At 44.6% G+C, this 72089-nt stretch overlaps 2 protein-coding genes and 1 long non-coding RNA gene across 4 annotated transcripts; 2 read left to right on the top strand and 1 right to left on the bottom strand.

The window, feature by feature from the left end:
• Positions 1-37744: 37744 nt before the first annotated feature.
• On the bottom strand, positions 37745-45121 carry prr35 (proline rich 35). The gene is made up of 4 exons (XM_055923939.1): positions 45022-45121; positions 44123-44196; positions 39354-40923; positions 37745-39225 (listed from the first exon to the last, which is right to left on the bottom strand). Exons 3-4 carry the CDS (start codon positions 40745-40747, stop codon positions 38376-38378), a joined length of 2244 nt encoding a protein of 747 aa, XP_055779914.1. The 5' UTR covers positions 40748-40923; positions 44123-44196; positions 45022-45121; the 3' UTR covers positions 37745-38375.
• An 18250-nt stretch (positions 45122-63371) lies between these two features.
• On the top strand, positions 63372-64658 carry LOC129854008 (uncharacterized). Its single transcript, XR_008759220.1, has 3 exons — positions 63372-64241; positions 64329-64505; positions 64596-64658. It is a non-coding gene; the product is annotated as an uncharacterized LOC129854008 (long non-coding RNA).
• A 114-nt stretch (positions 64659-64772) lies between these two features.
• LOC129855850 (putative nuclease HARBI1) lies at positions 64773-67226 on the top strand. 2 transcript variants are annotated; one of them, XM_055923917.1, is made up of 5 exons: positions 64773-65197; positions 65277-65312; positions 65411-65966; positions 66248-66359; positions 66454-67226. In XM_055923917.1, the coding sequence occupies exons 3-5, from the start codon at positions 65898-65900 to the stop codon at positions 66822-66824; spliced, it is 552 nt and encodes a 183-aa protein (XP_055779892.1). In that variant the 5' UTR covers positions 64773-65197; positions 65277-65312; positions 65411-65897; the 3' UTR covers positions 66825-67226. The 2 variants fall into 2 exon arrangements, with proteins under 2 accessions (XP_055779892.1, XP_055779901.1); XM_055923926.1 differs by lacking the exons at positions 64773-65197; positions 65277-65312 and having other exon boundaries at positions 65335-65966.
• Positions 67227-72089: the final 4863 nt, after the last annotated feature.

Here is a 72089-nt window from a genome sequence, read left to right as displayed (position 1 = left end):
AGGCCCACGACTGCGCTTTTGACCTCCAGACTGAAACTCCTCTCCCCTGTAGCTGGTTGCATAACCTTTCTCGCCCCGAGCAAGATGCTATGGAGGGGTACATCCAGGATTCCCTGGCTGCTGGACATGTCAGATCTTCTTCCTCTCCGGTAGGGGCTGGTTTTTTCTTTGTCAAGAAAAAAGATGGGTCTCTGAGGTCGTGCACAGACTTCCGTGGGCTGAATAGTATCACTGTTAGGAACAAGTATCCCTTGCCACTCATCAGTTCTGCTTTTGCACTCCTCCATGGTGCCACGGTGTTCACTAAACTCGACCTCCGGAATGCCTACCCCCTTGTCCGCATCAGAGAGGGGGACGAGTGGAAAACGGCGTTCAACACACCACTTTGGTCATGCCGTTTGGTCTCACTAACGCTCCTGCTGTTTTTCAGAGCCTGGTTAATGACGTTCTGAGGGATGTGATTGGACGCTTCGTTTTTGTCGATGTTGATGACATAATTTTTTTTTTGAAGGACCCTGAGGCTGACCAGCAACACGTTTGCCAAGTTCTCCAACGGCTGATGGAGAATAAGCTTATTGTTAAGGCTGAGGAATGTGAGTTTCATTCTACATCTATGTCCTTCCTGGGTTACATAATTGCACCAGGACAGTTACGGATGGACCCTGCCAAGGTCAGGGCAGTCACAGAGTGGCCTGTGCCCTCGAATCTGAAGCAGCTGCAGCATTTCCTGGGATTTGCTCATTTTTACAGACATTTCCTCCTTAACTACAGCTGTTTGGCAGCCTCTCTCACCACTCTCACCTCCACCCCCACTCCGTTCCACTGGACCCTGATGCAGAGGCAGCGTACTGGGAACTCAAGCGCCGATTCACTTCTGCTCCGATCCTCACCCAGCTAGACCCAGAACTCCAGTTCGTCGTCGAGGTGGACGCCTCCAACCCCGGGGTACACAAAAACCTGTCCTACATCCAGACTGCCAAACGTCTGAACTCCCAGCAGGCCAGGTGGGCATTGTTCTTTAGAAGATTCAACTTCATACTCACTTATCGCCCCGGATCTAAGAATACCAAGCGTGACGCCCTCTCCCGTCAGTTCACCGCAGAGACCACAGGTTCCGAGCAAGAGACCATTATGCCGTCCACCTGCATCATTGCCTCTGTCTCCTGGGAGTTCGAGTCCCGTATTCGCCAGGCTCAGCAGAACCAGCCTGACCCAGGTAATGGTCCTAGAAAGGCTCTGTTTGTTCCAGATTCAGTTCGCTCTGAAGTTCTTCAATGGGCCCATTCTACTCACCTCACCTGTCACCCTGGCATGAACCGGCCTGTCGCCTTCCTGCGTCAACGCTTTTGATGGCCCACCATGGAGAGAGACGTCCGGGAGTTCATCTCAGCCTGTTCGGTCTGTGCCCGGAACAAAACCTCTACCAAACCCACTTCCGGTCTGCTTCGCTCTCTTCCCATACCCAGTCGCCCCTGGTCACACATAGCTCTGGACTTCGTCACTGGCCTTCCCCCATCTAACGGTAACCTAGTCATCCTCACCATTATCGACAGATTTTCCAAAGTGGCTCACTTCATTCCCCTCTCCAATCTTCCATTCTCCAGGGAGACTGCAGACCTGCTGGTATCCCATGTGTATCGGCTGCATGGCATTCCCAATGACATCGTTTCTGACAGAGGACCTCCAGTTTACATCCCAGGTATGGAGATACTTCTGTCCAGCACTTGGTATTAATGGTAGTCTAACTAGCTAGCCATTTCACATCGGTTACACTCCCCCCCCCCTTTCAACCTCCTCCTTTTCCGCAGCAACCAGTGATCCGGGTCAACAGCATCAATGTAACAGTTTAACTTTAGTCCGTCCCCTCGCCACGCCCCGGGCGCTAACTAGGGACCCTCTGCACACATCGACAACAGTCACCCACGAAGCATCGTTACCCATCGCTCCACAAAATCCGCGGCCCTTGTAGAGCAAGGGGAACCCCTTCTTCAAGGTCTCAAAGCGAGTGACGTCACGAATTGAAACGCTATTAGCGTGCACCACCACTAACTAGCTAGCCATTTCACATCGGTTACACTCACCCCCCTTTCGACCTCCTCCTTTTCCGCAGTAACCAGTGATCCGGGTCACGGCACCAATGTAACAGTTTAACTTTAGTCCGTCCCCTCGCCCCTACCTGGGCGCGAACCAGGGACCCTCTGCACACATCAACAACAGTCACCCACGAAGCATTGTTACCCATCGCTCCACAATAGAACCACTACTTCAAGGTCTCAAAGCGAGTGACGTCACCGATTGAAACGCTATTAGCGCGCACCACCACTAACTAGCTAGCCATTTCACATCGGTTACATGTGTGTGTGTGTGTGTGTGTGTGTGTGTGTGTGTGTGTGTGTGTGTGTGTGTGTGTGTGTGTGTGTGTGTGTATGTGTGTGTGTGTGTTTGTCAGAGCAGATCCCCACCAGTTGCAATCTGTTCCATAATCAAAACCTCTACATATACCCAGTCCTGCCTCTTCCACACTGACAGATCGTAATCTCTGCTCAGTCATTCCATGTTTCTAGCCGTTTGTTACTGTTGCCCTGTTGTGCCTATTTTCCCTTGCCTGACGCTGTTTTCTTTTCCTCTCCGTTACAGTTCTGCCCGCTCTGACTCTGGTCCCTGTCTCCAGTCCGACTTCTCGTCAGTCCTGCTACTCTGTCCTGGATTCCCCACTCTACGCTCCCTTGGATTCCCCTCTGGACCTGCTTACCCTGTCCCAACACCACTTGCTCCAGCCTCAGCCTCCGCACCTGGTTTCCGGTAATCCGTCCGAGCTTCCCCTGGCCTGTACTCAATCTTACCCCCGTGTTTCAATAAATACCTTGGTTACCTCATCCCAGTCTCCTCGTCTGAGTCTGCTCTTGGGTTCACATGTTCTGCTCTGCGTGACATTATGTCATGTTAAACAATTTTAATTTATAGACAAACGTTGTATAAAATACACTGCTCGTGGAACATCTCATTCCAAAATCATGGGCATTAATATGAAGTTGGTCCCCACTTTGCTGCTATAACAGTCTCCACTGTCTTGGGAAGGATTTCCACTAGATGTTGGAACATTGCTGCAGGGACTTGCTTCCATTCAGCCACGAGCATTAGTGAGGTCGGGCACTGATGTTGGGCGTTTGGGCCTGGCTCGCAGTCTGCGTTCCAATTCATACAAAACGTGTTCGATGGGTTTGAGGTCAGGTCTCTGTGCAGGCCAGTCAAGTTCTTCCACACTGATCTCGACAAACCATTCCTGTGTGGACCTCGCTTTGTGCAGGCGGGCAGTTTGGAACTCGGTAGTGAGTGTTGCAACCGAGGACAGACGATTTTGTGCTACACGCTTCAAAACTTTTGTGCTACACGCTTCAACACTCGGTGGCCCTGTTCTGTGAGCTTGTGTGGCCTACCACTTCGCCACTTCGCCGTTGTTGTTCCTAGACATTTCCACTTCACAATAACAGCAATTACAGTTGACCGGGGCAGCTCTAGCAGGGCAGAAATTTGACGAACTGACTTGTTGGAAAGGTGGCATCCTTTGACGGTGCCACGTTGAAAGTCACTGAGCTCTTCAGTACAGGACATTCTACTGCCAATGTTTGTCTATGGAGATTGCATGGCTGTGTGCTCAATTGTATACACCTGTCAGCAACAGGTGTGGCTGTTGCTATCAAAGTCATTCCAAAGGTTTAGCAGAGTAAATTAAATGTAACCCTTCTTTATCAATCATATATCATCAATTATGCTATTTAGGCATATGAAGCATTTGGGAAGTCATCAACAGCTATTGTTTAAATAATTCAGCTTTGGATTCAGCTAAAAATAGACAATACATATAGTGCTAGGGTTTCAAGCTTTGATTGATTTCAAATGGAATCTACAAGATAACAATACATACACTGTATGTTGGATTCACGTCTCCATCTCAACCAAAAATTTAAGTGAAAGAATAGGAATAAATCAAATCAAACAGTATTTAAAGTGCATTTAAAGTGTAATAGAGACATGAATCCAACATATCAAATATGAATTTGTAGACAAACTTGAATTTAAGCCAGTGGCACAGACGGAACTATCCAAGCAGAAGATACAGTGTTGATGTTGTTATTTGGTTGCGTTGTCAACCAAACACAATAAATATTATTTTTTGTAATAGCTTCAAGTTAGGGCTATCTTACGAACTAATGTAACAGTATTTAATCAACTTTAAAATGAGCAACACATCCATGGCCACATTTTGAGGTTACTGTAACAATAAATGTCTTCTTATGTAATTATAGAAAGCGTGCTTGTTCAAGATAGCATGCAAAGGTCGCAGGTCTTCACAATTGCTATAATAATCTGCGCAGAATCTCAAACGACATTGATCACTTGCACCATGTGCTTTTAATGTCATCTCAACTGCAATCCAAGCCATTTGGTTGTGTCATTAGATACATCACAGTGATAACACATTAAGTTATGCTTTTAGATGGTTGAAAGCATAGTGAAGACACATTGGAAATTCAACAAACTTTTGGCTGTCTTTTTCGAGTTGGTGAAAATAGGTTGCAATCTCATTGATCAACCTATCAACCAAATATTACCCAATTCTCTTGAAATGACGTGGTGTGCCCAGTGGGTGTGTCTCCGCTGGGTGCTGTGCTCTCTGCCCCCACCCTGCTGGGGATCTCTTTCATGTGGTGTTATTATAACCTAATCAAATATTCTTTTGTACTGGTACCCTCATCCATTTCCCTGGACTGAAACAGTGACTTTGAATGTACGTGTGTGTGTATGTGTGTGTGTGTGTGTGTGCGCGTGTGCATGCATTTCTGAGTGTGTGTGATCAAAGGCAGGGCGAGGCTTTTCGATCGAGTTATGACAAGGCCTCAGATGAGACACAAAGGCACATGTGCAGAAATCCAGCTGCTCCATTGTCTCCATCGGGACCGAGCTTTGTTCGCCCCAGGGCATTTCAAAGGACCAGCATCTCAAAGACACAGAGGCAGGGGGTAATAGACTCAAAGACAATATGAATATATTTGGCTAAACTTAGTTATGGGCATTATTGCTATGACTATGCATCAGTGTGCACATAAACCTATGAATAGATACATATGTACAGTACACGTGTATCCCTAAAAACAATGATACACACACTTACCATGACCTTAGCAGTGTGCCAGGGAGGGCACCTCTATCTCAAACTTGTGGGCTTGCTTGGATTGCATTTTTGCAGTGAGTTCCAGTGTAAACGTGCAGTTCAGCACACAGTACAGTTTCACGGAACAAAGAAAATGCTTTTGTCAATTAGGGGGTAGCCAGCCGTGTGTCTGAGTCTTTCAAGCATTAGTTCCCAAGCTTCAAACAGTGAACCAGATTTTCTCTGTTGTAGAGTTAGCCATCTTCTCGTATTAGTCCGTGTTCACATTATTCTCACTGGCTTGTGAATGCAGTATCTTTAAACACTGTCCTCGTGTTAGTACGAGTCCTTGCATGTGTATGTTATACAGTGTGTGTATTTATTTGGTATGTTTATGCTTCTCTGTGTGTCTGTGTCTGTGTGCGTGTGTGTGTGTGTGTGTGTGTGTATGTGTCTCTGTGTGTGTGTGTGTCTGTGTGTGTGTACTTGCTGGGAGGAGGGCCTGGCACTGTAGTGTTACCTGACGTTTACGGAGACCTGACTCTGGAGAAGGTCTCGTGCTCTCTCTCTCTCTCTCTCTCTCTCTCTCTCTCTCTCTCTCTCTCTCTCTCTCTCTCTCTCTCTCTCTCTCTCTCTCTCTCTCTCTCTCTCTCTCTCTCTCTCTCTCTCTCTCTCTCTCTCTCTCTCTCTCTCTCTCTCTCTCTCAGTCAGTCTTTCCCAGGCCCATAATCAGAGATTAGCCCTCTAACCGACATGGTTGACCTCACCTGGTGCCCTGCTCACCTGGATCAAAGACCCAAGGTACAGAGCATTGTGTTCCCATAGCTTCAGGGCTACACTATATGCACCTGGACATAGTCTTGTGACCCTGCATTTCCTTTGCAAAATAGTTCAAAGATAGGTGTGTATACAGAATGGAGATGCTGTACATTGTCAAAATGTTGTAAAAAAATAATTAAAAAAAGAGTAATAATTCACAAATTAATTATGTATTTCGAGGTTAACATTGTATAGTTTTATCCAATAATAAGCATTTGCTTACTGCTTTACAGCAGTACGCTAGTGATTCGTACTGTGGTGCTAGTGATTCATACTGTGGTGCTAGTGATTCGTACTGTGGTGCTAGTGATTCATACTGCATAATAATTTCGTTTTTATGTGATAACTATCCAAACAAAAATATATGCATCAATAAAGCTTTCCGAACTAAAATGTTTCTTAAGTAAATGTTTTTCCATAATCCGAGCCCTTCCCGCCCTCACAGCTGCTTCCCATGGCACATCAGTGCAAATCCGCTTTATCTGACGTTCCTGCTATTTGTTCGCCAGCTCTGTGACATCTATCCCCGGTAATGAGATGGGCAAGCATGTCCAACTCCCCTCTCCCTGCTAATTAGACTACTCATTGTACCAAAAAAACATTATGTCATCCTTAAGACACTGTACCACAGACACTATGTCATTCTTAAGTCAGTGTTATAATGTGTGCAAAGGGCTTCTGTATGCCCTTGTCTATGAGTCCTCTGAACATGATGTTTGACAGTATTTAAGAAGTAAAAAATCGAATGTCCTGTATTGTGGGAATAGTCCTGCAAAGAAACTGTAGAGTGGATGGGAAACATTGGCATCCCCGAGTGAAACTTCGGCCTTCCCGAGTGAAACCACATCACAGTGCTAGTTTCTGATGAGTTGGTGGGATTGGTGAGGCTGGCGTTTTCCCATCCCTACCCACCCAGGTGATGGGTTCCTGTCCTGTCGTTTCTCTCAGGCCTAGTATGTCTCAGTGAGGGCTGTGGGAAGCACTAACTCAGGGATCCCTGTATAAAGTACTTTATTTGCCCTCTGAGCCCCTATGAGAGACCAATGTGAAAACCGACACCTGCTCTCTCACTCACTTTCTCAGGGCTGTATTTGTGTGTGTGTGTTTGTGTGTGTGTGTGTGTGTGTGTGTGTGTGTGTGTGTGTGTGTGTGTGTGTGTGTGTGTGTGTGTGTGTGTGTGTGTGTGTGTGTGTGTGTGTGTGTGTGTGTGTGTGTGTGTGTGTGTGTGTGTGTGTGTGTGTGTGTGTATGTGCTGTGTCCCTGTGGGTGTGCTTGTGTGTGAGTCTTTGGCTCAGTGGGAGATTCCTAGCAGGTAAACAGAGGGAGAGAGTAGATTACAAACACAGCTGGAACCGCACAGAGGCACAGTGAGAATACTATTAACTCTCTCATAAACATGTAATACATCACTTAGCTCTACTACCATAATACTCCATTCATGTTGTTCTGAGAGATTTAGCACTTCTTTAATACAGAAAAAAATTGTGAAAAGGTCTTAAAATCTGGATACGAGGGACCTTCTTACATGATATTCTTCAATGTGGCTTCATAACTTCACAAACGGACTTCACATGCACTCCAACACACACCTCTATAAATATAATCCAATCATTGCTTCCTAGGTCAGAGGTCACAGCTGGGTGCCCTACATAACATTTGAATTACTGAAATGGAGGGAAATGGGTGCATGTGTTAGGATGAGGCTTTAACATCTAGATCAGTGTTTCCCAACTCCGGTCATCGAGAACCCCCAACAAGCACACCTTTTTGTTGCAGTCCTGGACAAAAACACATGATTAAACTTGTCAAGGGCTTAATGATTAGTTAACAAGTAGAATCAGGTGTGCTTGTCCGGGCCCTCAACCAAAATATTTACAGTTGGGGGTACTCGAAGAATGGAGTTGGGAAACACTGCTCTACACTGAACAAAAATATAAAAGCAACATGCAACAATTTCAAATATTTTACTGAGTTATAGTTCAAAGAAAGAAATTAGTAAATTGAAATAAATTCAATAGGCCCTAACCTATGGATTTCACATGACTGGGCAGGGGCGCAGCCATCGGTAGGCCTGATAATGTATAGGCCCGCCCACTTGGGAGCCTTGGCCAATCAGAATGAGTTTTCCCCCACAAAAGGGCTTTATTACAGACACAAATGGAGGTCCTGGGCTGGCGTGGTTAGACGTGGCCTGTGGTTGTGAGGCCGGTTGGACATACTACCAAATTCTCTAAAATGACGTTGGAGGTGGCTTATGGTAGAGAAATTAACTTTCAAATCTCTCTGGCAACAGCTCTGTTGGACATTCTTGCAGTAAGAATGCCAACTGCATACTCCCTCAAAACTTGAAACATCTGTGGCATTGTGTTGTGTGACAAAACTGCATATTTTAGAGTGGCCTTTTATTGTCCCCAGCACAAGGTGCACCTATGACATGATCATGCTGTTTAATCTGCTTGGTGATATGCCACACCTGTCAGGTGGATGGATTTTCTTGGCAAAGGGGAAATGCTCACTAACAGGGATGTAAACAAATTGGTGCACAAAATTAGAGAGAAACGTGATTTTTGTGTGAATGGAACATTTCTGGGGTCTTTTATTTAATCTCATGAAACATGGGAACAACACTTTAAATGTTGAGTTTATATTTTTGTTCTCTATAGCAGGGATATTCAACTTTTACCCCATGAGGTCTGGAGCCTACTGGTTTTATGTTCTACCTGATAATTAATTCCACCCACTAGGTGTCCTGAGTCTAAATCAGTCCCTGATTAGAAAAAAAGCAGTGGAACTGGCTTCGAGGTCCAGAATTGAGTTTGAGGGATCTAGAGCATCCAGAATGGGGGATTGATTCTTTCTGAAATTAGCTTCTAAGCCATTGGTTTAACTTGGTCTTGGTTACCATGATTTCGTACAAAGGGGAAAGCTACATGGGACTTTGCAACATTACGAGCATTCATTCAATACTCAAAAGTCAACCTAACATCAAACCAGTTATGTCTACTTCTTTGAGTACTTACCTTATTATTGTTTTTGTAATTTGAACCCTCTTTTTCTCCCCGATTTTGTGATTACGATCTTGTTTCATTGCTGCAATTCCCCAACAGACTCAGCAGAGGCGAAGGTCGAGTCATGCGTCGTCCGAAACATGACCCGCCAAGCCACACTTCTTAACACCCGCTCGCTTAACGCAGAAGCCAGCTGCACCAATGTTTCGGAGGAAACACCATTCAGCTGACGACCAAAGTCAGCCTGCAGGCGCCCGGCTCGCCACAAGGAGTCGCTAGAGCGCGATGAGCCAAGTTAAGCCCCCCCGGCCAAACCCTCCGCTAACCCCGGATGAAGCTGGGCCAATTGTGCAATGCCCTATGGGACTCAGGAAGCATTGGACCAGAACCTGACTTTTGACAGCACAGGTTTGTCACCAACTGGTACCACAACAGAGCCTATTATCTGTGTCTTCCTCTGTGGTAGTCAGCAGTCTGAATAGGTCCCCATCACACCACCCTCAGGCAAAGCACCATATCACAAACTGAGCAATGCAACTGATCATTGTCTAAAAAAAATGTATTTCCTACTGGGGTGCAGCAGAGTAGACCACATGGAATTGAAATGCACATGTTTGATACCATTCCATTGACTCCCTTCCAGCCATTATTATGAGCCGTCCTCTCCTTAGCCGCCTCCACTGATATACTCCCAGGGCTTTTGTCTTTCCCCAACCCCCTCCAAGTCATCCAGCTGTCCTGTTTTGGAGGGAACCTTTGGAGGGAATATGGCTTTAATGACTTGAATTGAATAAAACCTAAATAAAAAAATATAATCATATTGGTCAGCAGGTATAAGAGAATGATCTGATAGTCATAGTTTTTATGTTTTAAGCCATAAGAGCTTGCAATTGGAAAGCTATTTCTCCTTTGTTTATATGTTTCGCCACTTTTCTAAATCCCATTAGCCCTCTTTCTCAGTAAACTCTCAATAAACATCGATAAAGCGTCACCAATAGATGACCAATTTCTATCCTGAGAGAAAGAGAAAGTGAGAGAAGGTCGTTTCCAACTCTTCCTCCCTTTATCTCACAGGCACGGGAGATAACGACAGTATCATTCAAATTAGATTGGCTTTAAAAAGAGGGGAGCGTCAAACAGAGCAGCCAACCTTGACTGGGGTTTGCGTTTGGTTTCTGGCATTCCTCACATGAGGGAAGTTGAGCTTCAGCTCAACAGCAAACATGGCAGACTCTTTGTGAAGTGGTTCTTCACACAGAGATGTCACCCAACAGATTTACTGGCTCTACGTTGACTCACGACAATCAATGCATGCTCATAGGCCCCACAGACGGGGAAGAGGGAAAAAGAGAGGAAGGAGAAAGAGGGAAAACCCCACAGTAAAGCAACCACAGAATGCACACAGGAAGTCTACCACGGTATGTGGTTTGAGAGGCAAATACAGTATAATATGACTAAACTGTACTGTTTAGGCCCCCCGGCTATTTGCTGTAGCATGATTGGAAACAATCTGCCCGGATTTAATTTCACTCTAACCACGGCCTGTCCTGTCTACCTCATATATCGTGTACTTCCCCTTATGAGGTTTGTGGGATGTGGGCAATTTCAGTCATGATAACTCCAGAGTAGTGTCACTGTGTGGGGGAGTCAGGCGTGGGTGTGTTTTGGAGGGAACAACATCTGACTTATATTGTGTACTTCTTTTAACGAGGTTTGTGGGATGCGGGTGATTTCAGTCATGATAACCCGAGGTTTATTCCAGGCAATGCGTGGGGGGTGTCAGCTGTGTGTGGGAGGGTGACTGAGTTAAGTGTGGGGGTGGTTTTGGAGGGAACTGTGCTAGCTATTCTTCTTAAACTTTACAGGGGGTCACTCACTCACTCGCCCCCCATTGTATGTTTATGAGTCTCATTAGCCAATGCTTACTACAACTCGTCCCAATATGACTATTACCTCCATTACCCCTAATGGGTTATTGTTATTGGTATCACAATGATACACAGTGATGGTTCAGTCCTGCTGGGGCTGATTGCCTGTGTTATTGGAGCCCAGTTGGTGGTCAGACAGAGGTGCTCCAGTGTTTGTCCCTGTCCCAAGCTCCCCTCCCCCACCGTGTCATTGTCCACCATGATTGGCTCGATCATGTTGGAGGGAAACCATTGTAGCGCCAACCTCCCTCCAAAAATGTTTTTAGACATATGCCCACAGACTCAGACACACGTTCAGTCACATAGAGGCACTACACATATTTAAATACTTGATTTGGATCCTCAATGAAGCATTGTAAACACAAACATCCCAACATCAGAGATCATGCTTGAACTAATACTTGGACGTGCTTGGAGACATACCAATGAGTCATTTTTGATGTAACGACATGACATAATTACACAAAGTTTGACATTCTGTATCACTATCCTGCATCAGTAACAGAACCTATGATAAGATAATGGTCCAGGTTTGCTCCTTTGGTTTGCTCACTGGTCTGCTTGTTGGTCTGCTCATTGGTCTGCTTATTGGTCTGCCCCTTTAGTTTGCTCACTGGTCTGCTTGTTGGTCTGCTCATTGGTCTGCTCATTGGTCTTCTCATTGGTCTGCTCATTGGTCTGCTCATTGGTCTGCTCGTTGGTCTGCTCATTGGTCTGCTTGTTGGCCTGCTCATTGGTCTGCTTGTTGGCCTGCTTATTGGTCTGCCCCTTTGGTCTGCTCATTGGTCTGCTCGTTGGTCTGCTCATTGGTCTGCTCATTGGTCTGCTTATTGGTCTGCTCATTGGTCTGCTCATTGGTCTGCTCATTGGTTTGCTCATCGGTCTGCTCATTGGTCTGCTCATTGGTCTGCTCATTGGTCTGCTCATTGGTCTGCTCATTGGTCTGCTCATTGGTCTGCTCATTGGTTTGCTCATTGGTCTGCTCATTGGTCTGCTCATTGGTCTGCTCATTTGTCAGCTCCTTTGGTCTGCTCATTGGTCTGCTCATTGGTCTGCTCATTGGTCCAGGTCTGCTCCTTTAGCCCCATTTGATAACAAATACAATCATATACCTTCAGTCACACAAAACCTGAAGCTCAAATCCTACATCAATGTTTGAGTCAGACAAGTTTTCATACTCGCTGATGTAGACACTCATGGATAATATTTTTCTTATGCTGCCTGATAGCACAATCATTGCCGCTACCCTTACCCCTCCTCCATGAGTTGAGCGCCACTTTATGCTATTGACTCCTCTGTGCATTGTGTTTCAGGGGGTCATTCTTGGCTGCACAGGCTGTAATTAGCTTATAGTATATACACACACACACACACACACACACACACACACACACACACACACACACACACACACACACACACACACACACACACACACACACACACACACACACACACACACACACACACACACACACACACACACACACACACACACACACACACACACACACACACAGCGAAAAAGAAACGTTTTAAACCCTAGACAATGGTGTACATTGGACAATAGACCAATACTCTGACCCCCTCTGACAGAGCTCTCTAATCTTCGCTAGGCTGCACTCAGACCCCTGATTGTTCTAATCTAACAACTCTGCCCCTGCCCCCACTCTGCAGTATAATGAAACTGCTAATAGGTAAGATAACATTTAGGTAAGATGTAGGTAAGATAACATCACATTATCTATTTTGGATTTGGTCTCTCTTGCTGTCATTAGGTGTGAATACAAAATATACCGGTCAGTGTTTGTGTTGTTGTCTGGCAGGCCTGAATATACTATGAACCTCAGGAGTAGTTATACAAACATTTCAATCCAGCTACAGAGCCTTGAATGATACTGAGTCTGCATTGGTGAATAGAGTATCTAGAAATAGATCATCTAGAAATACGTAAATAGAGAACCTTCTTTTCACTTTGTCATTTAGGTTAGTATTGTGGAGTAACTACAATGTTATTGATCCATCCTCAGTTTTCTCCCATCACAGCCATTAAACTTTTAAACTGTTTTATAGTCACCATTGGCCTCATGGTGAAACCCTAGCAGTTTCCTTCCTCTCCGGCAACTGAGTTAGGAAGGACGCCTGTATCTTTGTAGTGGCTGGGTGTATTGATGCATCATGTAATTAATAAATACACCAAGATCAAAGGGATATTCCAAGTTCTGCTTTTTAAAATGAGTGTTTACCCATCTATCAATAGGTACCCTTCTTTGCAAGGCATTAGAAAACCTCCCTGGTCTTTGTGGTTGAATCTGTGTTTGAAATTCTGAGGGGCCTTACAGATAATTGTATGTATGGGGTACAGAGATGAGGTAGTCATTCAAAAATCATGTTAAACACTGTTACTGCACACAGAGTGAGTCCATGCAACTTATTATGTGACTTGTTAAGCACATTTTTACTCCTGTACTTAACAAAGGGATTGAATTCTTATTGAGTCGAGACATTTCAGCTTTTAATTTCTTTATTAATTTGATAAACATTCTAAAAACATAATTCCATTTTGACATTATGGAGATTTGTGTGTAGGCCAGTGACACACAATCTCAATGTAATACATTTTAAATTCAGGCAGTAACACAACAAAATGTGGAAAAAGTCAAGGGTTTAGAATACTTTAAGAAACTGTATATATATATATTTTGAAATGCTCTTCTGTGAGGTAGGAACTAGCGTCAAACACCGCCGATCCTGTAACCGGTCACATTTGATGATCTGAAAGGATCTGAAAAGAGATTCAAACAGCCACGATTTTTCATTTGGAAGTTGCATTTTCCCTCGGCTTGCACACCAAATTTGCTTCTATTTATTCCAAACCGTCCTTCCTCAACCCCTCCATTCAGTCAACCCCTAGGCTGTGACCTGGGTCTGTCACTGTTTCCAGCATCCTTTTCATCTATTTCTATGAAACACCATCTCACATGCACACACAAGATGCTCCCTCTATCTCTCTCTGGTCTCCACACACCTGCAGTTGTCTCTGCTGATCAATAGGCCTAGCTGTCTTTTGAAAACGTATACATCTATTGTAAATGAGGTGCCTTTTGTCGGGGAAACCCTTGAGGGGACCGCCAAACTTGGGTGTCCCCTGTCATTGAGTAAACTCCCCCCCCCCCCCCCCCCCCACCTGCCCTGCCCCCCTATCTTAAATGGCACACCTCTCTCCACAGCAATATCATGTTACTTGGTCCTAAGGGAATTGTATGTGGGGTTAACGGTTATTAACGGTTGCTGCTATTCGAACAGATACACCATAGTGTAATGGTATTATGAATGCCACACGCACTGCCAGTAAAAGGTGTTGCAATGTGTGTTTTCGTTGCTCCTGTTGGAACGTATGATGACCAGTAACATTAGTATAGGTGTATTTGGTTGATATGATGAATGTAGATCAAACGATTGAACCGTAATGAACAAATTATTTAATTGGTTATGCCTATGTTTCAATACAAGAGTTATTTGGTCTTGGTCAGTACAATGAGCGATAAGTAGCTCTGCTTTTGTTTTGTTTTTTAAATAAAAAATCTAGAATTCTGAAAACCATCTCAGGAACGATAAATATTTAAACTCACAGCTTTGTCTGGTCATTTGGCTTTTTCTGCGTCTGACCACAATTATGTGGAACAGAGGAGGCTGGGAGAAGACAAAGAGAGAGAGAGAGAGAAAGAGAGAGAGAGAGAGAGAGAGGAGACAGACACAGTCGGTCCCGTCTTCAATAGAGCGAGTCTCTCTGGAGCCAGCAGTGTCTGCTGCAGAGAATTTCAGAAGAGAGAAAGAGGGTTAAAAAGCAAGAAAGGGGGAGAGGGGACATGTTGAATAATAGAGCATATTGAAGGAGTATGCTATGCATTTGTCTTGAAATTCTGACACACACACAGGCCTGACTTTGTCCTGACGGCTGGGTCTATCTGCAGATGCATGCGTTCTAATCTGGGCCCTCCAATAGGGAGAAAGGAGCTGGGTCAGCCAGGGTGAAATGTTTGTGATGGAAATTTGGACGGCAGGCGTAGGAAAACAAAGATTGAGACAAGACGCCCCAGAGACGACATACTTTACACATGAGATAACATCACCAAATACAATAAATAAGGTCCCAAATGTGATATATCATCCGATCATATTTTTTTCCTCTCCAGTCAAATCCAACACTAGTTTGGTTGTTTTCATCGAAAATCTATGAGATGTAAAAAATAATTTTGTGTTTTAGGTTTAACTTGATACATGATTAGCTAGCCTTGACCAGATTTATTCCAACATTGATTGTGTTTTGACCCTTTCGGCAAAAGCTTTGCAGATGTATTGAAATGTTTCCATTTTGCAGGAATTTAATTGCATTGACACAATGACACACGAATATAATTTTTTTCAATAGGCTATTCGGATTGTTCAAAATGGTGGTTTGCCTCACAGGCACAAACAATCAAAAGCCGCTTTGAACAATATCTATTCTGCCCATTTAAAACTCAATCACTCTTTGGATCTGAACGACAAGCATGAGCTTATATCGATTTCCCCCCTGTTAGTTCTGCTCAGGAAAATAACCCTCAATCCAGTCCTTCCCTGTTGGAACCCGGGGGGAAGCCTGCAGAACCGGACAGAGCACGGAGATGGAACCATGGAGGAATCCAATGGAACCGTCCAATGGAACCGCTCCATACTGTGAGATCCTGCGAGATGGCACAAAGATTGGATTTAATGACCCTCCGATTGAGCGGTTCTGAATGAGCTGACCTCTGACCCCCAGCCTTGGCCCCTCCTGACCCCTCACGTCCTCCGGGGGCCAGTGGTTGTCACTGGTCGTTTGTCAAACCCCTTTCAGTGATCTGATTACCATCCAATTTGGGATCTGCCGACCTCATGCTTCTGGGATCAAGACAAGCTACATATAGCAACTTTACATGACAACAAATAACTAGATTGAGGAGTGAAAAAGTGGAGGGAACATGAATTATTCTATTCACAGAAGTAGAGGAGTTAAAACTTTAGAAACAACTTGTTATGTCTTTTTTGAATGAATCTTTAACATAAACCATAGACATACAAAAAAGATGTTTAGCGGCAATACTGCTCAACAGACACTGACCTGATGGGCAGCTGTGAAAGCAGTTCGTAAAGAGGCTGGAAGCCGATGGGAATCATTAGAGAGTCGTTAACTGAATGAGGCCAATCAGTTATAAGAGCAACTGCGGAAGGATCAGCCATCCCAGATCCAACCAAACTAAACAACGCATGATGAATCATGACTCTTGTTCCCATCCAAACAAAATCTCTCGTGTCCAGCCAACTCAGAATCCCTCCCCACTGGGCACACACTGGTTGAATCAACGTTGTTTCCATGTCCTTCCCCGTCGTTGAACGGAGGTCTGTGCCTAGTGGTTCTTGACTCATTAGGATGTGTTGCGGTGTGCGTGTGTATGTGGTTTTATGCGTATATGAACCCGTATATGAACCCAACTGATGTACAATGCATCTGGCACAATGGTTGTGATAAAATAAAAAATAAACTCTCTGTGGAGATACCTCACAATGGCACATTTTTGTGCAGACAAATGATCAGTTGTGTTATAACCATTGTGTCAAATGTGTTGTACATCAGTGGTACAGAGCCTTTGTATGTGTATGGGAATGTATGTGTACATCTGTACGTGTATGTGCACGTGCTCACACTTTGGTATGTGTGTTCAGGTGTCAATGGGCCGCCATGCTTTTCTTTAATCTACTGTGCTTCAGGAATGTGTGTGATATTATTGCAGCCCTTTCCTGCCCCTCCCTGAAAGACCCTCCGTTCCCCCCTTACCTCAGTCCTCTGTCTGGGTCAACACACACACACACACACACACACACACACACACACACACACACACACACACACACACACACACACACACACACACACACACACACACACACACACACACACACACACACACACACACACAATTAGCCCCCTTACCCCATTATGTCTGGCTAAACTCCTGCGGATTGTGTCAGAGTGGGTTGGGGGGGCTGGGCGGCAACCCTTGGAGAAGAGGACCTCAGGGACATGGGGGTGTCAGAGAGGTGGGGTGGCAGGGGGGGGGGGGGGGGCATGGCGGGATGGGGGAATGACATATCCCTGACACAGTCGTTTTTAGTTCCCTCCAAAACCTTGGTCCTTGTAAACCCCCCCCCCCCCCCACCTCTGATACATGGCATAAAGCCAGCACCCCCACCCGTCAAACATCTATCAAAGCAGCCAGGAGGGGGTCTGCGGCGGTGTAGTGTTAACCCCCTAGGGGGTTGAAAGATTTGAGAAATAACACCTTTGGTTTACAAAGCTATTAACATAGAGTTGCTTTACTTCACTTTTTTGATCGTGCCTGAAAAGAGAAGCACCGAGTTCAGGAATGCAGACTGGCAGTTTCACGACTTACATAGAGTGAACCCGAACTTGTACACTGTTTGATAATTGTTGCAAATTTGTTCATAGACATGGTATACTGTTTTTTTTTTAACCCATGTTATCCTTTTGATGAAGCAAACTAGAGAACGTGTTGGTTATATATCAGATAGTATCTTTTTCAGTTCTTTCTATTTGAGTTGTATGCTGCTGGTGCCTCATCACCCTTTGTGTCTGCTGTGGACAAATAGACATAATTCATTGTCCCACGTGTTTGTGTGTGGATGTTCATTTGACTGATCTGTCCTTAATCTATCCTTCCCTGGGGGTGGGAGGTATATAGAGTGTGATTCCACACCCCTCCCCGGACAGGAAGCAGTAATCAGGGCCGTGGAGGTGTGTGCGTGACCCCTGACCTCTGTCTTGTTTCCATCAACCACCTTCCTCACTGGGACTCGGGGACCTGTGGCCCCACATGGCCCTACACACAGCCCACACACTTCCCCTTTACCTCTCTGTCAGGATGTCCACTCACCCCTGACACCTCTAGATCCCTCAGCTCCGGGTGGAAGTTGCCCTAGGCAAAGATCTAGGATCAGTTTACCCTCCCCAAAGCCTTACACGGCCCTCACACCTCTCTGTCAGGATGTCCACGCACTCATTCACTCAACACTGCCCACTTCTCTGTCCTTCAACCAGGGTCATATATAGAGATGTACAGGTAACTGCCAAAATAAAGGAAACACCAACATAAAGTGTTTTAATAGGGCGTTGGGCCACCACGAGCCGCCAGAACAGCTTCAATGCGCCTTGGCATAGATTCTACAAGTGTCTGAAACTCTATTGGAGGGATGCGTCATCATTCTTCCACAAGAAATTCCATCAATTGCGTTCAATTGGGTTGAGATCTGGTGACTGAGACACACACACACACACACACACACACACACACACACACACACACACACACACACACACACACACACACACACACACACACACACACACACACACACACACACACACACACACACACACACACACACACACACACACACACTTTGAACACCCTATTATCCTTTGAGACCCCTCTTTCAAAGTCACCGAGATCACTTCTTCTAGCCATGGTAGCCAAAATAATGGGCAACTGGTCATTTTTATACATGACCCTAAGCATGATGGAACAACAGCTGTTTGGAGGCATCTGCTTTCAATATACTTTGTATCCTTCATTTACTCAAGTGTTACCTTCATTTTGGCAGTTGCCTGTATATTGCTCTGTCTGGCCTCAAACGCATCACTACTCGACTGTACCTTAAGGAACAGATATAGGATCAGTTTACCCTCCTCAAAGTCTAACTGAAATCATTAGGAAGGAAAAACACTAAACTGATATGAGATCAGTGTGGAAACCTTATTCTACTTTAGCCACACATCAACAGGTCTGGACATGTCCTTCTCAGACGGGGGCTGAGCAGTCAGTCCAGGGGCAACTGGTCAATTAGCATTAAACACAGGCCATCTGCCATCAATGCACTGGCAATATCAATTAGTATACAGACACTGAACTTAAACAGAGGCCCCCAAACCAAGTTCACACTCCAAGCTGAAATGGGCAAGTGTGTTTTGCATGTGTGAGATGAAACCCATAGGCACAGTCTTTACGGCATCCATGTTAGGAAGTTGTCAGTTGCCAGGCAAAACTCTATACTGAGTAGGCATACAACATTTGTCTTGTGTCTCATAATGTAGAACTGTAATGACAATTGCACTACTTTTAATAATATATAAGGGAAAATACATGTTTTTCCCTGTTACGAATTAACAGAAAATCCTTGAATAGGTGCCAAACCAGACACAGCTACTGTAGACTATACAATTACACTGTTGTTTTAGCTTTGCCTGTACCCATTTGAACCTGCAGTCTCCCCAGCGATAAGGAGAGTGTTCTCCTCTTTTTCTTTTCATTGGATTAGGTGGTGAATGGGAGAAGAGTGGCTATTGCCAAATGGGAAAACGGCTACACAGGGAGAGAGCAAAGAAGAGAATCAATCAGGAAGTGGCAGCCTTTCAGCTGTGCCAGTGAAGCCTGGGCAACTTCCTGGTAGTGTTGCCAAGGTGACTCAAAGTCCAGCCAGCTGGTTCAGAGGGTTCTCTGGGATGCTGGCAAGGAATGTGGGTATGTTGGAGTGGAGAAGAGAAGAGGGTAATCAAATCAAATGTTATTTGTCACATGCGCCGAATACAACAGGTGTAGACCTTACCGTGAAATACTCACTTGTATATGGTGGGCTATGTGTTTCATGGTAAGGTTTTGTTTGGTATGGTTTTGCGGGAGGGTTTGTGTGTGGTGTGTGTGGATATGTATGGGGGTGCGAGGGTGTGTGTGTGAATGTGAATGTGATCCGAAAGTGTATTGTAATGGTGGTGTGCTTAGTGAAGCGTGAGAGCATATTCACGATATTCCCAATAGCTTAGGAGTGCATGGGAATTTAAATCACAGGCATTAGTGAGTCCATGTGCATATGTATGTATAGCTAAGCTATATGTGGGTGGGGTAGCTAATACCTCGGTACAGCTGTGGCTCTATCCCCACTCCCGTGTGACCACAGGGCATTGGTTTGGGTGAGGGGAGAGGAGGGGTTAGGCAGGGTGAGAAGGGGTGAAGATGGGGTGAGTACGGAAGGTGGGGTGTTGGTGAGGAGGGGAGAGTAGGGGGTCAGATATTGGGGGTTATGAGGTTCCAGACTGGGGGAAGGGGGAGGCTGGGAGAGAAGGGGTAAGGAGGGGAGAGGAGTGATGACAAGGAGTCAGTCAGATATTGGGGGGATACGAGGGCCCAGACTGGGGGAGCTAGCTGGGCAAACACAGCTGGGGCTGCAGACCCTGGTGGGTCCTGCCGCTCAACGGCCCCTCACACATTATCTGTGTGTTTGCTCAGGGGATGGGCCCTAATCCTCACACACTGATCTGTGTGTAGCCCCACCACACTCTTTTCCATCCTCTCACCTCATCATATTTGAATCATTCTCCCCTATTGCTCCATCCCTCCCTCCTTCCCTTCCTCCCTCCGTTCACACCAGGCCTACAGGCTTAGATTAAAGTTACCCTGTTCACAGTCACAGACTTGCTAATTCCTATAAGAGTAAACATGTGTGTTCTTCCTATTCACTGGTGCCATATTAGATGCCTATTGGACTCCCAGTAGGAAGACAACAGGGTTGTGTCTATGGACCTATATTATCTATGTGTGGGGCTGCTGTGGGTTCATCTCTAGGTGGGTGGGTTAGTCTGGTCTGCGTGGTAAATGGCATGTCAATGATCAACCCCTGACCTTTCTCTAGTCTACACGTATACAGGCAATCTAAATCTCTCAATAGAGGCATTACATATATTATAGTTTCCATTTCTACCAACTTTGATTTGAATTTGTTCACTCAACACCTACATTTGCCGCCGTGTAAATTTCTATACATCTTCTCAACTTTGTACAGTGGTTTGGTTTCATGCCAGAAGAGATGAGATACACGTACCTAACGTTGATAGAGAAATGTTGATTTTTGTGTAACTTTCATCATTTAGTAAGGGCTTCTGAAGAATATAAGAGGGGAAAATAGGTTGCCTCTGACAACCTTCAAAGACAGTTTGTGTTGGAGACATTAGCAGCTGAGAAAGATCTACATATCTTTGTGTTGCCTGCTGCCCTCTAGTGGGAAATGCTCACGCTATTGCAAGTCATGAGCAAAGTAAGATAGCAAATTCAAGTCTAACAGAAAATGAATGCATATATACTGAATTCGTCAAGAAGTTTGGATCTCTTGGCGTGATGGTTAAGGTGTAAGCTTGACACTCACTGGACCTGGGTACGTATCCCGGTGAGGGCTACCACGCGAATTCGCTACATTGGTGGCGCATATGAGGCCATTGGAGAGGAGTGTACACATGAGGGACTTGGTACAGAGAAGCCTGGAGACAAACTCTCTCAAAGGAAGGGGGTAGTGTGTCGACCTTAACCCAACACTTCGGGTCGGATCTGAGGTCGGATCTTTTGGTGTAGCGGTTCAAGTCCCGGTCGCGGCTGCCTTTCTGAATTTGCTAAAATCCTGCATTCAGCCGACATATGATACAGCATGTGTTGAAATTATTATTTTGAATGTTAAATGTGTGATAAATGAAGTTTTTCAACATTACTTACATATCTTCATTAAATGAAGGTGCATATTTCACAAGGATATAATACACTTATAAAGAATAATAACTTAAATAACAGTGTTGTGCTAAGACGTTATAGGATTGTGAGTATTCTGTGTTACTACTCTCAATGCAGCTCCATCGATTGCAAATGCTCTTACAGTCTTGCACTAAATTGATAAACTCTTCTCATGCAGTATCTCCACATGGGACAGTGTGACAAGAATGCTCATTCTTGGCCTGTGATAGACTACTCATGCCCTCTGCTGGACGGACCTGTCTGACATCTGAGTTCACACAGGACCATGAAGCCACCGTTGACAATATACAAGCCGCTCCTACTAATAAGAAGAAACTTTTCAAGGAAAACAAAACGTTTCTCTGGAACTCGTGCTCTGTTTGTTGGCGTGTGCATCAAAATGACTCAGGCCACGGTCTCGATCAGTTGTTTTATCTACCTGGATATACTGAAGGATCCAGTAACTGTCACATGTGGACATAGCCTCTGTATGTGTAGTCCAATATTGGACTACAGGAGCCTAACGTTACGGCTTAGTCCAAGGACCTTACATGTTCTGTTTAAAGGGCTAATTGGCTCTGGAGGCCGAAACAGACAAATACTCAATTTAAATGTGAATCGAGTCTCAATTGTGGTACGGTTCTGGAAATATAAATGCCTCTACTTTCATATCACATCCAAATGCAAAATACACACTTTACTGTACACTGTTTTAACCAGTTTTAACACAGTTGCAGTACACAGTATTTTTTGTGACAATACTTTTGTGGTGTCTGTCTTGCGTTTACACACAGGTGTTCGGAGACGCAGATTGCTGATTAACACACTGTCTTCAGTCTGTTTTCCGTAAACGGGCGTTGTAACATGGAAATATCCCCATGTGGGAACCTTAAACCTATGAACTCTAAACCTATAAAGGTGTGTATCAATTGAATCTTTTTTTTTAGATATATATTATTTCTCGCCAAAAGAAATAATGATACTTTAGCCTAATTTGCTACATAGGTCATCTGCCTTTTTTTGCAATTATTTTCCATTGGACAAAAGATGTAACCCACAAATGTTGGCTTAGGTTTTTTTTGCCAAACTAACAATGTCTTACTATTTAAATTATTTTAATTGATTTCAACTAACTTATGTTTTAGTTCAATTAAGTTAAGGAGCTTATGCTTCCAAAACCATACCGCAAGCGATAAGTGTTCATGTTCAGACCGAGTGTCGCGGCTCTTAACAAAACTCCCGCCTACAGAAGTCGCCTTTGTCCAATGACTCTTTTGTGTAATGTAATGGATCTGAGTCATGAGCAAGGGTTACTGTACGAACTGTATTCAGGGCTGCTTGGCTCAGGATGATGAGAAAAGTGTCTACAGTTGCCCCTGTGTAGGAAAGTTTCATTCCCAGTCCTGTTCTACGAAAAAAACACTCTTCTTGGTGGAGAAACTAAAGAATACTGGAGAACTCCAAGCTGCTCCTGCTCACTGTTATGTTGGATCTGAAGTGTGGTTTCTGTACTGGGAGAAAACTCAAAGCCAACAAGTCCTGCCTGGTGTGTCTGGCCTCTTACTGTGAGACTCACCTCAATCCTCCGTTAAAGAAGTACAAACTGGTTAAAGCCTTCACACAACTAAAGTAGAAGATCTGCTTTTATCATGACAAACCACTGGAGGTTTACTGCTGGATGGATCAGTGCTCGGTTTCCCTAAAGCATCTTAAGATTCATCGTTAGAATCTTTGTAGAAGCATCGTTGAATAGCCTAGCTGTTTCCCAAAACCCATTGTTATTTTACTATGCAAGTCACTGAAAAACAAATTTTTATTTTCAATGACAGCCTAGGAACAGTGGGATAACTGCCTTGTTCAGGGGCAGAACTACAGGTTTTTTACCTTGTCAGCTCAGGAATTCGATCTTGCAGCCTTTCGGTTACTAGTCCAACGCTCTAACCACTAGGCTACTTGCCACCCGTTATTAACAGTGCACTTGAAAAAGCTTGTAATCTAATGCCTGCCTCAGACCACTCATAGCAGAGATAAGTGTGTCGTTAGATGCTTTTTTTGCCCTCCCACATGTGTCACTTCATACACAGAAGATACTAACAAGCGACATGTAAAAATATACATTTCATGTTCAATCGAGTTCTACCTTGCTACTTGTAGGCTACTGTCTGTAATTTGTCTCAATATATTTCATGATGTATAGCCTTACACATGTACAAGGATATGCCAAATTGGTTACTTAGTGCATTTTTATTGGGTAAGCATTCAAATAAGCCACCTCAATATTTGCAGCCATAGGTGATATCTCTTTAGGAGCTGATCTGTCGTCGTTAGTATTGTAAAATAATTGTAATGTGAAGGAAATATTTGAACGGAGAAAGCTGATCTGAGAGCCGCGCTCCCTTTCTTTCGATCCGCTCAGTATCGACACATGCTCCAAAGACGCACTTAGTGACTGTTCTCTCTGCGTGGTGTTTTGTGAAACGCATGTTAAATCTTCGGCCGTTGTGGGAAAGATGCATTGTTAAAACACTCGTAAGCCTAAGTTCCATCAATTTTGGGGAACAGGGCCCAGCAGTGTATCTGTTATCTTTGTACCATGGATGAACATAAAGACCATGATACCATCTCAGCTGCTGCAGAAATGACTGAGAAACAGGTAAGGATAGGAGTTTTGATGGGGTAACTACAATGTTGTTGATCCATCCTCAGTTTTCTCCTCAGTTTTCTCCCATCACAGCCATTAAACTGTAACTGTAACTGTTTTAAAGTCACCATGAGGCGTCATGGTGAAATCCCTGACTGGTTTCCTTCCTCTCTGGCAACTGAGTTAGGAATGACACCTGTATCTTTGTAGTGACTGGGTGTATACACAATACTAACCTAAATGACAAAGTCAAAAGAAGGAAACCTGTACAGAATATTCCAAAAACATGCATCCTGTTTGCAAAAAGGCACTGCCAAAAATGCGGCTAACAAATTAACGTTATGTCCAGAATACAAAGCTTTATGTTTTGGGCAAATCCAACACAACACATCACTGAATCCCACTCTTCATATTTTCAAGCATGGTGGTGGTTGCAGGGAGTTTTTTAGGGGATCCTAAAGGAAAACCTGGTTCAGTCTGCTTTCCAACAGACACTGGTAGACAAATTCACCTTTCAGCAGGACAATAACCTAAAACTCAAGGCCAAATATACACTGGAGTTGCTTACCAAGACGACATTGGTGGTTCCTGAGCGGCCTAGTTACAGTTTTAATTTAAATCGTCTTGAAAATATATGGCAAAACTTGGCTCTCTAGCAATGATCACCAGCCAACTTGACAGAGCATGAATAATTAGTCAAATATAATGTGCAAATATTGTACAATCCAGGTTTACAAAGCTCTTAAAGACTTACCCAGAAAGAGAGCTGTAATCACTGCCAAATGTGTATAGACTCAGGGGTGTGAGATATTGCTGAATTTGATTTTCAATAAATTAGCAAAAAAACATTTACATTTTGCTACAGACGGTGATATAGGTCAACTAATAGAGGATTAGTAAAGGCCCAGTGCACTACTTTTGTCCCAGGTAAAAGCCCTGGTTGGCGAGTTGATACAATTCCAAATCTGGAAGGTTAAAACCACCCTCAGATTTAGGAAGATGTAAAAACCTTTGTTTTTATTCTATGAGTTTTTCCCCATACAAAGTCTGACTATCATTTTTAAAGAATGTCTTTGATGGGGTAATTGGTATTACCGAGAATAAATACAAAAACATTGGGAGCCATGCCATTCGAAAGAGGTTTACTCTACCTGTAAGATCCATGGGAAGATTATTCCATTTAATTAGATGATGTTACTGTTGTAGAAATCAGCGCGCTGGAGAGGTTCCATCCAACTCAATGCACCGTAGTACACATGTCAATCAGGAGCTCTCCTGGGGCAGTCCCAGCAGTTGTCTTATATACGGCTATACACAGACGAGTTATATTGCATGATTTAGCATAATTCATTCATCATTACCGTTTTGTTTCACTCATGTGACCGACCAATACTGGTTCATAACACGTGACAGACCAATACCACACGAGGCTTCTTCTCTCTAAGCTGAGACCTTGAAACTGAGATATCTTTCGTTCTCAAAACCAAGGTCTGGGCGTACTGCCAAATTGCAGCTTCTGATAGTGAGGATTTGTTTAGTCAGTCACTTGCACGAGCACCGAAAATGGTTATTAGAATAGCACATGAATAGAACACAGGAATTACTTATTAGAAAAGCACAAACGTAAAGAAATTCCAACACATTGTCTTTTTATATCTGTTGTCACTTATTAAGCATCCTATGTATTTGATATTTTTTGTGGTCCACTTATAGGATTGCTGTATATCATGAGTTATTATTTTTCCTATTGCCATTATATATATTTTTCAGATATTTCAGAGTATTCAGAACTTTTTTTAGCAAGGGGACATTGAGTTTTCAGTATTGGTCATGTATATCAGGAGATCATCTGCAAATAAGTTTAGTTTATAGTGCTTCCGGAAGGCTACCAGAGAAAGACGAGGGAGTTGGCTGTGCTTTTCATCCCATTGGATCCGTCAGTTACCACGATCAATAGGTTGAGAGAGGCCTCGGACGTGTGGCTGACTGAGTGCTAAAGCGTGCTGGGTAGGCACTACGCTGAGGAGTTGGAGAGCAACAAGGCGAGTCTGTGGTCGATGGAGGTGACAGAATGTGGCAGCACTCAGCTCCCTGTGCGTTTGCGCTGACTACTCGCCACCGACGAGAGGGCCGTGGAAGAGTCTCCACCAGTTGCGAGCCGACTCTCAGCTGGTCATCAAACCTGCGGACAAGGGCTCGTCGGTGATGGTCATGGACAGGGAGCATTGCCTGTTACCAGAGGCAAAGTGGCAGCTCATGTTGCATTTATATTTTTGTTCAGTATATACAGGATTTTCTGTAGCAACTGTAAATCAAATGTCTATGCGTTTATTGATTTAGATTATTAAACTGTATATATTCCCTGAGCTTTTGTCAAACCTGACTCTTTAAAGACATCGGACAATTAGAAAGCATATTTCAATGTATTTTGTCCTGTAATATTTTCTCTCTTTCTGTCATTCACTGGTCAAATGGCTGAAATGGTTAAGCAGATTTCCTGACAGACCATGAGTGGCCAAATTGAAGCGCTCATAATGGGAGTCTAGAGTTGCGACCACCTTCTTCAGTGTTGCTCTGGAGCAGGTATTCCCAAACTGGGGTACACGCGCAATGCCGTCGGGGGTACCCCAAATAAAAATGTGATTCACATAAAAAATACAAATAAAATAAAACAATTCTTCACATTTTCAAACAGTCCATTTATATTTTCCAACGGGGCTATACATTTGGGTGAGGTTTTTTTCTCGCCTGGGTAAAAATAAAATTAAACCATCTAGTTGTCACACCCTGATCTGTTTCGCCTGTCTTTGTGATTGTCTCCACCCCCCTCCGGGTGTCGCCCATCTTCCCCATTATCCACCCGGGCCCCCAGCGGACCCTGGCCTTCGTGCGACAACGCTTTTGGTGGCCTACCATGATTCCGGACGTCACCGCCTTTGTCACCGCCTGCATGGTCTGTGCACGGAACAAGACCCCTCGACAAGCTCCGGCTGGCCTCCAACCTCTGCCCATCCCTCATCACCCCTGGTCTCACATCTCCCTGGACATTCTCACGGGTCTCCCCTCGTGGTGGATCGCTTTTCCGTGGCCGCCCAGGTAGGACCCCAAGTGGTGCCCTTGGAGGGGGGTACTGTCACACCCTGATCTGTTTCACCTGTCTTTGTGATTGTCTCCACCCCCCTCCAGGTGTTGCCCATCTTCCCCATTATCCCCTGTGTATTTATACCTGTGTTCTCTGTTTGTCTGTTGCCAGTTCCTCTTGTTTGTTCAAGTCAACTAGTGTTTCGTGTCTCCAGTCACATTAACTGTTACTCTCTCCGGGAATTACACTAACGATGTAGCCAAACATAGCTGTTGTTCATTTCGTTTGCTTGAAAATGGATAAATGGTTAAAAAAAGTAAGGTCAATAGAGACACATACCAGCTCCACTGGTAGTACTGCTACTACCAGCAGTACTACACCTGCACTTGTCGACGACACAAGTTGTTCTGCTCCACGAGCACATCCAATGCTAGCATCAGTAATTCTACATTTGTTGTTAGCCCAGCTAGCATGGACACTGACAGTTGTGAATCTGATGCAGCTGAAGAGCTACTGCCCCCTTTCCCGGGAAAGCACCGAACAACAGACAAGGACGTTGGACCATCGAAGAGGCGCAAATATGATGAGAACTATATTGATTTGGGGTTCAGTTATATTGGGAGTAGTGCCTTTCCTCAACCACAGTGTGTTATATGTGCAAAAGTACTGTCTCACAACTCGATGAAACCTTCACTCTAGTGCAGACATTTAGAAACAAAACATGCCAATTTGAAAAATAAGCCACAGGAGTTTTTTGAGCGAGAATTAAGACGACTTTTGAGTAGTATAAAAGCAACAGATACCATTAATAAGAAGGGGCTAGAAGCGTCTTATATAGTGAGCTACAGAGTGGCTAGGACAGGCAAGCCCCATACTATTGTGGAGGACTTAATTCTTCCTGCTGCCGTGGATATGGCTGGGACAATTCTGGGGGAAAAGGCCCCAAAAACTATGCAGACAATGTCATCATCAAACAGCACTGTTTCACGACCCATCAGCGACATGGCAGGAGATGTGTTGAAACAGTTACTGCTTCGCATACAAGCCAGTGAATTCTACGCGTTACAGCTGGATGAGTCAACAGACGTGGCGGGCCTGGCACATCTCCTGTTATATATATGTCCGTTGCGTTTATGGGGGGTCAATTAAGGAAGACATCCTCTTCTGAAAACCACTGGAAACCAGGACAACAGGAGAAGATATTTTTAAAGTACTGGACAGCTTTGTGACATCAAATGGACTTTGATGGTCAAGATGTGTTGGTATCTGTACTGATGGCGCAAAAGCCACGACAGGGAGACATAGTGGAGTGGTAACGCGCATGCAAGCAGTTGCTCCCGACGCTACTTGGGTTCACTGCAGCATCCACTGAGAGGCTCTTGGTGCCAAGGGAATGCTTGACAGCTTGAAAAATGTTTTGGACGCTACAGTGAAAATGGTTAACTTTGTTAAAGCAATGCCCCTGAACTCTCGCGTATTTTCTGCACTCTGCAATGATATGGGCAGCGGCCATGTAACGCTTTTACAACATACAGAAATGCACTGGTTATGAAGGAGCAAGGTACTGACACGTTTTTTAAAAATTGAAGTTTTCTTTACCGACCATCATTTTTTTTCTCACAAGACTGGCCTATCTGGGCGATTTTTTTTCTCACCCGAATGATCTGAATCTAGGATTACAGGGACTCTCCGCAACTATATTCAATGTGCGGGACAAAATTGAGGCTAGGATTAAGAAGTTGGAGCTCTTCTCTGTCTGCATTAACAAGGATAACACACAGGTCTTTCACTGTATGATTTCTTGTGTGCAAATGAACTCAAGCTTACGGACAATGTCAAATGTGATATAGCGAAGCACCTGAGTGAGTTGGGTGCAAAATATTGCTGGTACTTTCCCGAAACGGATGACGCAAACAACTGGATTCGTTATCCCTTTCATGCCCTGCCTCCAGTCCACTTACCGATATCTGAACAAGAGAGCCTCCTCGAAATTGCAACAAGCGGTTCTCTGAAAATGTTATTTATTTCTGGATTGAGTATCAGACTATCCTGTCTTGGAAAATCCCGCTGTTATTAAGACACTGATGCCCTTTGCAACCACGTACCTATGTGAAAGTGGATTCTCTGCCCTCACTAGCATGAAAACTAAATACAGGCACAGAGTGTGTGTGGAAAAGGATTTAAGACTGAGACTCTCTCTAATACAACCCAATATTGCAGAGTTATGTGCATCCTTTCAAGCACACCCTTCTCATTAACCTGTGGTGAGTTATTCACAGTTTTCAATTAACAAATAACGTTTTATATGTAAGATGGTTAAATTATGATTATTATTATATTATTATTTGTGCCCTGGTCCTATAAGAGCTCTTTGTCACTTCCCACGAGCTGTGTTGTGACAAAAACTCAAACTCATTCCTATGTTTAATAAATGTATCGTGTGTGGCAGGTTTACAATGATAGCAAAAAACAACATTTGAGAGTGCGCTGACCCTGGCGTTTGAAGGGGTACGGGACTATTAAAGGTTTGGGAGCCACTGCTCTGGAGGATACAAAAATACCTTTATGTAAACATATTGGTTGACATTTTGGTGAATGAGAAATATGTGAAAGAGATTGCACACTGTCAATGAATTATCAAAGCTCACATGCCATGGCAGGCAAGTAATGTTTGTGTTATTGTATATTACTTGAGTAATCAGTTGTAGTGATACACTAGAGTACTATCATTATCAGTGGCGATTTTAGAATGTAGAAAATGTTTATGCATGCCAGCAAAGCCACTACACAACACTATACTAAAAAATACATTAATTGCACTATAATGGTGACGAACGGTGCCCACAAACTGTTAGGGCCTACATTAAGATGTCCCAACAGCAGAGCTATCTTTTCAGCACCATGGAGTGAATCTTTACCACTGCTACACCTGGCTATCAGCTGAGCCTTGTCTGGCAGCGAAACAGTTCATTCAGCCTCATTTACTGCCTTTAAAAGAAACATAGCTGATATGGTTGACTTGCTTAAACAAATGTGGTTCCTACTGACAATTGATATGTACAAACTATGGCATAAGGGGACAACAAGCGGGAAAGAGGCAATCAGTAATTTTGATAAAGGCATTAATGAGCGAGCTAGGATGGACATAGTCCACATACAGTGCATTCGGAAAATATTCAGACCCTTTGAATTTTCTCACATTTTGTTACGTTACAGCCTTATTCTAAAATTGATTCAATTATTTGTTTTACTCATCAATCTACACACAATACCCCATAATGACAAAGTGAAAAATGTTTTTTAGAAATGTTAGCAAATTTATTCAACATAAAAAACAGAAATACATTATTTACATAAGTATTCAGACCCTTTGCTGTGAGACTCGAAATTGAGCTCAGGTGCATCCTGTTTCCATTGATCATCCTTGAGATGTTTCTACAACTTAATTTGAGTCCATTTGTGGTAAATTCAATTGATTGCACATGATTTGGAGAGGCACACACCTGTATATATAAGGTCCCACAGTTGACAGTGTATGTCAGAGCAAAAACCAAGCCATGAGGTCGAAGGAATTGTCCGTAGACCTACGAGACAGGATTGTGTCGAGGCACAGATCTGGGGAGGGTACTAACAAAGATTATTTAGCATTGAAGGTCGCCAAGAACACAGTCGCCTCCATCCTTCTTAAATGGAAGATGTTAGGAACCACCAAGACTCTTCCTAGAGCTGGCAACCTGGCCAAACGGAGCAATCGGGGGAGAAGGGCCTTTCTCAGAGAGGTGACCAAGAACCAAGAGTGTGCAAAGCTTTCATCAAGGCAAAAAAACAATAATTCACCTTTATTTAACCAGGTAGGCTAGTTGAGAACAAGTTCTCATTTGCAACTGCGACCTGGCCAAGATAAAGCAAAGCAGTTTGACACTGTAACGGCTTTCCTCCTCCTCTTCATCCGAAGAGGAGGAGCAGGGATTGAACCAAAATGCAGCGGTTGAAGTCGACATAATTTTATTTACAAAACGGAAAAACACGACAACACTTTCACAAACTACAAAACAATAAACGACGTAGACAGACCTGAACGACGAACTCACATGAAACACGAAGAACTCACGAACAGGAACAGACTACATAAACCGAGACAGTCCCGTGTGGCGCGACAAACATAGACACAGGAGACAACCACCCACAACAAACAGTGTGAAAACACCTACCTTAATATGACTCTCAATCAGAGGAAATGAAAACCACCTGCCTCTAATTGAGAGCCATATCAGGTCACCCTTTAAACCAACATAGAAACAGAAAACATAGACTGCCCACCCAAACTCACGTCCTGACCAACTAACACATACAAAAACTAACAGAAAACAGGTCAGGAACGTGACATAACCCCCCCCCCCCCCCCCTTAAGGTGCGAACTCCGGGCGCACCAGCACAAAGTTTAGGGGAGGGTCTGGGTGGGCATCTGACCACGGTGGTGGCTCAGGCTCTGGGCGAGGTCCCCACCCCACCATAGTCAATCCCAGCTCACGTTTCCCCCTACGACTGACCACCCTCCTATTCCACCCACTTAATTTTTTGGGTAACATCGAGACAAGGGGCAGCACCGGGACAAGGGACAGCACCGGGATAGAGAGATAGCTCGACACAAAGAGGTAGGTCAGGATAGAGGGGCAACTCCGAACTGAAGGGCAGTTCTGGATAAATAGCCGCTCTGGGCTGAGGGACAGCTCATGACTGGCTGACGGCTCTGGACGCTCATGACTGGCTGACGGCTCTGGACGCTCATGGCTGGCTGACGGCTCTGGACGCTCATGGCTGGCTGACGGCTCTGGACGCTCATGGCTGGCTGACGGCTCTGGACGCTCATGGCTGGGTGATGGCTCTGGACGCTCATGGCTGGCTGACGGCTATGGACGCTCATGGCTGGCTGACGGCTCTGGACGCTCATGGCTGGCTGACGGCTCTGGACGCTCATGGCTGGCTGACGGCTCTGGACGCTCATGGCTGGCTGACGGCTCTGGACGCTCATGGGTGGCTGACTCTGGCGGATCCTGGCTGGTCAGCGGCTCTGGCAGATCCTGTCTGGTTGGCGGTTCTGGCAGATCCTGTCTGGTCGGCGGCTCTGGCAGATCCTGTCTGGTCGGCGGCTCTGGCAGATCCTGTCTGGTCGGCGGCTCTGGCAGATCCTGTCTGGTTGGCGGCTCTGGCAGATCCTGTCTGGTTGGCGGCTCTGGGAGATCCTGACTGACGATTGGCTCTAGCGGCTCCTGACTGACTAACGGCTCTGACGGCTCGGGACAGACGGGCGGCTCTAATGGCTCGGGACAGACGGATGGCTCAGACGGCACTGGGCAGACGGATGGCTCAGACGGCACTGGGCAGACGGATGGCTCAGACGGCACTGGGCAGACGGATGGCTCAGATGGCACTGGGCAGACGGATGGCTCAGACGGCACTGGGCAGACGGATGGCTCAGACGGCACTGGGCAGACGGATGGCTCAGATGGCGCTGGTGAGACGGATGGCTCTGGCCGGATGAGACGCACTGTAGGCCTGGTGCGTGGTACCGGAACTGGAGGTACCGGGCTAAGGACACGCAACTTCAGGCTAGTGCGGGGAACAACAGGGCACACTGGACTCTCAATGCGCACTATAGGCCTGGTGCGTGGTACCGGAACTGGAGGTACCGGGCTGAGGGCACGCACATCAGGGCGAGTGCGGGGAGAAGGAACAGTGCGTACAGGGCTCTGGAGACGCACAGGTGGCTTAGTGCGTGGTGCCGGAACTGGAGGCACTGGGCTGGAGACAAGCACCATAGGGAGAGTGCGTGGAGGAGGAACAGGGCTCTGGAAACGCACTGGAAGCCTGGTGCGTGGTGTAGGCACTGGTGGTACTGGGCTGGGGCGGGGAGGTGGCACCGGAAATACCGGACCGTGCAGAAGTATTGGCTCCCTTGAGCACTGAGCCTGCCCAACCTTACCTGGCTGAATGCTCCCCGTTGCCCGACCAGTGCAGGGAGGTGGAATAACCCGCACCGGGCTATGTAGGCGAACCGGGGACACCATGCGTAAGGCTGGTGCCATGTATGCCGGCCCGAGGAGACGTACTGGTGGCCAGATATGTAGGGCCGGCTTCATGACATCCGGCTCAATGCTCAATCTAGCCCTACCAGTGCGGGGAGGTGGAATATCCCGCACCGGGCTATGCACACAGTACAGGAGACACCGTGCGCTCTACTGCGTAACACGGTGTCTGCCCGTACTCCCGCTCTCCACGGTTAGCCTGGGAAGTGGGCGCAGGTCTCCTACCTGCCCTTGGCCCACTAACTCTTAACCCCCCCCCCCAAGACATTTTTGGGGTTTCTTCTCGGGCTTCCTAGCTAGCCGGTACCTTCATATCTCCGGTTCCCTTTTCCGGTTGCCTCTGCTCTCCTCAGTGCCTCCAGCTGTTCCCATGGGAGGCGATCCCTTCCAGCCAGGATCTCCTCCCATGTGTAGCAACCCTTGCCGTTTAATATGTCCTCCCATGTCCATTCCTGTTTCGTGTTCCACTGCTCGAACTTATGCTGCTTGGTTCTGGATTGGTGGGTGGTTCTGTATTGGCTTTCCTCCTCCTCTTCATCCGAATGCACATTTGTGGCCTGCTGGAGGTCATTTTGCAGGGCGCTGGCAGTGCACCTCCTTGCACAAAGGCGGAGGTAGCGGTCCTGCTGCTGGGTTGTTGCCCTCCTACGGCCTCCTCCACGCCTCCTGATGTACTGGCCTGTCTCCTGGTAGCGCCTCCATGCTCTGGACACTACGCTGACAGACACAGCAAACCTTTTTGCCACAGCTCGCATTGATGTGCCATCCTGGATGAGCTGCACTACCTGAGCCACTTGTGTGGGTTGTAGACTCCGTCTCATGCTACCACTAGAGTGAGAGCACCGCCAGCATTCAAAAGTGACCAAAACATCAGCCAGTAAGCATAGGAACTGAGAAGTGGTCTGTGGTCACCACCTGCAGAATCACTCCTTTTTTGGGGGTGTCTTGTTAATTGCCTATAATTTCCACCTTTTGTCTATTCCATTTGCACAACAGCATGTGAAATTTATTGTCAATCAGTGTTGCTTCCTAAGTGGACAGTTTGATTTCACAGAAGTGTGATTGACTTTGAGTTACATTGTGTTGTTTAAGTGTTCCCTTTATTTTTTTGAGCAGTGTATATATATATTGTTTACACATACTTAAAGACTACCAATAAACACTGTGTGACCTTTATTTAATTAACCATCTGCAGTAAAATGTTGGGGAGCGGTGGTGAATAGCAATCTTTAAGTCTTTCCACAGATTTTGGGATTCACGTCCGGGTTTTGGCTGGGCCACTCAAGGACCTTCAAATTCTTGTTCTGAAGACATCACAGCATTGCTTTGGCTGTATGCTTGGGGTCATTGTCCCGTTGGAACGTAAATCGTCGCCCCACTCTAAGGTTCTCATCAAGTATTTGCTGCCACCGCCATGCTTAACGTTAGGGATGGTGTTAGATGTGTGATGACCTGGTTTTCTCCAGACATAGCACTTTTCATTCAGGCCAAATAGTTATCATCTGACCACAGAATATTTTTTCCTTATGCTCTCAGTCTTTCACATGGCTTTTTGCAAACTCCAGGCATGCTGTCATGTGCCTTTTTATCAGAAGTGTCTTTCGTCTGGCCAGTCCCAAAAAGCCCAGATTGGTGAAGTGTTGTATAGACTGTTGTCCTTCTGGCAGGTTCTCCCATCTCAGACAAGGAACTCAGTAGTTCTGTCAGCGTGGTCATTTGGTTCTTGGTCACCTCCCTGACCAAGGTCCTTCTTGCCCGGTTGCTCAGTTTGGTTGGTGGGCCAATGATGGAGACCACTGTGCTCTTGAAAATGGGCAACACTCTAGAAATGGTATAATACCCTTCCCCAGATATATGCCTCATCACAATTCTATCTCAGGAATCTATGGACAGTTCCTTGGATTTCATGGGATATTTTTTGCTCTGACATGCTTTGTCAACTGTGGAACCTTATATAGACAGGTATGTTTCTTTCTAAATCATGTCCAAACAATTGAATTGACCACAAGTGGACTCCAATCAAGTTATTACGACATCTCAAGGATGATCAAAGGATATTGGATGCACCTGAGTTCAATTTGAAGTGTCATAGCAATGGGGTGTGAATACTTGTGTAAATGGAACATTTCTGTATTTCATTTTCCAGACATTTGCTAAAATGTCTAAAAACATGTTTTCACTTCATCATTATGGGCATGAAAACTTTCTGAAGGATCCCTGTTGAGGAGGCTCACAGTAAAGGGCAAGTTAGTGAATCATTAGTCCACAAGAGGGTGCTCTTAACCAACCCAAATCAGTGTCTACAGAGTGTGCTGTAATTCTGTCCACAGAGATGAAAATGTAACCTTTTGTTATTAAAGATATCAGTTGTGAAGTTAGAGCTGAAGTACCAAGTAGATGGTGTTTTATTCTATGGTAGCAATATGTTTAAATTCTCTTTGCAACGCTAGGAATGTATACAGGGTTTGAAGTTCAATAAAGGTAAAATAGACAAAATATTTTGGTCTATTACTTGTTATGCTTGTGTCATATAGTATTCCACTCAGGACATCTTGGTTCACAAGTGAGTCTACAAGCCTGTGTGTGATTGTTTCCTGTGACCCTGGGTCTACAGAGACTTATCCTATTTACTATAGGCAGGGGAAGAATTTGTGTGGCACCTTGACCTCTAAATCGTGACCAAAGAGCTACCATTTTGGGTCTTCGGGGTCTTCGGGGTCTTGACAGATAACCTTTTCTGCCGTGACCAGGCGTGAGGGGTAGAGAAGAGGGGGCAGGGAGTGCAGGGCAGCCCAGCGCTGAGCACCCATCCTAGGGGTTGACAGGTAGCCCTCTCCCATCCTATCTGGAGCCCCAGCCTGGGGCCCTGACCTTTGAAGGGGGGCCTAGACGCACCCAGGCACAGGTGACCTTGATGATGCTGACGGTTTAGCTCAGGGAGCCACTTCACCTTTAGCATGGGTTGGTCATCCTGCCATGTCAGGGAAGATACATGAGTGCTACAGAGGCCATGCCACAGGAAAGACCATGGTTGCGTCACAATAATCTCTCCTTTCTCCAGAAATATGCACATGTCCACTCCCTTTCATGGATTTGAAAGGAAATGACTTATATGGAACATTTTGTAGAATATCAACTGCTCTTGCTAAATAAATATAAGTGCATATGTCTAAGTTATTACACTTATCACAGTGTAAAGGCACCATACAGTCACTCAGGGGTGCAACACTTCACTGGGGACATTCTGAAAATGCATTTTTGCCCCCCCCCCCCAGTTTTATCATTGGAATGTGATACAAAACTAGGTGGGCTTTAGGACCATGCGGACGCCTCTGAGCGGTTGGGTAGGCTGTTTAGAGTGTTTATCCGACTGGATAAAAAAATATATACACTTCAGTTCAAGTTTGGGGTCACTTATAAATGTCCTTATTTTTGAAGAAAATCATTTTTTTTTGTCCATTAAAATAACATCAAATTGATCAGAAATACAGTGTAGACATTGTTAATGTTGTAAATGACTATTGTAGCTGGAAATGGCAGATTTTTTATGGAATATCTACATAGACGTACAGAGGCCCATTATCAGCAACCATCACTCCTGTGTTCCAATGGAACGTTGTGTTAGCTAATCCAAGTTCATCATTTTAAAAGGCTAACTGATCATTAGAAAACCCTTTTGCAATTATGTTAGCACAGCTGAAAACGTGTTCTGATTAAAGAAGCAATAAAACTGGCCTTCTTTAGACTAGTTGAGTATCTGGAACATCAGCATTTGTAGGTTCGATTACAGGCTCAAAATGGCCATAAACAAAGAACTTTCTTCTGAAACTGGTCAGTCTATTCTTGTTCTGAGAAATGGAGGCTATTCCACGGAGAAATTGCCAAGAAGCTGAATATCTCATACAACGCTGTGTACTACTCCCTTCACAGAACAGCGCAAACTGTCTCTAACCAGAATAGAAAGAGGAGTGGGAGGCCTCGGTGCACAACTGAGCAAGAGGACACATTAGATTTACACTAGTTTGAGAAACAGACGCCTCACAAGTCCTCAACTGGCAGCTTCATTAAACACCAGTCTCAACAGTGAAGAGGTGACTCCTAGATGCTGGCCTTCTACGCAGAGTTCCTCTGTCTAGTGTCTGTGTTCTTTTGCCATCTTAATCTTTTATTTTTATTGGCCAGTCTGAGATATGGCTTTTTATTTGCAACTCTGCCTAGAAGGCCAGCATCCCGGAGTCGCCTCTTCATAATTATGTCCCCACCCACTTCTAAAACCAAGTTGCACCCCTGCAATCACTCATTCACTCAAAAGGCTCAGCACAAAAAGTAAAAGAGCAAAAACTCTACAACAACTTCTATGACAAAATCTCTTTGTTTATTCAAATAAATGAAAGTGCATTTGATATAGGCATGTACAGTGGACATGTACAGTGCAATGGTTTAATCAGACACATAAGACAATCAAACAAGACATAATATAAAACATAACATTTACTTCTCAATTCATTTTGATTACATTAATCAAATAAATTACATTATGTACAAATCAGTTCACAGGATTGTCTCTCAACTTGGGACAGAATTGTAAGAGAATTCAAGGATTTATTTTTATGTGTTCTGCAGTCACTCTTTTAAAAGCAAATGTATTTTTTGTCGCATAAGTCTTTCATTTCAAGCATCGCTACTGCCCATTGGAATAGTTTTCCCAAATAATCCTGTGTCAACAATCACCATTTTAATAGGGAGAACTGATTGAGGGTACTAGTCTTATGTTAATTGTCACTTCTTCTCAGCCACTTCTTCATTCGCCCCTTTTATTGAAGGTACTATGCTTGCCGTCTTTATGGGGAGATGGGGGTGGTGTTGTAAAGTACATCAGTGGTGTAAGCGCTTGCCTGGACAGTGAGAGTCTGGGAGTGCATGAACAAAATAAAATTGTGCTACTGTGGAGTCTTAAGGAGGGCTTTCAGGTGTGTGGCAAGCTGGGAAATTGAGTTTCTCGGGAGAGGTTTAGGAGTCTATTGTGGTCAAGGGGCTTGGCGGACATTGAGGTTCCCGTAGTTGCTGGATGGACGGGGGCCTCTTGGTGTTTTTGGTGGAGAAGGTGGGGAAGTCATTGAAGACCGCGAGGGGCCGTCCATCGGGGCAAAGCAGCACGCTTGAGTCAGCCTCACACTTGGTGGTCCTGCCTGGCCAGAGACCCTCCGCCTGGCTGGGCCTCAACCCCAACCCTCCTGAGGATAGGACCTCCGTCTTCACCCCCACCTGACTCATCTTGATCAGCACGTCCAACGACTGCTTGCGACTCTCCAACGAAGCCTTCATCGCTTCCTTCCTCCTCTCGTTCTCCTTTTCCTCCTCGTCCCTCTCCTTGGTCTCCTGGTCTTCCTCCTCGGTCTCCAAGGTAATATCATCTTTAAGTGAGGCTCCCTCGAGGCCCTGGTCGCCAGAGGCAACCACATTGGTCACTCCAGGGTGTTCCTTCTTGACCGAGAGGTCCAGGGGTCCTTCGCTCTGGCGAGCTGTCCTCTCCAGTGCATGGTGAATGTGGGAGAGCTCGCTCCGGATCTTGTTCAGGTGTTCCCATAGGTGTCCCTGAGCAGGGAGGTCTTCTTTCTCCAAGTGGGCGATCTTGCGTTCAGCCTCCTGGTACTCCTGTAGAGCCTTGGAGAGATCGCTGAGGAGGGCAGCAGCTGATGTTGGTTCTGAAGATGCCTCCCCCGTCCCTTGGCCAGTGGTAGAGTCCCGGCTGTTGGGTCTTCTACAACGCGGCAGAGAGGGCGAATCACTGACTGGGCTTGCGGGTGGATCTGTGTACCACTGCTCTGCTGGCTGGGCTTCAGACTGAGCATTCGTAAAACTATGGAGACCAAAGAAGAATTTTAGAAATCTGAGATATCAGAGAGGAAAATATAGAAAAAGATACGAAAATACAAAAAATATATAAGCAAAAATTATATTTAAAAAGTAGGATCTGTAGGATCTTACCTGCTGTGGAGGAGGAGCTTTTCTGTTGGTTTGGTTTTGTGAATGTTCTTGAGGAGATCCAGGGTGAACCCAAGGGCTGGCCTCTTCTCCACAGGGGACTTGTGGGTCCCCAAGGTGGCCGCTGTCCTCTTGAGGCCCCAGCTTGGCTTCCCCTCCTTGGCTGCAGCTTCAAACTTGTCCCCTGCCCTGTAGGAAGGGTCTGGTGACTCTCTCTGGGGGGATACCCAGGCGGCAGGGGCGGTGGTAGGGGTACCTGGCCTCAGAGCAGGCACCTTCCACAAGTTGATTTTAGGCTGGTAACTGGGGTTGGGCTCCAGGCCATTCGCAGAGGTCTTAAGCCCCTTGCTGATGTCACTCTGAGCGGAGGCTGCACCGAAGGCATGCTCACAGAGGAAGGGGTAGTAGAAGTGGGGTGGCAGGATGCTCCGGTCGGCGGCGTGGTGTGCACCGGACGCTGGTTGCATGAGCTGAGCGGCCGACGCCAGAAAGGGGAGCTGGGCTAGCTGCGCATGAGTTGGAGTATTAACATTGGTGGTAGGGGTGGGGATTGCGTTCATTGAGTTCACATAGGAGAAGAGGCTGGGACTCAGGGGGTAGCCCACCCCGAGGACGGACAGGTTGAGTCCCATGGGATCCTGGTAGTCCACCAGGCCAGGTGGAAGAGGGTAGCAAGGGATAGAGCTGCCCACTCTAGGCTGGGCGCCCTCGGATTTGGCCTTGGTTTGGCTGGTGGCCAGCAGACGCCACTGCTCCGACAGCAGCCCGGGGGCTGTCAGGCACGTCTTGGACAACTTGTAGTGCTTCAGCTGGGCTTCCTCCTCCACAGAGCGTGCCCGCAGAAGTTGGTCCTCCAGAGAGAACATATCGGCCATCAGCAGCTCAGGTTCAGGCCCCTTACTTGCTCTCTTGGTCGTCCCTTCTGAAGAATCCCTGTTATTGGAGCTCTCTCTGGTCATCCCGTTGACTTCAGCCCCTTCTCCCTGTCCCCTCTCCTCCTCTACTGCCGGACTCTGTCCATTGTCTCCGTCCTCCTCCACCGCACGCCGCTGCTGGGGCCTCTCCTCGGTCCCTGTGGCGGGCTCGGGCTCCTCTTTCCCGGCCGCGGACCGGAGGCAGTGTGCCTGCTGAAGGGGCCGGAGCTGGTCTGGGTGCAGCAGGTTGCCCTTCTTATAGGGCCAGTCGGACTCAATGAGCAGGGACAGGGAGTTCTTGCACAGGCTGTACTTCATGTGGTTGTAGAGATGGGACTTCTCCATGCAGGTGAAGGGGCACTGGAAGCACTTATAGTTGTATGGTTTGCCCCATGGCCGTGGGATGTAGTGGGGCTTCTTGGGTTTGCGCTCCTTGTGCTTGCACACGGAGGTCACCTTGCACGCGTGACCCTCCTTGGACATGGTGCTGAATGATTCTGTGCTCACAATGCAGGTTATTCTGAGGAGAAGGTATGTGAAAGTCTTGGAGAGATGGGGGTGTAGGGACACAGTCTCTCGTTCCTTCTCAGGCTAGATGTAGTGCATTTCTTTATTTGTTTTTGAAAGATTCTTCAAGCTGGGATCCAGGTGGGCAGGAGCTGTGGAACACAAGATACATATTTTTGGGAATTATAACCTAAAAAGTAAAATTAATACATTTAATAAATTTTTTCCACAAGAAGTCAATCAACATTTTTAATAAAGTCCCAGAAAGAAACAGCAGAATGGAATTAGATTGACAGAATTACACTGCAGAGCATATGGTGTGTATATTAATATTATTCTATTTTTTCCATATATTGTATATATATTTTTTACCCTGCTTTCTCCACAGTTGGTAGTTACAGTCTTGTCTCATTGCTGTAACTCCCGTACGGACTCGGGTGAGGCAAAGGTAGAGAGCCGTGCGTCCTCCGAAACACAACCAAGCCGCACTGCTTCTTGACACAATGCCCACTTAACCGGGGCATTGGGTTAAGTGGGCATTCCTCCGCACCAATGTGTCGGAGGAAACACCGTGCACCTGGCGACCGTGTCAGCGTGCACTGCGCCCGGCCCACCAGAGTATGTGAATGTGCATAGGGGGCCATGTATCAGCATGCGCATATGTGTATCTATGGGAGTGTTTCATGCGTTGTCTACCTGAGCTGCTGAGCTGAGTTGCCACTAACCTAACTGCAGGGTGGCCCAAACGCTCTGTTCTCACTGTACCTGCCGCTATTCATTATTTCCAGCGCAGCACCAGGCACTAGCAGGGCCCAGGGCCCAGGGCTGGGGGGCAAACAGGCACCTGTGCAGGGGGCTTTACTCACAGCCATGGCCTGGCTACATGGGCTCTGGGCCCCTGGAGGCCGGCCAGGGGTGCAGCGGTCCAGGGTGAGGATTGCAGACGGTGGGCGTTGGGGGGAGGGGGAGGGGGGGCATGGGCACTGGTTCTTAATGAGAGCCTGGCATCACGCCCATAGGGCATCGTTAGTGCCAGGGCTGGGATTTGGGTCAGGGCGCATCGCACCAAGTTCAACTGCTCTCCTCTCGCCCGCTTCTGTCTTTCCCTTCTACTTCTGTGCTTTTGGAGATGGGGTGGTGTTCTCAACGTTTAATATACCCTTTCATCCCTTTCACGGGATAGATAAGAGGGGGGAGCTTTATCTCGCATATCTATTACAACTGGAATTGACTGGAAAATGACATGGTAACAAATGTAACGTTTTGGGACTTGAAAACATTCAATACAATTGGTACTATATGATGCTGGTGCTACTTTTTTCAATGAATCCCAAAGACAGAGAGGTGGTTATTAGTTAAGGAAAAATGTTGCTATATTTTTAAAATAAATATCAGGTAAGTAATGGACCATAAAATAAAGTGTTCCCTGTGTGTATTTTGGTGGATATTTGAAGTGAATGAGTGAACTATTTACTAATATAATGTCTGTAATGTAATCAGACATTATCAAGATGTTTTTTTTTTCATTATCAAGATGTTTTTTAAATGTATAAACCAGTGGACTAAATTCAGCACATTACAATATTTTTTAAGATTAATTAAGTTTCCTTTAGTGAAATTTTACACTCCAGTGGGGCGGCAGGTAGCCTAGTGGTTAGAGCGTTGGGCCAGTAACCGAAAGGTTGCTGGATTGAATCCCCGAGCTGACAAGGTAAAAATCTGTCGTTCTGCCCCTGAACAAGGCAGTTAACCCACTGTTCCCCGGTAGGCTGTCATTGTAAATAAGAATTTGTTCTTAACTGACTTGTTTGGTTAAATTTATAATCTTTTTTTTTTACTGACTTTCCTATCAACTTCTTTCGCTCTCTATTTCAGAATTTTTGTTGGATATTTAAGTAATGACAAAACATCTGACCTGTAATATAATTATGGTAGCTCACAATCCCCAAAGGTAAACAAAACAATTGAACCATGCAGATTAAATGTCAAATTAGTTTCCACGTCAAAAATCTAAATCAAGTTTTACACACTTGACCTACCCTATTATCTGATGCGACTGATTCAAATACCATCATTGTATGCACCATTCAGTCTCACAATTTGTTTTATACATAAATACAAGAGAATATCAATATTCTGTCTAATTATCTCAACAGAGCACGCCTTTCTTCCATATTTCAATATAACTATCACTTTAGTTTAATGAACCTTTTCAATAACGCCCTCAAACCAATTTCAAACACTCCCCTACAATTTATTGTAATTTTTTTGAGAGGGGACAGGGAGCTAAAGTCAACGGGATGGGGGAGAAAGAAACTTTGTAATCGTTCTCCACTGTAAGCCAAGCCGCTGGGTTAGCCCTGTGGGTAGAGAGAGTGAGCGAGTGAGAGAGAGAGCATCGCTCTTCAGATTAAAAGACCCTTCTGTGAGGCTTTTATTTTGTATTTTTCCTGAGGCCGTTCACGGATGAAAGCCTGTGTGATGTTTAGGGGTCCGGGCTGAGGTAAAATCAACTTTACACACCCGCTTTTTTTCTTTTAATTACTTTAATCATTCTTCTTGCTTCTCCCCTGAGATCCCTGGTGGTGAAGACTTGTTTAAGAATACTATAAACTTTTACTAAACCATCGCTTCGCACATCACACCTTGTGAGGACGGATCGACAAAATCTGACCTTGACTTCACTGCAATATCTGCAATACGAGAGGGATGACAAATTCCCTTTAACACGGGTCCTGCCCCAATTGGCCCCTCAGACACTAGCCCGTTTGCATCGGCCTATGTGATTGGCTCACTTGTCTACTACAAAGCCCTGAGGCTGACCTGGCCTCTGAGCTCATAATGGAGCCTAACAGCTGCTATTAGGAACTAATCAATACAAATAATTTTTCCTTTAGATTTTTTCACTGCTGAACACTGTTAGTGGCCACCATGCCCTCTACCCCCTCTGACTCTGTGGGCCTCTGCCCCCCACCTTTCCCTTATCCAGGCCCTCCGGTCTTGTTTTAAGCTTTTAGGGGCTTGTGATCAGACAAGCCTAATCGCTTCAGCTTCAACATCTATTGTTTCAATTAAGAAGGCGCGCCTCACTAAAAGCATTGACAAGTTACATGCAATAACAACCAAAACCGATAACATTGGATGGGATGGGGGAAGGGGGGCAAATGTGTCAAATGGCATCAATATGAGGTGTTGATGTATCTGCTACTCACAGAGAGGAACGAATGGCATTTTATAGTGTGGAATCATCCTTTCTATTTACTCTCTCTATATTATAGTTATATGCCGTATAATACAGAGAGGATAACAGTTTTATATTTGATTTCAAATCCATCCTAAATGTGACTTTACCTAAGATGGTGGCTTGCAGTGAAAACTGAGCGATGATCCAATGTCTTCTGTCAACTTGAACTAAGGAGAAGGTCCTGAAGGAGCGGATGACAGAAGATATAAGAATGTTTGACATCGATTTTTGTAAGAATCTTATGTGTTCTATTTATTGAATTAATATAAAGTGATAGGCCTATGTAATAAATAAGTCAAGTTAAACAGCAATGCATTTCTCTCAGTTTTTGGAGATGCAGAAGGATTTCCCATTGATGATATTGAGAAGCATTCTATATCCAAATGCAGCTTTTGTCATGCATATCAAAGCAAATAACACATTATTTATTTCTACATATCTAAAAAAATATCTGTATTTCAGTCCTAAATTAGACTTTGATAGATAGTAGGCCTAAACCCAAGTTATCACAGTGTTAGAAATGGTCAGTCTTGCATCCTAACAATTAGTTAGCTTATTCCCTTGTGAAATTGTTAATGCATAATTAGGCCTAAAATAAAATGTTCATCTTAGTTCGGAAATAAAAAAATCTATATAAAGTAACACTTAGGCCTAAAGTAATTAACGTCTGTGTATTAAAAAAGTTCATGAAATAATTCTGTGAGACATTTTCATAACAATCTTAAAATGAATAGGCTGTTATTTTGATATTATAGTAATATAGTAATAGAATATTATAAATGTTTGTCATGTCATTTTCACACAATCCATGAATGTCAAATAACAGAACACATTGCATTGTTTTCCCCAAGGACAAAGGTGTCTGTGGACCAACTATGACAATTACAAACATTGACACGACTCAACTACAAAGCCCAATATGCATAGTCTACTAAATAAAAACCAACTCATACAAATTAAACAACATATTGTATCTGAAATTAGGCAATAAATCTGGTATTCCTACCTGATGTGTGTCCGTGGTGTGTTTCTGTCTGTCAATTCTCTGTGTCTATCGGTAGGCTACTAAGCAGACAGCGCATATCCCGCTCAAATGGGAGCGTGAGAGCGAGTGTGTGGGAGATATATATTGACTAGGAGCATTGCCTTGGGGCACTACAATACAGCTTCCTCCCTCCTACCCGGTAATGTCACATGTGGTGTCTACCTTGCAGCAAGGATACAGTAAACGGATTTGACAGTATTGGCAAAGGTTGGTACAACGTTTAATTTGAGGTAGACTGTAGGTAGGCTAGTCAGTCTGTGGAAATATTTTTTTTTACAATTTTACAATTTCTCGTTGGTTTCCAAGTGAGGCCTGGTAATGCTCGATCTCAAAACTTGTTCGACCGAACTATTTCAGGAGTCTTCATTCACACATCATAGCCTATAGCCTTCAATGTTAAAACTTACCGCCAAGTCGGGAATTATTCGACTATTTGTTAGCACTCTCATATAATAAGAATATTCTTATTTTAAAAACAACCAGGTGTCAATGGCAATGCTTTATGGTTAAACATAGGCCCTGTGTCATGGATAGACACGTTTTTGTCTGTTCCAACGAGCAAATCATGGACATATTTGAAAGACAAACCAACATGAATTATATTGGATGGACGTTGTGAAGTGTAGACATATTTCATTCATAATAAATGCATATTATATATGAGCGACAGCATTCTGTTTAAGATTTCTAATAGCCTGCAGAAGTTGTGGTTTGGTTTGTTCTTGTTAGCTCAGTCGTGCATAACTTTTACCCGGTGGTTTAGCCACACTCCTGCATATTTCAATATCATGGCTTTTGAAAACTATTAGCCTTTATTAATATATAAAGGGCCGACCACCAAAACACCCTGTAGCCAAAGCATAATCTTATATGTTAAATGTAGGTTCATATGTTCCCCAACATTTAATATCAGAAATATGATAGGCTAACATCTAAATGTCATTTTTGTTGTTTTTTCTATTATAGTTCAAAGGAAGATTTCATCACCATGGTACGACGCTGAAATTGGTGGAAAGTGACAGTCTTTGTCAATGACAATAGATTAAAAGTAAACGTCAAATCCCAACAATATCAACGAGAAAGGTGAAATGAATGGGGAGCTAAACAACGAGATAAAACGGGAAACAAAGCTGTCAATCCTCGTGATGGGATATTCTCCACATCTGTCAGTTTGTGTGTCAAATCGTTCCGCGTGAGAGAGATAGGAAAATAGAGAATCTTTGCTGCTGCGCTGAGGCGTGCAGTAGGCTACAAACAGACAATAGGCTACCTGTCAGAATCCAAATTTCTTACTTTTCCTCCTTTTAAAGTTTGTTTTCTTCATTTGGTCTTGTTGATTTTGCTATGCTCTCAGTTTTGTGCTTATAGGCTATTCTCTGTAGAGGTTTTTCCATTTCAGATCATTTCAGACAAATTCCATATTAATAAACAATTTGTTAAAATAGCATTAATCATAACAAATATAAGATCTTGGCCTTAATCTATAGTAAAAATAAGTCTGTTTGTCCATGTATGTGTGTATGCATGCACCTGCATGTACATATGACTCTGCCTGTGTGTGTGTGTATCTACTGAGTTTGACTGTGTGTGTGTATGATTGTGTACTGACTGTGTGTATGAGTAAACAGGGGTATGTCAGGTGGAAGTGCATCTGAGGGTGGTCGGGGGCTCATTCTCATCCGCTTGGCCTCACACACACGCTGCCTGGCCGGCCGGGCTGCCTGATACACGACTCAGTGCAGCCTCCCAGGGAAGTGATTAGTGCAGTGGCACAGGGGCACTGGATAGGTTACTGACGTGAGCTGTGAGATCACATCCACAGGCAATGACTGATGCGTGCCTTATCTGACAGCTCAGACCTGTCCATCTCTCTCTCCATTTCTCTCTCTCCCAACCCTTCTATTTCTCCATTTCTCTTTCTCCTTTTCTCTCTCTCTTCTTTGCCTCCCATCCCAACTCCCTGTTTTCAGCCCTCTCTCTCACCCATCCCTCTCTCCCTCTCTCCCTCTATTTCTCCCTCTCTCTCTCTTAGCCTGTGGCTGGCTCAGTCAACTCCAGGTTCTCTTCATTTCTCTCCTACAGTATCTGGCTGTGTGGAGGCGTGTGCGGGCCCCTTTGAGAAAATGTCAGTGTCCGTGTGTCTGGGGGAGTCGGGGGCCCTTCACGAGCCATCAGGCCCGCTGTCACACTGCGCTGGGCAAATGGAGACTGACAGGCCACTCCATAGGGCCTAACCATCTGTACCAAATGTGACAGCAGAGGGAAGAGGATGTCTGGCAAATCAGGAGGAACGAGAGGAGAGGGTGAGATAGAGAAGAGGGAGAGAATGAGAGAGGGAGTGAGAGAAAGAGAGAGAAGGAGAGAGAGATCCTTTGCTTCCACTTGGGAGGCGATGTCAATTTTCCGAAAGAGAGAGAGAAAGAGACTTTCTTCCTCCAACAGTGGGGACACTTGGGAGGGGATGTCAGGTCCCCATGTTGAACTAAGGCCAAGTCTATACATTGTCTGGCACTGTAGAGAACTCAATGTATACAGCATCTCCCATCCCCTTTAACCTCTTTATGGCTGAACTCACAGCTTGTCTACACTAAAGGGAGCGAGACAGGGGGTATGACATTGATAGTGTTTCCACTATCTCGAATTCTTGGATCCAGTCCCATGGTTATATCACCTAATATCTTCATCTTTCACTGCGATATTTAATAATTGGATCGCTTCCGTGTTTAGTGCACAGCTGAAATACACTTTTTTTGTAGTGTGTCTTCCCAAACAGCCATCGTGGTGTTTGGCTTAGGCTTTTGGTTCACGTCTGGAGTTGAGATTGCTTCAGAGCTGTAAAGATTATGTACCAATGAGAAGTAGACATGAGTTGAGAGAGTTGTGCTGGTGTAGTGAGTGTCCTTATGGAGAGGCATCTGGGGAGGCTGACAGGAGCACTCTATTAAGACTTAGCAAAAGGAACCTGGGGGCAGCTACAACACCGCTGCTGGGGAGATCCAGCTGTGCAGCCCCTGCCAAACACACGCACGCGCACGTGCATGCAAGCGCACACATGCGCACATTCATGACATAGAAGCACACACACACACACACACACACACACACACACACACACACACACACACACACACACACACACACACACACACACACACACACACACACACACACACACACACACACACACACACACACACACACACACACACGATGGATTGTGGATGGAAAGATGGGTGGAGGATGGGTAATAGTTGCTGCACTAACGGATGACCTACCTCTTGCCCAGGTGAGTGTTCAGTCCTCAAGTCTTTTTCCCTTTTCCAGTGCCTGGGTTTAGGGCCTGAGGTGGAATAGCTAACAGCTCCTTTCTTAGCCCTGCGCTGCCAGGCACATTAAGTAAACTCATATCGCTCTCAGCCACAATCAATTATTGAACAGCCCGTCCCTCTTCCTTCCCGTTGTTTTCAAAGGAGATCAACTCCTAACATCCATCCCCTGCTCTACCAACACACAGCCACCAAATGCCTTTGGTGTCTTCCTTTGTTACTTCAGTATATCATTTAATGTTGATATTCGTTTTAACAGAAAATCAGTAGCTAACAAAGGCTTGGAATAGTTTCATCGAGCTAATTATGTGGTAATACATAATGGTTGTATGTAACATAACATATCACAATCCAGTGTCTAAAAGTAGGTTGTGTAAGTAGCTTGAGTTGTGTACAGCACACCATAAATGTGTTACCCAGTCAAAAACATAGTTGCCGTTTACACTAAAATACCACTCACATTGTTTGCTTCCTTGCACGGCTCTTAAATTCATAACAGGTCAACATTATTCTTGACAAAAGATTGGATAGATATTGTAGTATAAACACATTCAAAACAGTGTAAAGACTCGTAGAACATCTCCTATTTCCTATGTATATTCGCTGTACCTTGGAATGCTCAGGGGAAGCATGGTGAAACTCTTACCAGTCATTTTGCTGCTGACAGATCCATCTGACCCTACCGTTGAGATCAGTCGGTAGTGACAGTGACATCCTGTCTTCCTTAAAGGTGAAAGGCCCTTAAAGGGCAACCTGGACTCAGGGGTAGACGTAACATAGTAAATGTAAATCTGACCCTCCAATTAGTATGTTACATTTCGTATGGTATGGTATGTATTCATTTGTGGATGTCCATCATCCATTCCATATGATATGTTACAAATTACAATTTGAATGATATGTTATTAGATTGCAATTTGTACAATATGTTACGAATTTGCAAAACGTATGATATGTTACGAAACCAATTTGCTAGATAGCTAACATTATCTAGGCTAGGGGTTAAGGTTAGGGGAAGGGTTAGCTAGTTGTAAAGTAGTTAAAAAGTAGTTGCAAAGTATCTAAAAAGCTGAACTTGTCCTTGGTGAGATTTGAACACACAACCTTTGGGTTGCTAGATGTTCGTCTTATACGCCTACACATCCACCCTGACCAACTACCCTACTTTTGTTTTTGCCTTAAGTGACCTTCTGTCTTATGTAACCATACCAAACGTAACATATCATACTAATTTGAGTGTCCCCGATTTAAGTTTACAATGTTACGTCTCGTCTATGAGACCAGGCTGTAGTGGGAGTGAAGGAAGCGAACAGCCCTGGGAGCACGAAGCAGGAGAATTGAGACATTTTCAGTTTTCCACTCAAATGCCCTCATACAATTATACCAGGGAGGAAAGACGTGTGATGGACACGGTCCAAACTTTTTAAAAAGCAGCCTCTGAAGTGAGCTTGGTTTATCTCTGAAAAGGGCAAATGTCAAAGTGCAGTCATGACTGAGTATATGACTGGTTTCTTTTTCTCTCCAGATATTGATGCCCTTCTATTCCTCCCGAGTCAATACAAAATACATTTAACAAGATAAACACAGTTTACATGACCCTCCATTGGAATAGGTGAAGAGAGAGGTTGTTTTTGATTGAGATGTCGGTCAACCATGGTCTAACAGACAAAGTTAACTGTTAGTACTACTCCTAATGACATTGATATATCTGTCATTGTCCAGAGACACAGAGGCATGGACTTGACACTCACTGCTCCTGTGTTGTCAGCCAGTGATGGGAAGCAGCTGGTGTGTCGTCTCTTGGTTCAGCTCATCGTGTCAGTCTCCACCCACGGTTACCAGCTGCCCCCCCATCCACACCCCGAGGAGGCGGGGTCTCGGTTGTCGTGGCACCTGTGGGGGTGTCACCTGATGGGAGAAAAGGAAGTGGAAATGAAGGGAAGCAGCAGATCCTGTCATGGAGCATCAAAGCACCTGTCAGTCAAATCACTGACCTGCAGGGTGTGTGTGTGTGTGTGTGTGTGTGTGTGTGTGTCCATAAAGTCACTGACCTACAGGATGCGTGTGTGTGCTTGTATGTGTGTGTGCATGCCCATCATTGCAGGGTATGTGAATACATTACATTAACAGCTTGATCCCAGAGAGTGTGTGAGTCCGTAAACACAATGACCTGGAGGGCGTGTGAGCAGTGTGTGTATCTAAATGCACTGATCTGTATACTGCATGCCTGTGTGTTAGTTCCTGATTTGGCTATGAATGTCATTGCGTTTCTTCTCAACAGCATCCCTTGGAAAAGGCCCAGCAGCTGAAACATTGGCCGTTGATATTGTTGATATTGAATTCAAAAAGGTAAATGTTTTTACGTGTGCATCCTATCCCCCTTCACTACTTCCAAAATGAAACATACTGGCAATGCACTTATTAAATATCACTAGGTTGTACATATTGAATTCCGAAACCACAGGCACATTATATGTATGATAATCTCGGACACCCAACTAAAATCTTGCGTAATTGCATCAGATGCTTGATTAAGTTCTGGGGGGAGACGTGTTAGAAAATATACTAACGCGCGACACGCTAAGTCTCCACCCCTCTAAACGGAAACTCAACAAGTTTCAGGCAAGTCTGTGGGCGAAAAGTCCCCTACCCTTCCAGAATTCTAAATATGCGAGCACCTGCGAAATCGTGATTTGTTCAAATGATCTGTGACGAAAAATCTGTTTACCAGAACAAAGCTCCTCATTAGTCGTCGCATCCCACAGTCTGTCGAAAGATGCTACTACCATTTATGTTACGTGCATCTGTCCACGAGAAATGATATCCGTGATCATATTACACTAGTCTACCTCACATACAGTTGTAATGCTCACCAAATATCTGGTAGCCTTTGGGGGATACAGCACGACCAGCATCTCCATCACCATGCCTTTCTACCCTTAGCACCAGAGCTCAGTGCGATGCCTCCTCTTGTCCTCACACCCTTGGGAACAAGAAGCCTGGATGGTGTCAGTGTATGTCCCAGCTGCAACCTCTGCCGCAGCCCCCCGGCGAACCCCCCATTCCTGGGTGTTACCTGCAGCAGTGTGGGGTGGGGGGGGATCAGCTGGGGAGTAGCGGGCAATGGGTGGGGGCTTGTGGGAGTTAGTAGAGAGAGGAGACTGCAGCTATGGCTCTGGTTCTCTGAGCAAGAGTAGAGGCGGCCTTGGCCCTGGCTAGCCAAGCGGGAGGAATGGAGGGAGACAGGGTCCAATCGCCCAGGCCCCCTTGGCTCCCTCAGCTCTACTCCCTGGGGTCCTGTGGCCTCCCAAACTACAAGTCCATGTTTTAGCATACCATATGTTCAACCCCACACGCCTTTAGCAAATAAACAAGTCGAGAAGCTATAGCTAGAGGGCGGTCATGTCTCTATCCCCCATACTCTCTCTATCTGCCTTTCTCACTCTCTCTCTGTGTGTCCTCTCAAAGTACACTTTGGCTGCACGTGTCACATATTCTTAATGGAGGAGAAATCTGTCCCTTATTATTGTATGACATGGAATACTGTATGTTAACAGTGACACAGCAGCGACTTTTGTAAGCGGGGGCTGACTTTTATTTTGTAAAGTGAGCGCCCTCGCCCTGACGGGTATTTTGTAGGATTATCATATTTTATCGATCTGAAACAGTTTTGTTGTTTAGCAGGTATTGTGTGTTCCCTGTATTCCATATGAGGTAAATAGTATAACTATGTGATGTATAGCTGAGCTCAATGAAAACGACTGGAGAAAAAAATACAGTTATTTCTCAAATCAGTTATAGATACTATAGTAATAGAAAACAATACAAAACACGGGTCACTCCACCAATGGAGTGCCTTTTGCATGACCTATTCAACAAAACTGTATGAATAAGACTTGAAAAGTATAAATAATCAATTTATAAAATGAATAACTATAAGATTTCACTTTCCTTATGTATACATATTAGTATATTTAGTGTAAGAGAAAATGTGCATATTTTCTAAAGGTCAATTCAATTGATTGGACATGATTGACAGTGCATGTCTGAGCAAAAACAAAGCCATGAGGTCTAAGGAATTGTCCGTAGAGCTCCGAGACAGGATTTTGTCGAGGCATAGATCTGGGGAAGGGTACCAAAAGATTTCTGCAGCATTGAAGGTCCCCAAGAACACAGTTGCCTCCATCATTTTTAAATGGAAGAAGTTTGGAACCACCAAGATTCTTTCTAGAGCTGGCCTCCCGACCAAACTGAGTTATCAGGGGAGAAGGGCCTTGGTTAGGGAGGTGACCAAGAACTAATGGTCTCTCTGGTAGAGCTCTAGAGTTCCTCTGTGGAGATGAGAGAACCTTCCAGAAGGACAACCATCTCTGCAGCACTCCACAAATCAGGCCTTCATGGTAGAGTGGCCAGACGGAAGCCACTCCTCAGTAAAAGGCATATGACAGCCCGCTTGGAGTTTGCCAAAAGGTACCTAAAGGACTCTCAGGCCATGAGACACAAGATTCTTTGGTCTGCTGAAACCAAGATTGGCCTGAATGCCAAGCGTCACTTCTGGAGGAAACCTGGCACCATCACTATGGTGAAGCATGGTGATGGCAGCATCATGCTTTGGGAATGTTTTTCAGTGGCAGGGACTGGGAGACTAGTCAGTATCAAGGCAAACATGAACGGAGAAAAGTACAGAGAGATCCTTGATGAAAACCTGCTCCAGAGCGCTCAGGACCTCAGACTGGGACGAAGGTTGACCTTCCAACAGGATAATGACCCTAAGCACACAAACAAGACAATGCAGGAGTGGCTTCGGGACAAGTCTCTGAATGTCCATGAGTGGCCCAGCCAGAGCCCGAACTTGAACCCGAACAAGCATCTCTGGAGAGACCTGAAAATAGCTGTGCAGCGATGCTTCCCATCCAACCTGACAGAGCTTGAGAGGATCTGCAGAGAAGAATGGGAGAAACTCCCCAAATACAGGTGTGCGTCATATCCAAGAAGAAGACTCGAGGCTGTAATCGCGCCAAAGTTGCTTTAACAAAGTACTGAGTAAAGGGTCTGAATTCTTATGTAAATGTGATATTTCAGTTTTTTTTATTTTATAAATTAGCAACATTTTCTAAAATCCTTATTGTGTGCAGATTGATGAGGGAAAAAACAATTTAATACATTTTAGAATAAGACTGTAACCTAACAAAATGTGAAAAAAGTCAAGGGGTCTGAATACTTTCCAAATGCACTGTAACTATTGAAAGATAGTTGATATGCGTTTTTCTACATTGTAATGGACACAGTCCAACCTTTGGTAGGCAGGCGGTTGGCAGTCTTCGGCTGTGGTACAGCAAAGAAGTCAGCCACTGCTCATGGTTCTCACAGGGGAAGTGAAATGATAGGCTACAATGACTTTGCTCCGGATCATGCACACCACAAATGACATTTTCTTGCGCCAGTGCCTTTTCATTATCTGGTATGACACGCGTGGTTTCTAGCTAACGTTACACCAATCAAAGTAGTGGAGCGTGTAGTGAAGCAAAACTTTAGTGGTCAAAACCATTCATCTTGGGGGGAGGGAGTTGGCAAAATGCTATCTTATCACAACATGTATGGCCATATATAAACACTGAGTATACCAAACATCAAGAACACCTTCCTAATATTGAGTTGCACCCCCCCCCCCGCTCAATTTGTTGGCCTCTACAAGGTGTCAAAAGTGTTCCACAGAGGGATGCTGGCCCATGTTGACTCCAATGCTTCCCACAGTTGTGTCAAGTTGGCTGGATGTCCTTTGGATGGTGGAAACTGGATTGCGGGAAACTGTTGAGCGTGAAAAACCCATCAACGTTGCAGTTCTTGACACAAACCAGTGCGCCTGGGACCTACTACCATACAAAAACATACGTTTGCATGCACGCCCTATTTTAATTTGCTCCATGGCTCAAGCGGCCAAGTGGACACAAGGCTGTTTGGCTCGTCTCAGTCATGAAGAGGAATAACTGGTGGGTGGTAACATTCAAATAAAATCCAGCCCTGGTAAGAAAACGTAGGCTGAAAAGAATGTGTATGTCATCATAGGAAAAGACCCCAGATTCACATGGATTTGCACAAAGTGGGCAATTCGGATTTGTCATTTCAAGCCCAAATATATCACACTTTGACTAAAACAATGACTTATTGACTTAAAACGTTGTGCAACATCATGGGTAAGCTCTGGCCATAGTGTGGGCATTTAAAGGGCACATCCTTTAATATAACAGGCCTTTCAAAAAATGCAATTATGGTGAACAATTTCTACTTAAAATATCAAAGGGACACAAAAGGCACTCTATTCGTGGAAAGACCCACACACTCGCTTAGCTATTGGCTCTGTGAAAAACTTGCCTTGGCAAATGTTACTTTCTGTTGTGTGTACAATAGTTGGCTAGTAAACTAGTCGTATCTCTAGCATGGTTGTAGTTAAAGTATGAGCACTAAGGCAGGTATCATAAAGCTAGCAGATAGGTTTAATTCAAATATATTTTCAAGTTCGACATGGCTCCTTCACATCTTTACCTTCTTAGCAAGTTAGCGATTCGGCGCTAACTCCAAAGTGGAGCTGAAAGGGATCAACAAAATTCTCTATACCTCTTTCTCAGAGCTGAAACTGACCACGGCTAGAATCGTCCAAACGTGGGTCCTGAATTGAGAATCCATCAGAACTGGCAATTAGTTGAAGGACACTCCTAAACAGATGGACAGTGGTGTGGTCTGCAGGGGGAGTCATCCTCCCTTTGGGCAGAGAAATTGTCCAGAGATGGACAGCTGTGCCCAGGGCAAGGCATATAGGAAATGACATCACGGGCAGTGTGCAACAGTATTTGTTGCCCCCGGGGGTCTCTCGACTCAGTGACCTGGCCACCATGAGCAGACAGGCAGACAGATGACTATCTAAGATTCATTACAAGGTCAGAGACAGTCCTACCAACACCAGCATTATTACATGTTCTTAGAATGAGCTGTCTCTAAAACACTGGGTTACTTTCCTTTACAATACATTTGATGTCTTTGCAAAAAAATATATAATCTGGTTTCGTTTAGGAGTCTGACCAGATAGAGTATAGGTGATTTCCTGTACCTCTCTGTGTGTCCATTTTTTTAAAAGGTATTTTTTAAGCAGTGTCCCACTCCTTTTGTAATTGTTGAGCTTTAATTGAAGAGATTAAACAGTATTGGAAAGACAGGGTGAGAAAAAGGGCAGTGGGCCAGATTCGAACACATGTCGACTCTGGCATACGTGTGTACCAGGATCAGCAGCTGTAACCACTGGATCACACAGGCCACCCGTGCATCACCTTAGAGTGGCAAGTTTGTCCGTTTCTAAGCTAAGACAATCCTAACTGTGTTATTGTGTTGACTGAAAAGAATGTCCAATTGATATTGGTTCGGAATGTGACGTGTAATATCTATAATAGAACCCCCATGTTTCCTAAGTGTGCTTTCAAATGGATATGCATGAACAGAACCCTCATTAGATTTGAAAGAAATGTATCTGTTTATGAATGTCTGTTGTATGCTTATTTGCATATTGCTTATTCAAGGCAGTGCACATGTATGCGAGTAGGTTACTGTGTTTGTTGGTATACACTGTGTGTTTCTATGCCCTTGTGAATGTATATGTTTTTGGCTGTGAATTCGTACATTCAGTGTACTTACTTGTCTAGGCCTACTTCTGTATCCATTTCTTCTGATTCAATGAGTTGAATCTCTACTGTTGTGGAATTTAGTTCAAAACGTACTTACATCGATCCTCTCAGTCCTCCACATGTGCACACACACACTCACGCACACACACACTCGCCCCATGTGTGTGACAGCTCGCCTTCTATGACTGGTCCACTGAGCCATCATTGACCTTCCATGGGATTGGAATTGCCAGGCCAATTGACCAAATCACTGATCTTTAAAAGCAGCTCTGGGGGGGGGGGGGCTGAGTCCCCCCCTCACCCTTCATCCCCCCACACCCCTCCACCTCGCTCTAATCAAGGAGCAGGCAGGCAGGACTCTGGGTCGCAGTGGCGACGCTAACGAGTGGCGACAGCTCCTCAGTGCTCGGGGCAACGACCAGCTCGGCTGTCGAAGACCGCGGAGAGAGTCCGCCAGGCACGCACTGAGGCGAGGTTTGCTGTTTTGGGAGGAGGGGTGGAGGAGGAAGGGGGTAAGATGGGGGAGATTACTGGTGGTAAGGGGGTGCATGAGGAAAAGATAAGCAACTCCAGCACAGGGGTCCACAGATACACTCATATACACCAATGCGCACACACACACACACATAGATGCACACAAACATACTATTATATTTTACTGTACTCACAGAGATACACACACTCTCTCTCACAGCACACACACTGGGCCTGCAAAAAACTCCACATCCCAAGCCATCCCTCCATCCCTGGGGCCTACTTGCAGAGTGCTGTTGCCCCCCCTCCCTCCCCCCATCTCCTCTGGAAGGAACAGTTTAACTTCTGTCATTCGGATGAAGTGGGTGACTCAGTCTCTGCGTGGCGAGCGGATGTGACAGGCCGGTAATCGACAGGACAAAGAGAGGATTTATGAAATATTAGCAAACCTTAATAATTCACAATGCACAGGCCTGGGGAAATCCCTTGCCACTGAAGCTGCCCCCTCTGCCTACCTGTCATCTCTCTACCTTTATTCTTTCTCTTTCTTTGTCCCTCTCTTAGGTTGTTGAAGGTCAGTGTCCCTCACCAGTTACCTAGACTGAATGTTAGAATCACACGTTTTGAAACACTGTAGCCAACCAATTTGGTTTGTACAGCTCTAACAGAGACTTTGCCTTTTGCCTCCAGTACCTTCACTAATCAACTCTGGGTGTGCGGTAGAATCTGCCTATTATGTACAGCTCTTATGATGAAATCACTGAAAAACTGTCTTTTTATGGTGTTAAACGGGAACTGCACCCGTTGATTTGGCCTCATTTTTTGGCTTGCTCCTCAAGAAATGCTGGCGGCCATGACAGAAGCCAAACGTGAGTTGGGTTGGGCTGGGGGTGTGGTTTGATGTGGGTGTATCCTTGCCAACACCAAGACACACCCATCTGTCAAAACCTTGCCCGCAGCAGTTTCCCCCCAATCAATTACAACAAACAAACCTCCTGCAGGTTGAGTTAAGTAACTACAGGCAGATGTACGGTGAGATGCCGGAGGAAGCTTTGAATGGGTCAGAGTAATATGAGAAGAATACAATTGCTGAATTTATGTAGATATTCTAAACTAAGCTTTTTGATAAGTTTCAAATGTAGTAACATGTCCATGTAGAATAAACAACCCTTTAAATAATACCATAGAAGCAGTGTTCTGCTAATATAACAATGTGCACCTTTCACTGTAATTCCCAGCCGATATACAGTACCAGTCAAAAGTTTGGACACACCTACTCATTCAAGGGTTTTTCTTTATTTTTACTATTTTCTACATTGTAGAATAATAGTGAAGACATCAAAACTACGAAATAACACATGGAATCATGTAGTAACCCAAATATGTTTTATATTTGTGATTCTTCAAAGTAGCCACCCTTGATGACAGCTTTGCACACTCTTGGCATTCTCTCAACCAGCTTCATAAGGTAGTCACCTGGAATACATTTAAATTATCAGGTGTACCTTGTTAAAAGTTAAATAGTGGAATTTCTTTCCGTCTTAATGCGTTTGAGCCAATCAGTTGTGTTGTGACAAGGTAGGGGTGGTATACAGAAGATAGCCCTATTATGTTTCACCGAGACGTGGCTGAACGACGACACGGCCAAAATAGAGCTAGCAGGATTTTCCATGCACCGGCAGAACAGAGATGATACCAAGGAAGCGAAGGTAATCTGCCTAAATGATTACCGCCCCGTGGCACTCACGTTGGTAGCCATGAAGTGCTTTGAAAGGCTGGTCATGGCTCACATCAACAGCATCCTCCCAGACACCCTAGACCCACACCAATTTGCATACCGCCCCCAACAGATCCACAGATGATGCAATCTCAATCGCACGCCACGCTGCCCTTTCTCACCTGGACAAAAGGAATACCTATGTGAAAATGCTGTTCATTGACTACAGCTCAGCATTCAACACCACAGTGCCCACGAAGCTCATCACTAAGCTAAGGACTCTGGGACTAAACACCTCCCTCTGCAACTGGATCCTGGACTTCCTGACAGGCCGCCCCCAGGTGGTAAGAGTAGGCAACAACATGTCTGCCACGCTGATCCTTAACACTGGGGCCCATCAGGGGTGTATATTTAGTCCCATCCTGTATTCCCTGTTCACCTATCACTGTGTGGCCAAACACGACTCCAACACCATCATTACGTTTGGTAGGCCTGATCCCCGAAAACAATGAGACGGCCTATAGGGAGGAGGTCAGAGAACTGGCAGTGTGGTGCCAGGACAACAACCTCTCCCTCAATGTGAGCTAGACAAAGGAGCTGATCGTGGACTACAGGAAAAGGCAGGCCGAACAGGTCCCCATTAACATCGACGGGGCTGTAGTGGAGCGGGTCGAGTTTCAAGTTCCTTGGTGTCCACATCACCAACGAACTATCATGTTCCAAACATACCAAGACAGTCGTGAAGAGGGAACGACAAAACCATATCCCCCTCAGGAGACTAAAGAGATTTGGCATGGGTCCTTAGATCCTCAAAAGGTTCTACAGCTACAACATCAAGAGCATCCTGGGCGGTTGCATCACCGCCTGGTATGGCAACTGCTCTGCATCTGACCGTAAGGCACTACAGAGGGTAGTGCGAATGGCCCAGTACATCACTGGGGCAAAACTCCCTGCCATCCAGGACATATACAATAGGCGGTGTCAGAAGAAAGCCCTTAAAATTGTCAGAGACTCCAGTCACCCAAGTTATAGACTGTTTTCTCCTCAATAGCTTCTATCCCAAGCCGTAAGATTACTGAACAATAAATAAAATTGCCACCGGACAATTTACATAGACACCCCCCTCCACACTTTTGTACACTGCTGCTACTCGCTGTTTATTATCTATGCATAGTCACTTCACCCCCACCTCAATGTACAAATTACCTCAACTAACCTGTACCTCCGCACCATGACTCGGTACCGGTGGCCCCTGTATATAGCCTCGTTATTGTGTTACTTTTTATAATTACTTTTTATTTTAGTTTACTTGGTAAAAGAAATTCTTAACTCTTCTTGGACTGCACTGTTGGTTAAAGGCTTGTAAGTAAGCATTTCACAGTAAAGTCTACACTTGTTGTATGCAGCACATGTGACAAATAAAGTTTGATTTCATTTCATTTGAAAAACAATCAAGCAATATGATGAAACTGGCTTTCATGAGGACCGCCACAGGAAAGTTACCTCTGCTGTAGAGGACAAGTTCATTAGAGTTACCAGCCTCAGAAATTGCAGCCCAAATAAATGCTTCACAGAGTTCAAGTAACAAACACATCTCAACATCAACTGTTCAGAGGAAACTGCATGAATCAGTCCTTCTTAGTCAAATTGCTGCAAGGTAACCACTACTAAAAGACTCCAATAACAAGAAACTTGCTTAGGCCAAGAAACACGAGCAATGGACATTAGACCAGTCAACATGTGCTTAGCATATGTGGGAACTCCTTAAAGACTGTTGTGAAAGATTCCAGGTGAAGCTGCTTGAGAGAATGCCAAGAGTGTGCAAAGCTGTCATCAAGGCGAACGGCAGCTATATTTTAGGAATCTAAAATATATTTGGATTTGTTTAACACTTTTTTGTTTACTACATGATTCCATATGTGTTATTTCATAGTTTTGACATCTTTACTATTATTCTACAATGTAGAAAATAGTAAAAAAAAAAAAAAGAACATTTTCTGCATTTTCTCTGGTGGTAATGGGGCCTCCTAATATTGACTGATAGCATTAAATTAAATAATTTTAAAAAGACAATACAAGTGAAAGTTGTGTCTAGTAAAAATGTTATGTTGAGTGCCAGGTCTCTCTCCATTTAGAGACATCAGTATCAAGCCTGTCTGCTGGTCAGGACTCCATCACATCATCTTGCAAGTCTCCATGTCCTGGCTCCATAGACTCATCTGTGAACGCATATACACACATCGTCAGTTTTCCTATTACCAATGGCAGTTCGGATAGGTGATATCTGACAAACAAACATATACAGTACTATGTTGAAGTTTGAACAGGTCAGACTAAACCTACCTAATTCTGTTCTCTCCATTGACGACCGTTGGTGAGCAGGCAAGAGGTGAGGCTGGAGGTAAGTTCTTTGCCAGCGCCCTATTGATGGTCATAGCAGCGTAGATCAGCTCCTGGCCCCTCAAAGATACTGGTCGGTCACACACAAAGAGCAATGATTACATGATCAATGGTGGTTATAATTAGCATGGGGGAGCCAACCAGATCGCTGCATTCACCTCTCTATTTTACTTAAGATACCATGATATGTGAAGTGAAATAAAATGGTAAAGGCAGCAATGAGGCTGGTTCCACCAGGCTAGATTATGAATTTGAATTGGCACAACTCAAAACTGTTTTGACCTTGTAACAGGTCAAATGTCACCAACCTGATTCAAGTGTCCTCCCTGTGCCATTTATAGGAATGCTCACAGTGAGGGCATGTCTGCCTGATGCTGAGGGTCTTCTCAATATTGCATGTTCTGCTGCAGACTGGATATCTTTTGAACAACTGCAGCTGGGAGGGCCTGTGACAGGGTGATACAATAGACAGCCAAGTGGTAAATTTAATTTTGTTATAAAGAAAGGACTACGCTTTTTGATAAAGCAATTTACAACCCAAATAACTTTTCACATAACACACATTGCCTTTGATGATGAAGCCTTCTTTGTCATCAGGACAGTGTCAAGCTAATTGTAGGTTGTCACTAGTTACATCAAAGTCATAAAGGCCACCTATTTCTACAATTTATCTCCTTAAAATGTGATTTAAAACCTAACCTCAACCACACTACTAACCTTACGCTTAACCCTAACCTTAAATTAAGACCAAAAAGTTATTTTATTTTTAAGATATGTATTTGTGGCTGTGGTAACTAGTGGAAAGTCAAAGTCTATGCTTTACAGATGTAGACTGACTGTAGCGTCAGATTGGAGTAGATTCAGGCCGGTGACGCCGTTACGGTTTGTTGCTCCTAGTTCACTGTATTAGTCAGACTCCGACATGAGTTAGCTGCCATCGTAGCTGCATCCATAATTTAGTTTTGCCTTAGTCAATACATAATACACTTGTATGAGCTACGAACTAACTTGCAAATCCAAGTTGTAGGCTAACGTTAGATAGCTAGCTAGATAACGTTAGCTAGCCTGCCTTGCTAGCATTATCAAATGATAACGTTACATAACCAGCAGTATTTAGACAATACACCAACTTTTATGAGCTACGACCTAAGTTGTAATGAGGTAGCTAGCTAGCTGCTAACACAAGGATATTTTATGGTCGACTGCCAGGCTGGGGACTGGACGATGCTAGAGAGTGCTCCTAGTCTGTCATAAGAGTGGGAGGGTCTTGTGGACAGTACATCAGCGTCATCCCATTCAACCGCCGCGCTCCATTCAGAGTTAGGTCTTCTCAGTACTCGGAGGACGTGCTGGAGTGCAAGGTGAAATGCCTTGAGCTCTAGTACTTTGATGTGAGCTGTTGTCATACACCATGGAACCCTGACTGGTTCAAGGCTCCCCATCCCTGCAGGGAAGCGTCTGTGGTCAAAGTCACCCTGTTGTGAACTGCACCTAGGATAACTACTCATTGCACATCCCCGAGTCGTTGGAGAATCGTGAAAGAAAGTCATCCGAAGGCGATTAATAGCAATTTCGTAATGTAAAACACAAACGTGAAGAAATGATTGTATGTCACACCACACCGCCTTTTATTGTGACAGGTCACGTGGGTACAGTGTGTGGCGTGACTGTAAACATCTTTTGATATTAAGCATCTCAATCACATCGCGTGAAGGAGTTCCCATAGGTCGCTTGGTGACCCATTACGAAAACGAAAGAACCAGCAATAACGTTGTCTAACGTTGTTAGCTAAATTATACCAGAGAGGTCATTATATTCCAGTATCTCTTGTTATACTCACCACCACTGGTCGTTGCACACCGTAGCCCCACTAAGTGGGCGGATTCGATTATGACAATGGACCTGATCGGACAGCTCAGAGCTTCTGCTCTTTTCTGTCCATAAAAAACAAATGGATTGGTGGAAGAGGCAGGGCAGGCCAGGAGCAAGGAAGGAGGGTGTGGTCAAGCAAGGCATCCCCCGAGGCTAAATGCCCTAAGGTTTTTATCAGAACAGGCGTAGATTAGTTTCACCTTTTTCTTTTCCCGACTTGAGTTTGTGGTGTTTTTTACCCTACAAAAAGAAATGGAACTGTATTTTAAGACAGTTAAATACTCTACTAACAAAAAGGCTGTTAGAATTGTAAGTGTATGTATGTCCCTTAAGGTCCTTGTGTAATGTGATATTGTACCCCCTAGCTCGATTGTCCATTGTATATAATCTATATATACTTGTGTTCCCTCATGTACTTTCTGTATTGATTTGTTGTTTAAAAAAATAAACAGGTGTTAGCAGCATGCTAGACAGCTAATTAGCACAGGTGTCTTCCGTAAACACGCTGTATTATGGAGATATGGGAACACTAATCCTTTAAAAAAGTTTGTATCCATTTTTTAAAAAGACACACAAAAAATACAAAAAGAGTGTGGTGTTTAAAAAAATATATTTTTTTAAAATGTCATTAAAGTTATAGCTCACAACTGTGCGGGAGGAGGGGTGGGGGCGCTAAGGAGTGCATTCACATATATCTACACACTTTCATACACACACAATTTTAGTATTTTGTATTTTTTTGTATTTTGTATTTTTATTTATTATTATTCTTTTGTATTTTTATTTTTCTCTCTTTCCCTTCTCCCCTTTTCTCTCTTCTAGGTCAGTTTCAGCAATATGGACATGGGTGTATTTGTGGTCCATTTGGCCTGTCCCACAGCTTCCTTCAGTGATAGGTTGTGAGTGGCTCTGTTGATGAACTTCTGGCCAATGATTGACTGTCAATTGTTGATGGATGTCAGTCCAGGGGCCTGTTGCACAAAAGTAGAATTAAGACATCCGGGATAAATGACTCAGCTGAGCTCAATGAAGCCAAAACATGTGCGTCCAGGCTTAATTGGTTGCACAAAGACCAAGCCAGGATGAGCAGACACGGATTCATTAAGCCCGGTGAAACCAATCCTGGATAGGTGCGCGCTCACGGCTCACTCAAATAGACCCCGCCACAGATCACAGATTAACTGATTTACCATGGCAACTAGAGCCGCGTACTTTTCCCCGTCGGAAGCACAAATCCTCATGGAGGCATACGAGGAGGTAAAAGATATAATTAAGAAGAAAGGCAACACCGCCACAGTGATAAAGCAAAGAGAAAAAGCGTGGCAAAGTATTGCAGACCGCCTGAATGCGTAAGTAGTGCACAATTACACAGTCACCGCTCCGCTGAAACATCACAATTACAATTCAAATATTTAATTCACATCTCCAAAAATGCAGTTGTACTGTAATTATGAAACGGTTAAATTTTTAATTGAAATGCACTGCAGATATGAGTGAAATTGTGTAAAGTAACTCCATCACACTGTATAAAGCTATGATAAATTTTTTGATATTTTTACTGAAAACAAGACAAAAATACCAAGTAATTTTTTGCAGTGTGACTCCATTAAATGTGTGTGTGTGTGTGTGTGTGTGTGTGTGTGTGTAGATTAAACATGAACGGGCCAAAACGGACATGGCAGCAGGTCAAAATCAAATACAAGAACATTCTGCAGAATGGTATGGTCCCTGACTAATATTTAACAAAGCACAAGCATATATTGTACCCAGAAGGTGCCTGCTCACACATTGTCTGTACTGTTTTAGCAGTGAAAAAGAATACCCACAGACAAGGCACGGGTGGTGGGTCACCAAAGGCTGACCTTACCCCAGCAGAGGACATGGCCTTGGAGCTAAATAAAGGCAGGCCCGTCTTAGAGGGGATCCCTGGGGGGAAAGAGACGAGCATAGGTTCCTCCCAAGATGCCACCCGCTTCATTCAAGGTATGTCCTTCCATCTCTACATGGGATACAACCACATTCATATTGAATCAATTTGGACTGTCTGACTTTGGTTTACCTATTGCCTTGCAGTGTCTGGCAGCACTGTGTTCCTGTTAGAGCCACCAGCACAAGCACCAGACGATGCTGATCCAGTGAGTACTCCATCAAAGGCATACTGTAGGCCTGGCATGTCTTGTCTACTAGCTTCAATATGAATCCGATTAAATGTGATAGGGTGAAGGCCCCAGTGCAGCAGCAACAGCACATGATGGAGACGATGATGAGGAGGAGACCATCTCTCTGGATTCCAGAAGGCATGAGGTATCATGTTAAGACTGTGAAAGTACTATTTACTCTACAATAGTGAGGAGTCCTCATCAAAATCAAAAAATCTAATTTCTTTTACAGGACCCAGATGCTATACAGTGGGAAAACCAGCCTGGCAACATAGTGCGTATTAATAAAAGGACACCACATCCTGCCAAATTCCAGCTGCGCTAATTGTATTGTGTTCACAGAGCTCACAAGCTATCAGAAAGTTGTATGGCAACCACCTCCGGCGCCAAATAGAACTGGCAGACATAGACATTCAGTACAAGAAGAAAAAGATGGAAAATCTTGCACTGGAGTCCGAAATAAAAAAGAGGACAATTAGGAAACTGGACCTTGAAATAAAAAAACTTGAGAGGGAGGTGAGATATGCCTTCAATGTACACTGTATGCTAACTGTAACACAAATGTATTAATCATTATTTTTCTTTCCTCCCCCAGCTCCAAGAAGATGACACAGCTCAAAATAAAAATTAGGTATATTCTCGTAAAGTCAAGTGAGCCATGACATATGAGCTCTTATTGTGAGCACACAGGACGGTGGCATCTTTCTAAGGTTTTTTTTATTTTCCCAGCAATCAGTACAACCAAGTCATCGTTATAAGGCATCGCCCTCTTTTGCCCACCCCCCCCAGCACCAGGTGTGGCCACTAGCCTATATGAAGGCCCAAAATTGTGTGTTCCTTTCTGCTCTGACAATGGCATGCCCATTCGTGCGAGATGTGGTGGATGAAGAAGCACTTGTGCTGAGGAGAGCCTTCAGGCGAGAAAGGGTCTTCAGGGACCGGTTGGACCCACTGGCCTTCCCTGATGACCATCTATATGAAAGATACAGGTTTTCTGCAGATGGCATCAGGTATCTATGCAGACTACTGGGTCCCAGGATTAAGCACCGCACTGCACGGAGCCATGCACTGAGTGTGGAGCAAATGGTTTGTGTGGCCTTGCGCTTTTTTGCTAGTGGAGCCTTCCTGTACTCAGTGGGGGATGCAGAACAGCTGAACAAGGCCACAATTTGCCGCACAATAAGGAGTGTGTGTCTGGCTATCAAAGCATTAGCAGATGTCTTCATCTCCTTCCCTGGCCACAGAAGACTCTGTGACATCAAAGAGGAGTTCTATAGGATTGCAGGTAAGAGGATCTACAAATTACAGGACAACTGTTAACACATAGTAGGATACTCATTACTTTGTGTGACAGGTTTCCCCAATGTCATTGGTGCAGTGGACTGCACACACATAAGGATAAAAGCCCCCTTAGGTGCCCATGAAGCCGATTTTGTGAATAGGAAATCCTTTCACAGCATTAATGTTCAGGTGAACATAACTTTTTGAAATTGTCCATTGACGAACACTCTGCATTGCCAGTGATGTCCATTGATTGGTGTAATATTCCTCATCTTATGATTTCAGATGGTCTGCAATGCTGACTGTGTGATCAGCAATGTTGTGGCAAAATGGCCTGGCTCAGTCCATGACTCCAGAATCTTTCGGGCCTCTGAAATCTATCAGTGCCTATCACAAGGTAAGCCACACAACCCCTATTTATAACCATCATGGCTGTGTCAAGAATATCACTGTGTTTATGAGGTAGTAATGATGAGATTTTGTGTTGACAGGTGAATTCTCTGGTGTGTTGCTGGGAGACAGGGGGTATGGCTGCCAGCCTTTTCTCCTGACACCTTTCACAGACCCCCAGGAAGCACAGCAGGCCTACAACCATGCCCATGCCAGGACCAGGGCCAGAGTTGAAATGACCTTTGGCCTCCTGAAGGCACGCTTTCACTGCCTTCACAAATTAAGGGTCAGCCCTGTTAGGGCATGTGATATTACTGTGGCTTGTGCTGTCCTCCACAATGTGGCCTGCCTGAGGAAGGAGAGGGCCCCCAGAGTGCCACCAGCCATGGACTGGGACAATCCGTCAATCTTCCCTGATGACGACAGTGGTCGGCTGCTGAGGGACCAATATGTGTTGAATTATTTTAGTTAGTATGTGTGCTTTCAATTTTGGTTAAATATGTCCTGCGGTGGCAGAGGAATTTGGGTTTTTTTGGGTTCGTTTTGTTACGAATTTGGCCTCTTATGATGTTTGTGCGGTATACTGTGTGTAATACAAGGCTGCAGGGAGGCTACTGCATCCATTCATTTGTCTGTTCAGTTGATGTGTATGGATTTGTCCTGCATTTATTTTAGTGTGCAGACATGCAGGGTGTGTTATATACAGACCTTTGAATGTGTATGTATCATTTTGTATAATATGCTTGGATTCTGTGCTTTCCATCTTGTAGAGTCACTGTGACTTCAGTTTCGAAAGGAGCTGATGGTTTACCTGCTTTGTTTTGTCCTTATTCAATAAAGGAACATAATGTTACACATTGTGTTTTTATATTCATATGGAATGTGTATTTGTTTATATGACAGAGTACTAGGGCCACACTGAAGAAAAAGGATAAAGTCATAAATTTATGAGGCTGGTTCTTTCTGCAGAAAAGCTACATATTGTTTTTACAGTTTTGATACTTATGACAATGTGATACTTAATATTCTGGCACATCAGCATGTCTTTGTTTATGAAACCATACTGAAGTACAATTTCACGAAATGCCCCACATCTGTCATTTTAACAACTGTCCTCCTTTAAAACAACTGGTTACAATATTATTACTTGTGTTTTTTTCCCCTCTGTGGCCCTAATATTCTATCATTTTATATATAGCCTTATAGTCTATGGGAAACTGTAAATTATCTAATGATAGCAACATCATCTAAAAATTATTTTTTATCCAAAATCATTGAAATTAATGATCACAAATGTTTAAATAATGACAGTGGGTCTAGTTATATGTGATAACAATGTATAGTGAGCAGTGAAATAACTATTGGTTTCCATTTGTGGTGACTGCTGACTGACATTAGGGATGAGATTAAATAGATCCTGGAATTTAGCCTGGTCTGGAGCAGGCTAGCTCCACAGAATAAATCTCCATGGTAATTTATACCATAATATATCCTCCTGCCCCCTATCCATCTTTAGTGCAACCGGATTACGGATCAATTGAGCCAGGATCACCAAGATATCCTGGCTTAATCCCTTATCCTAGTTTTGTGCAACAGGCCCCTGATATGCTGTTAACATGGTGATTGCTGATGTATCTTGGTAGTCTGTAAGCCATTTTTATTGCCATGTTTTGGATTATCTGTAGCCGATTCATCTGCTGTGGTGAAGCTCTTATCCAGGCTGGTAGGGCGTATTCAAAGAGGGATCGGATGTAGCTGATGTAGACTTTCAGCACTGTCTGAGGTGAGGCTCCATATTTTTTTCCGCACAGCGTTTTTAGGTGGTTTAGTCTTTCGTCCCTCTCTATGTTCGCTATATGGGTTGTCAAGTACATGTTCTTCTGGAAGGTGACTCCAAGGAATGTAGCTTATTTTTCTCCTTACTGTTTCACCGTAGAGTTTGAGATCTATGGGTTTCCTGTTTTATTTGCTGGTGCTTCTTGTGAAGAGGACACATTGGGTTTTTTGTGGGTTCAATTTTACTCGCCACATGTTAGACCATGTCTCGATCATTTCAATAGACTTCTGGAGTTTTTTTGCAGCAGTTGAGGACATTTGGAGCTGGACCAGTAGCAGAGGTCATCGGCAAACTGTGACACTTGGCCTATGGTGGGTGGAGGGTAATAAATATCTGATATGTAGAGTAGAAAGAGTAGTGGCCTTAGAACTGCCCCCTGTGGGACACCTGCTTCGGGGGTAAAAGATGAGGATATTGCTGTGGAGACCTTCACTTTAATTGTACGGTTGTGGAGAAAGCTAGTGATGATGTTTCTGATGGAGAGTGGTAGTTTGAGATTGGAGTCTGCAAGCCGGTAGCACAACCCATTGTGCCACATCTTGTCAAATGCTTTTTCTACATCAAAGAAAACCGCCAGGGTAAGTTCTTTTGTCTTGAAGTTCCAAAGGATGTCCTCTGACAGTCTTAGAATGTTATCGGTAGTTGATCTTCTTTTTCTGAAGCCAGCTTGGTGGATTCCAATGAGGCCCATTTCCTCAGTGTGGCTGCTCAGTCTTTGGGTGAGTACTCTCTCAAACAGCTTCCCAGCATGACTGAGGAGGCTACTGAGCCGCGGGGCACCTATATATGGCCTGTGACGTGAATGGGAAAAACGGTCCATAAACATACATCTCTTTTACATAAAATATATGTTTGAATTTTCAAACTAGTTTTCATGGGGAAGGCAAATAAAACGTTTTTATTAAAAGCAATCACTTTTGCATGTAAAAACACAGAATCATACTCATTACGTCACTTTTGTTTTGAGCCGACTTCGCCGTGGGCTTTGAACGGGACACCTGGCTCACGCTCGGGACGCAGCCCGGTTCCAAAACGAATGCAAGCAAAACTAGCCAAACAGGGTGCCCAGGCCTGATAAATCAAATTCCTTCAATGAAGGGAAGGGAAGCGAAGTGGGATGAGGTGCGATTTGCATGTGGAGCTTGGCAAAAGGGGGCATGATTTGTTGACATAATTGTAATCAAAACCCAAGCTTCATGTACTTGTTGTGACGCACTGAGGTTCCAAACTCCGTTTTAGTTAAGACTGACTTTATGACAAAAATTATCCTATTTACACTTTATAGTCAATTTTAACACTAGAATAAATGTTTATGACTCATAGCAATGCCACATAGAGCGTTTTCAAAGGGAATAGTTGCTTTTATGGGCAGTCGCTCTTTAAGTATTAACAAAAATTCAGGAGAGGGGACCAGACTTTACTGCAACCACTTTAACTAGTTGCCTTGAATCCAGCTCCCTAGCAACTCAACAAGCTTCAGCTGCTACTAATTTCCAAATCAGCCCCCATGCCTGTTTTCAACGCTTTAACTAGTTGCCTTGACCGCAGCTCCTCAACAAGCATCAGCTGCAACTCATTGCTAATCAGCCTCCACACCTGTGCTCACGCTCCTTAATGCCACTGCCAGCCTACTTAAACTTGACCAAACTAACAATCCTCCTCTTTGTTCTGCAGTGCATGTTAATGTGTGTTACAAGTCTTATCAAGTTGCATCTCAACTACACTTTACAAACTATAAATGCAACAATTTCAAAGGTTTTATTGAGTTACAGTTCCTATAAGGAAATCAGTCAATTGAAATACATTTGTTTGGCACTAATCTATGGCCTTCACATGACTGGGAATACAGATACGCATCTGTTGGTCACATACCAGTCAGTATCTGGTGTGACTGCCATTTTCCTCATGCAGTGTGACATCTCCTTCGCATAGAATTGATCAGGCTGTTGATTGTGGCTTGTTGTCCCACTCCTCAAAAATGGCTGTGTGAAGTTGCTGGATTTTAGGTGGGAACTGGAACACGCTGTTGTACACGTTGATCCAGAGCATTCCAAACATGCTCTATGGGTGACATGTCTGAGTATGCAGACCATGAAATAAATGGGACATTTTCAGCATCGAGCAATTGTGTACAGATCCTTGTGACATGAAGCTGTGCATTATCATGCTGAAACATGAGGTGATGGCGGCGGATCAATGGCATCAATCGTCACGGTATCTCTGTGCATTCAAATTTCCATTGATAAAATGCAATTGTGTTTGTTGTCTGTAGCTTATGGCTGCCCATACCATAACCCCACCTCCACCATGGGGCACTCTGTTCACAACGTTGACATCAGCAAACCACTCGCCTACACAATGCCATACTCTGCCGGTACAGTTGAAACTGGGATTCATCCATGAAGAGCACACTTCTTCAGCGTGCCAGTGGCCATCGAAGTTGAGTTTGCCCACAGAAGTTGGTTACGATGCCAAACTGCAGTCTGGTCAAGACCCTCTTGAGGACGACACGCAGATGAGCGTCCCTGAGACGGTTTCTGACAGTTTCTGCAGACATTCTTCTCTCATACATATCCACAGTTTCATCAGCTGTCCGGGTGGCTGATCTCATACGATCCTGCATGTAAGGAAGCCGGATGTGGAGGCACTTCGATGGTGTTGGTTACACGTGGTCTGCGGTTGTGAGGCCGGTTGGATTTACTGACACATTTTCTGAAATGACATTGGTAGAGAAATTAACATGAATTTCTCTGGCAACAGCTATGGTGGGACATTCCTGCAGTCAGCATGCCAATTGAACGCTCCCTCGAATCTTGAGACATCTGTGGCATTGTTATGTGACAAAACTGCACATTTTAGAGTGGCTTTTTATTATCCCCAGCACAAGGTGCACCTGTTTTATGATCATACTTTTTAATCAGCTTATTGATATGCCACACCTGTCAGGTGGATGGATTCTCTTGGCAAAGGAGAAATGCTTACTAACAGGGATGTACAAAATTTGAGCGAAATAATCTTTTTTTGTGCGCATGGAACATTTCTGGGATCTTTTATTTCAGGTCATGAAACATCAAATCAAATGTTATTTGTCACATGTGCCGAATACAACAGGTGTAGACCTTACAGTGAAATGCTTACTTACAAGCCCTTAACCAACAATGCAGTTTTAAGAAAAAAATAAGTGTTAAAGTATTTACTAAATAAACTGAAGTAATTAAAGAGCAACAATAAAATAACAGTAACGAGGCTATATACAGGGGGTACCGGTACAGAGTCAATGTGCCGGGGCACCGGTTAGTCAAGGTAATTGAGGTAATATGTACATGTAGGTAGACGTAAAGTGACTATGCATAGATAAACAGAGAGTAGCAGCAGCGTAAAAATGGGGGGGGGGGGGGTCAGTGCTAATAGTCCGGGTAGCCATTTGGTTAGCTGTTCAGGAGTCTTATGGCTTGGGGGAAGCTGTTAAGAAGCCTTTTGGACCTAGATTTGGCGCTCTGGCACCGCTTGCCGTGCAGTAGCAGAGAGAACAGTCTATGCCTAGGGTTGCTGGAGTCTTAGGCAATTTTTAGGGCCTTCCTCAGACACAGCCTGGTATAGAGGTCCTGGATGGCAGGAAGCTTGGCCGTGTGATGTATTGTGACCAACCCTTTACATGTTGCGTTTATATTTTTGTTCACTATAGTCTCTCTTCGGTTCCTCCAAGGATCTCCTGGGGGGATTGCCATCACCACAGCAGCTACCACGGCCTGATGATGTCATCCCGAACCAAGTCCAGCCCCTGGATCCTTCATCTGCAGCCCTTGACTTTACCCGGTCCGTTCTCATTCCCCTCCCCCTGAATCCTTTCTCAAATCCACATCCTTCCATTCAATTTCCCCAATAAATATTCAAAATCCC

The sequence above is a fragment of the Salvelinus fontinalis genome, chromosome 1 (assembly GCF_029448725.1).
Source record: "Salvelinus fontinalis isolate EN_2023a chromosome 1, ASM2944872v1, whole genome shotgun sequence".
Taxonomy (NCBI): Eukaryota; Metazoa; Chordata; class Actinopteri; order Salmoniformes; family Salmonidae; genus Salvelinus; species Salvelinus fontinalis.
The sequence above is the reverse complement of the archived record's forward strand: the minus strand, read 5'-3'. Positions and strand labels throughout refer to the sequence as shown.

Coding starts and splice junctions, on each gene's coding strand:
- prr35 (XM_055923939.1), bottom strand. CDS start 40,747: ATGTCCAAGGAGGGTCACGCGTGCAAGGTGACCTCCGTGTGCAAGCAC. Junction 39,226..39,353: donor AAGCTCCTCCTCCACAGCAG/GTAAGATCCTAC, acceptor TGGTCTCCATAG/TTTTACGAATGCTCAGTCTG.
- LOC129855850 (XM_055923917.1), top strand. CDS start 65,898: ATGTCTTCATCTCCTTCCCTGGCCACAGAAGACTCTGTGACATCAAAG. Junction 65,967..66,247: donor GGAGTTCTATAGGATTGCAG/GTAAGAGGATCT, acceptor TTATGATTTCAG/ATGGTCTGCAATGCTGACTG. Junction 66,360..66,453: donor CTATCAGTGCCTATCACAAG/GTAAGCCACACA, acceptor TTGTGTTGACAG/GTGAATTCTCTGGTGTGTTG.